The 60,948-nt window shown below is 44.4% G+C and overlaps 1 protein-coding gene across 2 annotated transcripts; it reads left to right on the top strand.

The window, feature by feature from the left end:
• Positions 1 to 23,991: 23,991 nt before the first annotated feature.
• LOC117359868 (neuropeptide Y receptor type 4-2-like) lies at positions 23,992 to 43,566 on the top strand. 2 transcript variants are annotated; one of them, XM_033943264.1, is made up of 2 exons: positions 23,992 to 24,072; positions 40,531 to 43,566. In XM_033943264.1, exon 2 carries the CDS (start codon positions 40,661 to 40,663, stop codon positions 41,852 to 41,854), a length of 1,194 nt encoding a protein of 397 aa, XP_033799155.1. In that variant the 5' UTR covers positions 23,992 to 24,072; positions 40,531 to 40,660; the 3' UTR covers positions 41,855 to 43,566. The 2 variants fall into 2 exon arrangements, with proteins under 2 accessions (XP_033799155.1, XP_033799156.1); XM_033943265.1 differs by lacking the exon at positions 23,992 to 24,072 and adding an exon at positions 26,386 to 26,442.
• The last annotated feature ends 17,382 nt before the right edge of the window (positions 43,567 to 60,948 follow it).

The following is a 60,948-nucleotide window of genomic DNA, read 5'->3' as shown; positions in this document are numbered from 1 at the left end:
AGCGTCTGTGGGCATAAGGATACAACTGCCCAGAAAAGCATCATTCTTTGACGTGATTGGTCCTTGAGAACGTACAAGTAATTTTATTTTTATTTTTTATGCAATAGTTAATCCTAACTTGAGCAACAAAGCAATCGAGGCTTTGTTACCGTTTGGATCTTCTTATCTATGCAAGAGACTACTTCCTATCTTGATTTTAGAAAACGGTTTAAAAACACATCTGTTTGATAGGTTGACATCTTAATGCATTCTGTTTTAAACTATCTTGCCTTTTAATTGATTTATTTTAATATCTGCCTGTTTTTATCTGTATGTTATCTATTTGCTGTTGTGAACCGCTTTGAACCTTTTTGGTATGGCGGTATATAAAAAATAAATTATTATTATTATTATCTGTGCAAACTTGGATTTTCAGCTCTGACAGAAATTAAATTGAAAAAAAGAGAATGACTGCAGATGGTGGATGATGAAATGTGTGTTTGCTTGTCAACTATCGAGCCACGTTTTGAGTTAGCTTGCGCTCACAGGCTTGTCCACTGCATTGATTAGCAATTCCATTCTATCTACTTTAGTTTCACTGTTGTTACAATTACCCATATACTGTATAGCTTAAAGAACCTTAAACAAATAACTGTCTAATTAAGGCCCCCTTTTATCAAACTGTATTAGGGTTTTTTTTATTGTCAGCTGCTGAAGTAAAAGCTCTGATGCTCATAGAATTCCTATGAGTGTTGGAGCTTTTACCACAGTGGCCGGCGATAAAATACCCTAACGCGGCTTCATAAAAGGAGGCCTTAATTTTTTATTGGTTTTGCAATTTTATAATTTCAATTATAATATGCTATGAAAAACATTCACTCCATTTAGTGTGCTGTGAAAAACATTTGCTCTATGTCAGTGTTTTTCAACCTTTTTGCACCTATGGACCGGCAAAAATAAAAGAATTATTCTGTGGACCGGTATCGGTCCGTGGACCGGCGGTTGAAGAACACTGGGCTAAGTCGTGGGCCAGACCCCCGCCCATCTCTACCCAATCTCCACCCCAGATCCCGCCCCCATAATAGTACTAATTGCACCTTGCATGTCCCGTGCCTCATCTGGAAGCCTTCCCTCTGACGTTGCAACGTCAGAGAGAAGGCTTCCGGTTCAAGCGCAGGATGCCCGTAGGAGCCACTGCCCGTGGCTTTGTGCACTGAATCAGTTAGGAAGAGGGAGCTGGCTCAAAGATAATGCCGCATCGATCACACCGTGGACCGGTGGTTGAAGAACACTGTTTTGGGCCTGATGCACTTGCTGGCCCTGTGGACCGGCAGGAAATTTCTGTGGACCGGCACTGGTCCATGGACCGGTGGTTGAAGAACACTGCTCTATGTAGTGTGCCGGAGCTAAAAATGCTTGAGAGACATTGCCCTAACCAGTAGCAAACGAGCAAATACAACCCCATGTCCATTCTGAATTTATGAATTATGGTTTCTGCTTCTCCAGTGGGTGACGAAACAAAGGCACAAATATCACCACTGCACTCCACACAGGATTGGGTCTTTCAAAATGTTACTACAAAGGCTACATTGGTATTGAATGCTAGGTGGGCACTGAGGTTGTATTAGGTTCATGACTATTTATTATAAGATAATGAAAACTACTACTACTATTTATCACTTCTATAGTACTGAAAGGCATACGCAGCACTATACATTTTGACATTTAATAGAACTTACAGTCTAACTTGGACAGACATGATATATAGGGGTGGGGATGCAGAATCCAAGGTGAGAGGAGTTGAAAGCAGTCTCGAAGAGGTGGGCTTTTAACTTGGACCTGAACACTATCACTGTAGGGATTCGGAAAATTTGTTCCAGGCATACGGTGCAGCAAGATAGAAGGGACGGAGTCGGCAATGGAGGAGAAGGGCATACATACTTCATTGGCTTCTCATCCAGTTCAGACTCCCACTGACCCACAAAGGCATTAGCTCGGCAGCCCCTCACTATCTCTTCTCACTTGACACAGCTTGAGGGTCCTCATTTATTTATTTAATTTTCTCTACCATTCTCCCAGGAGAGCTGAGAACAGTTTACATGAATTTATTCAGGTACTCAAGCATTTTTCCCTGTCTGCCCCAGTGGGCTCACAATCTATCTAGTGTACCTGGGGCAATGGGGGGGATTAAGTGACTTGCCCAGGGTCACAAGGTGCAGCGTGGGCTTGAACCCTCAACCTCAAGGTGCTGAGGCTGTAGCTTTAACCACTGCGCCACACTCTCCCCCCAGATGGAGAACTTCCATTTTATATTTACATTAGTCAGGTCATCAGATATAGCATCTGTCACACAAATATTCAGCTTGTTCTTCGCATTAGTGTTGAAACTGCATTGGTAAACAAAAGGAGACAATTCTAAAGAAAGGAAAAGGGAATGGGACTTGCTACACTACCTTTCTGTGGTTACAATGAAAGCAGTTTATGTATGTAGTTTGTACCTGGGGCAATGGATGGTTAAGTGACTTGCCCAGAGTCACAAGCAGTTGCGGTGAGAACTGTAGGTTCACAGGTCACTGCACTACCCATTAGGCTACTCCTCCACTCAAGCGCCTATGTTCTATTGAAGAACACAAGCATACCAAGTATTAATGTGCCAGAATGGGTCACAAGGGCACATTCACAGTATAAGCAGGACAAACTTTGGTGGGACAAACTTTGGTGGACAAACTTTGGTGGGAAATACATGCTTGGTGGACATGGGGGGGGCGGTAAATTTCAGCTTTTACAGTATAGACATAAGGCCTGATCAGTTATGCCAGTCATAGAGTTGGTGTGTTACTGCCAAAGCCCTAGTGTATCAAGGGTGGGGTGGTGAAGGCGGTCTAAGCCAGGACAGGGAGATGGTGTGTGTGTGTGTGTGTAATGGTCACTGGACTGCAGTCCACATGTGCATGACTGTCAGCTCTGACGCTTCCTGCCCCTTCTATTTATTTATTCAATTTTTTTCCCCGTCCTCCCAAAGGGGCCCAGAAAGGGTTACAAAGTACATCCATAATAATCGAGACAGGACAGAGATGACTTAATTTTACATAAATTACAATACAGACTTGACAATAATTTACAATGTCAATTTCCTGTTCTGGGGCAGGGGGAGAGAAGGAGAAACAGAGGAGGAGTGGATGATAAGAACAAAGATGGGGCAAAAATACAGGAAGACCACAATTCATTGATTTCCATGACAGGAGGCACTAGGGGACTGGTTGGCTTCAAAAGGGATAGAAGGAAAGGATGGAAGAGAGAAGGAAAAAGAGTAGAGAAGAAAGGAGCAGAGACTGTGACATCTTTCCCTTCAAATCCCTCTCTCCTCTCCCTTATTGTTAAGTTTTAGTGACAGGTAGTGTTCCAGTGTCATTTGTTCACTGTTTGCCAAGTGTTGTCACAGCTGGACTGCCTGAACCAATGCGGAATTCTGAGGAAAATTCTGTGTAAAAATGTGGCCTGTATGACTTTTACCCAGCTATCAGACTAGTGTAGTCACTCAGGTGAGTGACTACACTAGTTCAGCTGCAGAGGGAGTGGAAAAGTATCCTAATGGTTACAGTAGCAGGTTGAGAACCAGGGAACCCAATCTCAGAACCCACTGTAGCTCCTTGTGATCATGGGCATGTCCTCAAGTTTTTAGGAAAATATCTTCTTTTTCTTCTATGTGCCTAAGACCAACACACACCTACCCACAGATTGAGAGAAGCTATCTCCGGCCTATTAGGCAGTCTTAGGGATACCATATGGCTCCAGGAGGATGGATGAAGACAACCGGATTTTACTTCCACTGAAAGCAACGTAAGTAAGGAGGACAGATAGAGACATCTGGGTTTTACTGCCATTGAAAGCAATGGAAGTAAAACCCAGATGCCTCAATCCGTCCTCCTTTTTCTGGAGCCATAGGGTAACCCTTGAAGTCTGGACACATAGAAGTGCTAAAGAGAGAGAAAGGCATTGCTAAGCTCCTCTCGGCTTCCCTGCTGCCAAAAGAGTTTTGTTCAAGCAGCACAAAGTTGCTTTTTTGATAAGCATGCTTGTGCTCAGACTCAGTCAAAACCTCAAATCTGGACATTATCCCAGGACAAGCAGGCATGATATTCTCACATGTGGGTGACGTCATCTACGGAGCCCCGGCGCGGACAGCTTTTCAAGCAAACTTGATTGAAGTTTCAAGTTTGCACACTGCACCACGCATGTGCATGCCTTCTCGCCCACTAGAGGGCGCATCCCACCTCGTGGTCCTCAGTTCAAATTTTTCCGCGGAGCAAGAAAGCCCTGTGGATCTGAGCTCCAGTGTTTTTGCCTTCTAGCTGCCGCGTTTAGTTTGTTTTTCCCTTCGAATTAGTTCGCGGTGCTGTTTTTCTTTTCGGTTCCTTTCAAAAAAAAAAAAAAAAAAAATAAAAGTCTTTCGTTTTTCCTCGGACTCCGGGGGCTCCCGGAATCCGTGGCCGCGGGACGTCGGTACGTTCCCGGCCTTCTTCTTTTTCTTCGTGGATGTCCTGTCCTGTTACGGGATTCAAAAAGTGCAGCCGGTGTGAAAGGTTGCTTTCCATCACCGACCCTCACCGGTGGTGCATTGTCTGTCTTGGGCCCGAACATCCGACAGACTCGTGTGATCGCTGTGCTACCTTCCAAAACAGGGCCCTCCGTCGCCGTAAGGCAAGAATGGCCGAATTGTTCGCCGTCGACGCACCTAAGGCCTCAACGTCGGCCTCGGCTTCGGCCCCGGCCTTGACCTCGGCCTTGGCGTCCTCGGGGGCCTCGGCCTCGCCTCGGCCCTCTTCCTCGAAGGCGTCGTCAGTGAAGCAAGCTTCGGGTAAGTCCTCTGTTCCATCCCCTTCAGCAAAGAAGCCATCCTCGAGTCAGGCCAAAGCGGGTGGGTCGACCCCGGCCCCGCATCGGACCTCGACTCCGCACACCCCGAGGGAATACTCGAGACCGAGGTCGCCCTCCAGGGAGTGTGCCCCGGACTCGGAACTCCCCACCTTCGTGGGGATTCCGGCCTTCCAGGATCTCCTCCGAGCTCTGATCTCATCGGAGCTGTCGGGAGCCCTGGAAGTGTTGCAGCGTGCTGCGGTTCTGGCGGCCTCGACCTCGGCCGGGGCGACCTCGGTCTCGGGTACGGTGGCCCCGTTCACCTCGGTCTCGGCCCCGCCCCGGACCTCGACCTCGGGGGAACCCCCTGAGCGGAGTGTAAGGCCCAAGGAAAAGTTGCGCAGAGTGCGCCGTCTTTCCTCCTCTTCCTCCGGGTCTTCCAGACACGCCTCGCCCTCGACGCGACCTCGGACGGGGCGTCGATCGAGGAAGTCTAAGCGACCCCGAGGCTCGCCTCGGCGCGACCGCTCCTCGTCGTTCGGGGGCGAGGCGCTGCAGGTGTCGGAGTTGCGCCTCGACAACCCGAGGCTCCTCCGCTCACCTCATGGGAAGTCTTCCCGGGCCGCCTCGCCGAGGAAACGGGAGAGTGTCCCACGAACCCCTGGGTCCTCACCCAAGGGCTCTGCGAGGAGGATAACTTCCCCTTCCCCCTCGAGGGCCCTCGAGAGGGGATCCTGGGATTCGGGATCGGTTAGGGATCCTCATTATTCCCATGAGGCCTCCCCCCTCTCCTCGGTGGGGCGGTCGAGAACCCCGTCTCCCCAGGCTAGGCCGTCCTCATTTTCATCCTTCGTTCAGGACATGGCCCAAGCCCTGGGGATTGACCTGATGGTAGGCTCTCGGTATTCCAAAGAATTTTTGGAGGAACAGGACCTCCCCACTCTTCCTAGGGAGGTGCCTAGACTCCCTCTCAACAGTGTCCTTCTGCAAACCTGGCTGAAGAACTTGTCAAACCCTCTTACAGTCACGTCTGTGCCTTCAAAAATGGAATCGAAGTATAGGACGATTCCCCCTAAAGGGTTCGATAAGGCGCAGCTCTCACACCAGTCTCTTCTGGTGGAGTCTGCTCTTAAAAAATCACAGCCCTCACGGGTTTCTGCGGCGGTTCCACCAGGCAGGGAGGGGCGGACCCTGGACAAGTTTGGCCGTCGCCTCTATTCAAATTCCCTGATGGCCACCAGGGTTCTAAATTACGCCTTCACCTTTTCCTCCTATTTGCGTGGTATGGTGAAGGACCTTCCTCAATATCGGAACTCGTTACCGGACTCCCAAAGAGCAGGATTCGATAAGTTTATGTCCAACCTGTCTCAATTGCGGTTGTACCTATTCCACGCAGTGTACGACGCCTTTGAGCTGGTTTCGAGGGTGTCGGCCCTCGCGGTGGCCATGCGCCGCTTGGCCTGGCTTCGCACCCTCGACATGGACCCAAACCTGCAGGAACGCCTGGCAGACTTGCCTTGTGTGGGGTCCGAGTTATTCGACGAGTCATTGGATGCGGCGACCAAACGCTTGTCGGAACAGGAGCGCTCTCTAGCATCCCTGGTCCGCCCCAAACCTAGGCCCCCGCCGCAGAAACCCTTTCGGCCTCCGCCGCGCCGATACCCTCAGAAGTCGACCCCGGCTTTCTCGAGACCGCCTCCGAGACGTCCGTCTCAGCGAGGCAGAGGGGGACAAACCCAAGCCCAGGCGCAGGGCCCTTCTAAGCCCGCGCCTTCCTTTTGACGGGCTGAGCGGACGGGGCGGGTTCCCCTCCGCACTTTCACAGGAATCCCTTCCTATCGGGGGCCGTCTTCGGTCCTTCCGGGAGGCATGGACCGGGATTACCTCAGACGCTTGGGTGCTCCGGATCGTCTCCGAGGGCTACTCGCTCAACTTTGTGTCCTCGCCGCCGGACAGTCCCCCAAGTTTAGTCCCCTGCAACCGTTCGCAGCTACCGACCCTTATAACCGAAGCCAAAGCCCTCTTGAAGCTTCGGGCGGTCGAGCCGGTCCCCAAGGACCAGTGGGGTACGGGGTTTTACTCCCGCTACTTTTTGGTCCCAAAAAAGACCGGGGACCTGCGCCCCATACTGGACCTCAGGAAGCTCAACAAATTCCTGGCCCGGGAGAAGTTTCGAATGCTATCTCTCCCGGTTTTGTACCCCCTCTTGGGGGAAGGGGACTGGATGTGCTCCCTCGACCTGAAGGAAGCATACACCCATGTTCCGGTGCACCCCGCCTGTCGAAGATTCTTACGATTCCAGGTGGGGGACCTCCACCTCCAGTACAGGGTACTGCCCTTCGGCCTGGCCGCGTCCCCACGAGTATTCACGAAGTGCATGGTGGTGGTTGCAGCAGCCCTCAGGTCACGTGGACTCCATGTGTTCCCTTACCTGGACGATTGGCTCATCAAAGCCCCGACCAGGGAGGGGGTTATCTCAGCGACCCGACAGTCTATTGCCTTCCTGCAAACTCTCGGGTTCGAGATAAACTTTCCAAAGTCTCAGTTGAGGCCGTCGCAGTCTCTTCAATTCATAGGTGCGGTGCTGGACACGGTGCGCCTACGCTCCTACCTGCCGACCCAGCGGTTGGAAGCCTTGGTACGGATGAGCCGCCAGGTCTCTCAACTATCGAGGGTGTCGGCCAAGCGCATGATGATGCTGCTGGGCCATATGGCCTCGACGGTACATGTCACGCCGTTTGCGAGGCTACATCTGAGGATCCCTCAGTGGACCCTCGCGTCCCAGTGGCGTCAGGAGTGCGACCTGGTGTCTCGCCTCATTTCGGTAACTCCGCCCTTGCGGAAATCGCTGCGTTGGTGGACAGACTCTTCAAATCTGTCCATGGGGCTATTGTTCCGCACTCCGCCTTTTCGCAAGGTCCTGACCACGGACTCCTCGGAGTACGCGTGGGGAGCCCATCTCGACGGTCTTCGCACGCAGGGCCTGTGGTCGACAGAAGACCGTCAGTGTCATATCAACGTGCTAGAGCTGCGAGCCATCTTCCTAGCACTTCGAGCCTTCGTTCACATATTGCAGGACCAGGTGGTCCTCGTCCGCACGGACAATCAGGTGGCAATGTATTATGTGAACAAGCAGGGAGGAACGGGGTCATGGCCCCTCTGCTCCGAAGCTCTTCGCCTCTGGGAGTGGGCGGCCTCCCGGAACATCTTCCTCCGGGCGGTCTACATCCAAGGAGAACGGAATTGCCTGGCGGACAAACTGAGTCGACTTCTGCAACCGCACGAATGGACTCTACACTCAGCAGTTCTATGCGAGGTTTTCGCTCGCTGGGGAACGCCACAGGTGGATCTGTTTGCCTCTCCGGAGACACACAAACTACCACTATATTGTTCTCAGATGTACTCGCAGGACCGTCTGGAAGCGGATGCCTTCCTACTCGACTGGGAAGGGAGGTTCCTGTATGCATTCCCTCCGTTCCCTCTGATCATGCGAACGTTGGTACACCTAAAATCGTCCACGGCCACGATGATTCTCATAGCACCTCGGTGGCCGCGTCAGCACTGGTTCTCCCTGCTGCTCCAGCTCAGTGCCAGGGAGCCTCTTCCCCTGCCTGTCTCTCCTTCTCTGCTGTCTCAGAGTCAAGGATCCATGTTACATCCCAATCTGCAGTCATTGCACCTGACAGCCTGGTTTCTTGTTCCCTGACTCCTCCGGACCTGTCTCAATCGGTGAAGGAGGTGTTGGAAGCCTCCCGCAAGATCTCGACGAGGCTTTGCTATGCGCAGAAATGGACCAGGTTTTCCACCTGGTGCTCGTCTTTTCACCTGGATCCGGTATCAGTTCCGGTATCCTCGGTTTTAGAATATTTATTTCATTTGTCGCGCTCCGGCTTGAAAACCACTTCGGTGCGGGTTCATCTCAGTGCGATTTCTGCTTTCCACCAACCTCTGGAGGGACGCCCTCTGTCACTCCATCCCTTGGTGACACGCTTCATGAAAGGGCTACTCAGGGTTTGCCCCCCTCTTAAGCCTCCGTCTGTCGTGTGGAATTTGAATGTAGTTCTGGCTCAACTGATGAAACCCCCTTTTGAGCCACTCAACAAGTCCCTCTTGAAATTTCTGACTTGGAAGGCGGTGTTTCTAATTGCCCTCACCTCCGCCAGGCGGATTGGGGAGTTGCAAGCCTTGGTTGCGGACCCTCCTTTCACGGTCTTTCATCACGACAAGGTGGTTCTCCGCACCCATCCTAAGTTTTTACCTAAAGTTGTTTCGGACTTCCACCTCAATCAGTCCATTGTCCTTCCTGTGTTCTTCCCGAAGCCCCACTCCCATCCTGGCGAGACGGCGCTTCACACGCTTGACTGTAAGAGGGCGTTGGCATATTATCTTCAACGCACCAGGTCTCATCGGAAGGTCCCTCAATTGTTTTTGTCCTTCGATCCCAATCGATTAGGGCATCCAGTTTCCAAGCGCACTCTGTCTAACTGGTTGGCCGCTTGCATTTCCTTTTGCTACGCTCAGGCTGGCCTTCCTCCCCCGGGTCGGGTCACGGGTCACAAGGTCCGAGCAATGGCAGCTTCGATAGCCTTTCTCCGATCCACTCTGATGGAGGACATATGTAAGGCTGCCACTTGGTCTTCGGTTCATACATTCACCTCTCACTACTGTCTGGACACTCTATCCAGGAGTGACGGCCGGTTTGGCCAGTCAGTATTGCAAAATCTGTTTTCCTAAATTGCCATCCTCCCACCTGCCCTGTTTTGGTTAGCTTGGAGGTCACCCACATGTGAGAATATCATGCCTGCTTGTCCTGGGATAAAGCACAGTTACTTACCGTAACAGGTGTTATCCAGGGACAGCAGGCATATATTCTCACAACCCGCCCGCCTCCCCGGGGATGGCTTCCTTGCTAGTTATGGAACTGAGGACCACGAGGTGGGATGCGCCCTCTAGTGGGCGAGAAGGCATGCACATGCGTGGTGCAGTGTGCAAACTTGAAACTTCAATCAAGTTTGCTTGAAAAGCTGTCCGCGCCGGGGCTCCGTAGATGACGTCACCCACATGTGAGAATATATGCCTGCTGTCCCTGGATAACACCTGTTACGGTAAGTAACTGTGCTTTTTTGAAAAGTAGATTATTGTCCACTGCTGTACTATAAGTCAGTTGCTGTCTGATGTGTGTTCATTAACTAAAAACCATTTATACATTTACTAAAATTAAATATTTCTTTACCAAAGGTAGCAACCATTTTTATTTTTATGTTCTCTATTTTGTCTCCACAGATATGTTAACCCTAGGCAGGTCACTTGACCCTCTATTGCCTCAGCTACAAACTTAGATTGTGATCCCTCCAGGAACAGAACAGTAGCTACTGTATGAGTACATTGTACATCACTTCAATAGTGTCCAGGCCCTTATAAGTGGTATATAAGAAACGAAAATAAATATGGTGATTCACGTACGAGATCACTCAGCTAGTCATATGGTAAATGGATCCTGAGGTTGGATATGCTTGTGTGACAAAGGTTTGGGTACATTGGCAGTTCTGTATCTTCACTATGGCATCCCTTTACTAAACTGTATCAAAAGGTGGCCTTATACAGGTCTTTCATGCACGCTAAGGCCATATTTATCGCAGCCATAAAATGGTCAATTTTCTTTCTTTTCCATTAATTGTCGTGGGCTATTGTTACGCGTTAGGAAGTGGGTTTTGCATTCTGCTGCTCTGGTGAATCGCTCAGTTTGTGGATTGCTGCCTACTGTTTATCAATCTCACGCCTTTGAGAGGATTCATAACGACTCCCGAGGAAGGCCTGGAGGAGGTCTTCAGCTGGTGGGGCTTGGGTAGGGTTACCAGATTTTCCATCTGGAAGATACGGACCCCTAGACCCGCCCCCAGGCCTGCCCAGTCTCACCCATCCCCACCCCGGTTCCACCCCATCATGCCTCCAATCCGGCCCCCCCTCCCCCCGCTGCCTGCTCCCATCGGGCAGGACATCCGCGCATGTGGGGATGCCCTCCTGCCCGAAGGAAAGCTTTTCAAAACCCAGACAAAGTGCCAGGTTTTGAAAAGCCATCCGGACCCCCGGACATGTCCTCAAAAGGAGGACATATCCCTGGTAACCCTATGCTTTGGGACCTCTGTCAGCTCCAATGTTTCTTTTTTTTTTTTTTTTTTTTTTACAAATCATTTTTATTAAAGTCACCCAAGGGAACACACTGGATACATAAGAAACATATGCACAACAGGCACCAGTAGCATAGAAGATAGAAACATCACTCCTCCCTTAGCTCCCAATGTTTCTATTGTGAGCTAAGGGAGGAGGTGGAGGGCGGAGAGAATATTGCATGCTCACCCATTCTGCCCCTAGGCTCATAACACTAGCCTCCACCACAAGATCATTCCGTGCATCCATGCATACTCCTGAATCTACCTCCTTTCACTTTCATCATGTGTCATCTCAGAGCTTCCTTTCAGTTGATAGAGATTTGCCTCCTGGAAGTATTTAAATGTCTCTATCATATCTCCCATCTCCTGCCTTTCTTCCAAAGTATATATATTGAGATTTTTAGGTCTGTCTCCATATATTTTAAGATGAACAAATTTCAGAATTCTTAAAAGGCAGATTTTTCAAACTTCTGGTTTCTTTTTTATACAACAATTTGACATCTCTCCCTCATTGTATTTTCTGCCACCCTTCTCAGAAGACAGACCCCCCTGTTTTACGAAGCCGCGCAGCAACGGCCCAGAAGCCCTTTAAATCTCTATGGGCTTCGGGGCCGTTACCGCAGTGCAGCCGCTAGTGCGGCTTGATAAAACATGCCCAGAGTGTTTTGGGAAGAGTAGGTTCACCTTGGTAAATGTTGACAGGAAGTACAGGATAGAGGTTCTGCCTGGTGCTCACTGTCATTGATGTATTCTTCAGGAAGAAATGAATGACATTGTTTTCAGCCTAATACTGAATAGAGAGCACATGTAGATGGTAAGCCATTCACATGACAAAACTTACCGAAAATTCACCTTCCACATCTAAATATTTAACTTGTTTCCTGACATGCCCTCCACAAAGCCCTTTCTTATGGTGATTATTGTACATAAGTAATTAAATGATGCACAAATTTTTAAGTGACCCACAAGATTATGTGTAACTGCTTACTATACATGGCTAAGATGCAACAAAAGTTTTGAAAATGTGCTGTAGCTCTCTGTTCATATTTTTCAATTATTTTAAGCTTAGAAACACAGTAGATGATGGCAAGTGGCTCTCTGAGTATGCTCAGTCTTACTCTATACAGACTTATTCTTTCTAATGATTTTGTAAGTGATATTGCTGCACAGGTCCTGGACCTGTTGGGTTGCCGCGTGAGCGGACTGCTGGGCATGATGGACCTCAGGTCTGACCCAGTGGAGGCATTGCTTATGTTCTTATGTATGTTTGGTATAGTTTTTGTAATGTAATGTAATTTATTTCTTGTAATGTAATTTATTTCTTATATACCGCTACATCCGTTAGGTTCTAAGCGGTTTACAGAAAATATACATTAAGATTAGAAATAAGAAAGGTACTTGAAAAATTCCCTTACTGTCCCGAAGGCTCACAATCTAACTAAAGTACCTGGAGGGTAATAGAGAAGTGAAAAGTAGAGTTAGAGGAAAAATAAAAATAAAATAAACATTTTAACAAGACAGCATTGATCTAAATACTTTGGAAGGTAGAAGAGAGGAGAGAAAGGAATAGAAGCAGAAGGGGGAGCCGTTGAACAGTAGAATTCTGGAGAAATTTAAATGATAGAAATAGAACAAAACAAAGACAAAAGGCAAAACAATAGATAAGATTAAAGATAAATCATAAGCTGGAAAGAAAAATAAAATAAAACTTTGTCTTCAATCCACGGTTTCAGCGTCAGTGATGAAGTGGAGCAAGTAAGTTTAGGAGGAGCGATTGACGTTTGCTTCTTTGAGGTTGATACCAAAATCTGCAAAGGAGTAGACACCCCTGATGATGTGGATAACATGAGGAAGGACCTAGCTAAGCTTGAAGAACAGTCCAGAATTTGACAACTAAGATTTAACGCTAAGAAATGCAGGGTAATGCATTTGGGCTGCAAAAATCCAAGAGAACAGTACAGTTCAGGGGGGTAGAGAACCTTTTGTGCAGAAAAGAGGAGTGTGACTTTGGTGTGATTGTATGTGATGATCTTAAGATGGCTGAACAGGTAGAAAAGGCAATGGGGAAAGCTAGAAGGATGTTTGAGTGCATAGGGAGTGGAATAGTCAGTAGGAAATGATGCCCCTGGACATTTTGTCATAAGAATAAATAGAATTAAAAGTATAGAATTCAGCTGAACTCTTAAGAGTGTTTAATTTTATTCAATTCTGTACTGCTACAGCCAAAATGCAGACTATTTAGGCAGCTATTCAGAATTGTAACTTTTCCAAAATAAATCAGATAAGTATCAGTGTACATTTCTTTGACCACTTATTCTAAGGGCTCCTTTTATCAAGCCGCGCCAGCGGGGTTAGCGCGTCGGACATTTCATTACATGCTAACCCCCGTGGCCGGTTAAAAAACTAACGCCTGCTCAATGCAGGCGTTAGCGGCTAGCACGGCAGGCAGTTTAATGCGCGGTATTACGTGCGTTAAACCCCTACCGCAGCTTGATAAAAGGATCCCTAAATGTCAACTGCACTTCTGTGTTATAAAGTCCTGATTCTTTCTGAAAACCTTTTATTTTTCAGGTTCTAGAACCTAAGAACCTAAGAAGTGCCTCTGCTGGGTCAGACCAGAGGTCCATCGTGCCCAGCAGTCCGCTCGCGCGGTGGCCCATCAGGTCTAGGACCTGCGTAGTAGTCTTCTGTATGTACCCCTCTATCCCTTCAATCATTTTTTTTCTACCTTATCTATATCCTTCTAACTGTACCCTTCTTCATCCTATATCTTCCCTATCTATATCCCTCAATAACTTCTTCTTTCAAGAATATATCCAATTTCTCTTTGAAACCCGGAGGATAAGTATTATTTTTGTGTGTTTGTCTCTTTTCTTTTTTTCTGTTTCCAATGTCTCTTTTTGTCTTTGTGCCAGTCACATATCCTTGTCTATTCTTTCTTTATTGCATTGGATCTTTTTCTTCCCTGGCATCGGGGCCCAAGACTTTCTTTTTCCACTCAGAAGCAGGACTCCAAGTCACTCACTATTCTGACTTTACAAACTGAAAGACAGTTGTCTCCATATTGGTTGTATGCCTAGTCTCTATCTTTGTACAGCTGATTACGAAACACTTTACAGTGCACTCTAGATAACTGAATAAATGGATAATTTAGAATTCCTGCCTGTTATTTCATAGCCTGAAAACTCGATTTCCTAATCTGGAAGTGCTATTGTCTCAGTTTACACTCCTCATTAGTGACGCTCAGCATACAACATAGCAATGTATCTCGGTAGAACTCAGAATAATTTAACCACATATCCATGTTTCTAATATAAGCCAGTTAAAAGAAGTTTAAAATTTTTCTAGTGAAGCTGAGCTTTTACTAAGGCGTGCTAACCGATTTAGCGTGCACTAGCGATTAGCGTGTGCTCAATGCTAATGCTTCCATAGACTATGGGCAGGATTCACTAAACCTCCAAACCATGCACTATCCGCTTCCTATTGCAGGCCGGCCGACTGATTCAGAAAAGGCCTGCATGCAAATGGAGACGATCGTTAGCATGCCCCCTACCCACGGCCAAAGCGATTCCTGCTCATGTGCACACCCTGACCGTAGTGACAGGAGAAGCAGCCTCCTGTCACTGCGGTCAGGGCTCAGTCCAGCCCAGATCTCTCTTACCTGCTCCCGGACTCTCCTGCTCTCTGCCACCATTCCCTGCAGTGCAAGCCCGTGGTTTTAAAGCAGGCCTGCGCTGCGGAGAACGGCGGCAGAAAGCAGGAGAATTCGGGAGCGGGCAAGAGAGATCTGCCCGACACCCCGATCTCTCCTGCCTGCCCTGCTCTGCTGTGCCCTCCCCCCCCCTCAGAGAAAAAAGCAGGAGGGATACAAACTCCCTCCTGCCATTAGTGTTTATTAAAAAAAAAAAAAAAAAAAGCTGCATGCATGCAGCAGGGCCCTCGCCCCCCCCCCCCCTGGCCGACCGGCACGGCCCTCCCCTGACACCAAAGTTGGGAGCAGGAGGGTTGCTCAGTCCCTCCTGCTCCTAGACCTACCACCCTCCACCCGGTCCTGGTCGGGTCAGGCCAGGAGGTTGTGCCCAGCCCACCCACCCTGGTACTTGGAAAATTGTTGGAAGTAGGAGGGTGCCCGTTCCCTCTTGCTCCTTGGGCAAGGCTCCCCAACATCTTCGGGAGCAGGAGGGGTGCCTGGACCCTCCTCCTGCTCTTACACACTGGCAAAATCTTCGGGGGCAGGAGCAAACTCCTCCTGCTCCTACTCTGCTGCCCTGCTGCCGCCCAATAGCGGCCTTAGACCCCGGCCCGGCGCATCATCTGATGCATGGGAGAGGCCTAAGGCACTGATTGGCTGAGGTGCCTCAGGTTCCTCCCTTTGGAAGGGCCGGGCCATCTCAGCCAATCAAGACACAATTTTTCCAGTCTCCAGCACAGCACTTGTTTTAAGAGTACAGTACTTATTCACAAAACAGAGGACATCAATTAAAATTCTCTCAAATTTTCTTTATCACATATAAAGGGGATAGATCCCGTATAAACGTAAGGGAGTTCTTCTTCACCCAGAGAGTGGTGGAAAACTGGAACACTCTTCTGGAGGCTGTTATAGGGGAACACACCCTCCAGGGATTTAAGACAAAGTTGGACGGGATCCTGTTGAACCGGAACATATGCAGGTAGGGCTGGTCTCTTTGACCTGGGGGGCCACCGCGGGAGTGGACTGCTGGGCACAATGGACCACTGGTCTGACCCAGCAGCAGCAAATTATTTTAAATTTCACATTTCTACACCTCAAGATAAGTTATATCAGCTTCTAAACTAAAGATTTCTTACTCAGAAAATTGCAATTTCTTAGTCACAAATTTTCATGAATATACCTCTTTCTCTCATAAAACTCAGTTTCCAGTCAACCTCCTACAAACTAACCCCCCCCCCTTTTTTTTTTTTTTCTTTTCAAAACTGCACATACAGTTCTTATGAGCTTCGGAGCAGCACAGAGCATTCAGTGCGCTGTCTTGCACGGGTTTGTAAAAGGGGGGGGGGGGTGTTTAAATCAAGCTCATACTTAGAACTCACACTTAAATCAGAGCCTCTCATAGATACCTTTTTGTTTAAGTTCTGTATCTTCTGCCCTTATCCTAATTGAAGACATTTTCTCTCACTGTAAACACAAGAGGGCTTGCTAACCAATCAGAAGCATGCACTTATTTAAACATTCTACATATGCATGCATGGACTCTACAGTTTGCAAACATCCAGTAATTCAGTTTAGTGTCATCTGCAAATGTAATCACCCCACTCATCGTTCTAATAACATATGGATCTGGAATGACCAAGTTGTCGTCCCCTCACACCTCGTCTTCCCCCCTCCCAAACCCCCATAATCACAAAGCCCCTCGCTTTACTTGCTTATTAAAGTTCACATAACCTCGGCAATAATGTCAATAATAAATAAACCACAGACACTTTATTGATGGTAATAACCAGGCCGCAGTTTTGTCGATTGGGACAACCAATAAGCAATCAACAATTGCTTCACCTTCCGAGCCACAAAACATTGCAATTTGACAAAAGCTCAAAATTGTATTCCCCTGACCCCGCCATGTCAGCAAGAGCCTAGGGAATGGCATGGACCTGTATGCCCCTATTCCATGCCACATGCCTCAAGGCATATTTGCTCACCTGAGCTTACTTCCCCTTAACTGCTCATTGAGTTCTTTCTTTGGGCTTTTCTACGGTAAGCATTTAATTTAATCTTTCTTCATATATATTTTTCAAGGCGTTTTAAGTTACTTATGGGCGATTTTCATTATATTACTTATTGTACTTTTATTTTCTAGAGCATCGCATATGCTTACAATCTTTTTAAAGGTAGGATTTTTAAAATCTGTCGTTTTCATCGGAACACACTTCCTTTCAATTTGGTGCTCACCTTTTTGTTTTGGTACTCAGCTGTTTATGATGGTGTCCAGGTCCTTTGGCATAAGTTTCACTTTCCTTTTCTTCCTATTTTCCTTCTAATTATGGTCTACGAAGTCCCTTTTTCAGTTGTCCCATTTCTAGCTTCAGCGTTTTACTTTTTCTTTTTTTTTTAGTAGATTGTTTTAAAGCTTGTATTCCCAGCACTGGAGTGACACCTAGTGGGTAGGCCTAATACTGGTTATTACATATGTATTTCTTTTTGTTTTTATCAAGCAATTATATATGTTTTCTTTCTGTTCTTTATGCAATTCTAGATGTTTTACTCGAATGGTTTTGTATGATTTCATTTTTCATGTAGATCAGATTATTTCATTTTATTTTATGCTGCTCTCCACTTATACATGGCCTTAGGCTATGATAAAATCATTTATTATCTCTGAGATTTATATAATCATGTCCATTTGATTGTTCCTCGCTTTTTATTTATCATGCCAATTGAATTCCATTGAAATTATTAATATATTTTACCTATTGATGTTGTTATTATTTTATTATATTCATGCCATCTGATATATATTTTTAATGATATTATTCATATACTCTTAATTTTAATTTTATTTTGGTCTATTTATGCAATTTTTATTTTTATTCATGTCAAGTGTATTCTTTTCAGATCAATAAACATATCCCTGAGGCAGGCCTCCACCTGGGGGTCAAAACACGGATCCTTTCAATATAAGGACATCACGTTCATAGAACTTTTTATACTTGTGTTTTTAATCATGTGTTTCTGCATTTATTTTGAATATATAGAAATAAAAGATTGTTTGTCTCATGGTTGACATCTTCTATCCAGCTCCCCACTTGCTCTCTCTTTGTTGGATTTTACATGGGGTTTCTGTTCCCTTTACTTTGTTCTCTATTTGCCAACAGTAAATAAACCATAGACTCTTTATTGATGGCAATAAACAAAAAGCAATCAACAATTCACCTCCTGAGCTACAAAACATTGTAATTTGTAAAAAACTCAAAATTGCATTCCCCTGACCCCACCATGTCAGCAAGAGCCTAAGGAATGGCATGGACCTCCATGCCCCTATTCCATGCCACCTACCTCAAGGCATATTCGCTCACCTGAGCTCACTTTTCCTTAACTGCTCATCCCCTGATGAGCCTGTGGGGTAGGCATGGACCTCCATGCCCCTCTTTCAGGGTCACCTGATCCACAGCATTGCCACTCAAATGAGCTCACTACCAAATATCCGCTCATGTTCCGATGATCCAAAACCTTATAGCTCGGGATTACCGCCACAGGCCTGTAACTTACAGGCCCCCCTCACCCAAACATAAAGCTGCGATCCAAGGGATTTCAAGGATAATAATCATCCCCATCAACCAGCTCGGCCTATGCTATGCGGCCCCCCCCCCCCCCGTTAACTCATCATGTGAAGTGGGCAAAAATTGCAGGAAGCTCAACCTGTCAAGACACAGCCCCCACCAAATTGTCTGCAAGCTCCCTCATGCAAGTTCACTAGGACCCACCCCCCTGAAAAGGCAGTAGGAGGGTCCCCAGGAATGGTAAAAATGAACCCCATGGCTCTACCTGCCACAGAGTACTGTTGCATACTGAAAAAGCCACCTCAACACCTGCCGCACTGAAGAAAAGGACTGTGACAACCAATACCCACTGCAGCCCCCCAGAAACTGACCCCCTAGTTCTGCAGCCTGCCGGCAAAGGACGTGCCGTTGACATGTGGTGCCCTGGTAGCAGTGGCGTACCTAGATTATGTGGCACCCGGGGCCCATCATTTTTTGACCACCCCCCATGTAAAAAATATTTTTTGTAATGACCATGAAACGGAATAAATGGTCAGAATAGAAACAGGCAGTGAAAATTTTCTTATATTCCAAACATAACATAACATAACATAAATTATGTCTGAATTGTCATGACATCAGAAGTACATATGGAGTAGTTGCAGGTGATGCTTGGGACAGTTCTGATTGTGTTAGTTCGGTTTTATGTGTTTTTTGAATAGAATGGTTTTTATTTCTTTTTGAAGGTTTTGCAGTATGTGGTCGATGTCAATTGGTTGTAGGGTTGGGGGTCGAGTGTTGCAGCTCGAATGGCTAGGAGGTTGTCGAACAGTTTTTTTCTTTTGACGTTTTTGGTTGGAGGGTGTGTGAATGGTGCGTGAGTTCTCCTATGTCTGGTTGAGGTGGATTGAATTATTTAGCTGAAGAAATTAGTTACCACCCCATTCCACACACATTCATTCTCTTCCATTTTTGTTCCCATTATAAAAAACACTGATAAGTTCTCAGAAAAAAAATACATTAAAATAAGAAGTGAAAACAAAGGCCCCTACAGATGAGAACATAACATAAGAATAGCCTAACTGGGTCAGACCAATGGTCCATCATGCCCAGTAGCCCATTCTCATGGTAGCCAATCCAGGACACTAATACCTGGTCAAAACCCAAAGAGTAGCAACATTCCATGCTACCGATCCAGGGCAAGCAGACACTTCCCCCATGTCTTAATAACAGATTATGGACTTTTCCTCCAGGAATTTGTCCAAATCTTTCTTAAAACCAGCTACACTATCTGCTTTTACCATAACTTCTGGCCACTTCATTTTTAAGTTTAGATCTTTCCTTTCAAACAGAGACCTTCCTAGATGTCAAATACAGCACAAGGTAACTTCACATGGACTTAGCTGTGCAGGAAATGTGAATCTCCTCATACACCCACCATATAGTACAAAAATGTGCAAAGGTCTGTTTTTTTTCTTTCGATCACTACATAGTCTAATGCCACACAAGCAGCGCTGTTACAAACATATTCTTTAGGTCAATGCTAAGGATAACAAAGTTTCCTTCCTTGGACCAGAAGGAGATACTGATAAACCACTGGAAGAGATCCCAAAACAACACCCAAAGACCCACTCAGTGTGTGAACCAGTTGAGTGGAGTGGACTAACTGGGGGGTGGAAATGGGCCCGGAGTTTGCTCAGCAGAATTTCCCAGACCACCTCTTCCTCTCAACACATTGACACGCTGCCACCACCACCACTAGGAACACCTCACTGGGTAGGCCAGCTATGCTATAAATTTTATAAAACACATTATTATATTTTCTTATAAAGCACATATTTTAACTGAACTCTCTGACATCCTCAGCCTTTCCATTCACAAAAATAGAAGCAGCCTATACAATATTTTTTTTCTGCAGACCCTTCAAAAGTCTGACCAAATCCTCGTTTCACTTGCATTATAAAGTACTGAGGATGCCATCTCTCTCCAATCCCAGGTCCTAAAGTCTAAGACAGTAGCGCAAACTAATGCTGCCAGATTCAGGAAAAAAAATTTCAATTTGATTCAGCCTATTGAATTGGTTTTTCAATTCGATTTTCCTGCCCAGTTGGGTGATTTTTTTCAAAACTCCTGGTGGGTTTTATAGCTTTTTCATCCCCTTTGGCTTCTCCTAACCACACTGGCGCTGTGGTGTAAATAAAATAAAGAAACAAAAAGGACTTTTCCTCTCTCTGTTAAATCCTAGCTCACTTTTGCAGTCCAACACCAGCTCTGGCAGGATACACATTTCAAATCTGACATATTGTAATCACAAAACAGAAAATAAAATTAATTTTTCTACCTTTTGTTGTCTGGTTATATTTCAAATCTTGTTGGTCCAAGGCTCTGGTTTTCTTCTGATAACTTGCTTGCCAGGGTCTCCTTCTTTCTTCTTTCTGCGTGCTAACCTTCCATCTGCCAACTCTGACCTCCCTTTCCATTTCCCTTCCCTCACCAGGAAGTCTGGTATCTTTCCTTTTTTTCATCTCCCTCCACAGATCCACCTTTTCTTAACTACCCTTTCATCCGGCATCTCCCCCTCCTTCTCCACCACCCCATAGTCCACCATCTCTCCCTTTCTTTTCCCAATTACCCTCCTATCCAGTATCTCTATCCCTCCTCCACACCATCCCTTGTGTCCAATTTCTCTCCCTTTCTGTTCCTTCCCTCCCTAAATCCCATGGTCCATCATCTCTCTCCCTCTCCTCTATTTTCAGACCCATTATTTCTTCTTCCCCCCCCAAAGTTTGGCATATACACGTCTCTTTGAACACCCCCTTCCCTCCGTGTACTTCTAAACCAGGATCCCCCCCAAAGGCCTGTCCCCCCTTAAAGGTCTGCCTGTCCCCCCTTGAAGGCCTGCACCTCCCTTGAAGGCCTGTCCCACCCCCTTGTAGGCATGTCCCCCCCCTTGAAGGCCTGTCCCTCCCCCTTGTAGGCATGTCCCCCCCTTGAAGGCCTGTCCCTCCCCCTTGTAGGCCTGTCCCCCCCTTGAAGGCCTGCCTGCCTGTCCACCCTTGAAGGCCTGTCCCCCCTTGAAGGTCTGCACCCCTCCCGAAGGCCTGCACCCCCCGAAGGCCTGCACCCCCTTGAAGATCTGAACCCCCCCGAAGGCCTGCACCCCTCCCGAAGGCCTGCACCCCCCTTGAAGGCCTGTCCCACCCCCTTGTAGGCCTGTCCCCCCCTTGTAGGCCTGTCCCCCCCTTGAAGGCCTGTCCCCCCCCTTGAAGGCCTGCACCCCCTTGAAGGTCTGCACCCCCCCGATGTCCTGCACCCCCCAGAAGGCCTGTCCCCCCCTTGAAGGCCTGCCCCATCCCCTTGTAGGCCTGTCCTCCCCCCTTGTAGGCCTGTCCCCCCCTTGAAGGCCTGCCTGCCTATCCCCCCTTGAAGGCCTGTCCCCCCCTTGAAGGCCTGTCCCCCCTTGAAGGCCTGTCCCCCCCTTGAAGGCCTGCACCCCCTTGAAGGTCTGCACCCCCCAAAGGCCTGCACCCCCCCTGAAGGCCTGCACCCCCCCGAAGGCCTGTCCCCCCCTTGAAGGCCTGTCCCACCCCCTTGTAGGCCTGTCCCACCCCCTTGAAGGCCTGCCTGTCCCCCCTTGAAGGCCTGTCCCACCCCCTTGTAGGCCTGTCCCACCCCCTTGAAGGCCTGCCTGCCCACCCTTGAAGGTCTACCTGCTCCCCCCTTGAAGGCCTGCCTCTCCCCTTGAAGGCCTGCCTGCCCCCCCTTGAAAGCCTGTCCCCCCCGTGAAGGCCTGCCTGCCTGCCTGTCACCCCCCTCCCCCTTGAAAGCCTGCCTGCCTGCCCGCCCACCCCACCCCGAAGGACCGCTTGCCCCCTGGCCTCCCCGCACCACCTATGAAGCAGCACTACCTATGCTCCCGGCCTTGCCGTTCAGTCCCCCCCCACCACCCCCGAAGGACCGCTCGCCCCACTGACCTTCCTGCACCAACTATGAAGCAGCCGCAGCAGGATCGCGACGTCAGCTATCCCTGCGCTGCTTAGGCGCTGCTTCCTGCGCCGCAGTCCCGCCCCTCCTCTGACGTCAGAGGAGGGGCAGGACCGCAGCGCAGGAAGCAGCGCCCAAGCAGCTCAGGGATCGCTGACGTCGCGATCCTGCTGCGGGCTGCTGCACAGGTGGTGCAGGAAGGTCAGTGTGGCGAGCGGTCCTTTGGGGGTGGGGGTGGACTGAACGGCAAGGCCGGGAGTACCCCCTCAGGGCTGGCACCCGGGGCGGATCGCCCCTCCCACCCCCCCCCTTGGTATGCCACTGCCTGGTAGTAGTCACCCTGCACCCTGCAGAGGAAATGGTGCCATCTGCAGCAACCGCTCTGTTACCCATCTGCATCCATTTCTCGGTAACATCCTGCTCTGACGTACTCTGGGACCATTGTTCAGCACCCGACAGATACCATCCACCGCAGGCTCCAGTCCTGAATATAGAACAGAAGGAAACAGCAGCAACAGGCAAGCAGTGCACTTCAGGGACCCCCAGTAGCGAGCCCAGACTGCAACCAGCCCTATCCCTGCCCATCACCACCCGCCATCGCCCCACCCCCACTGAGCCCAATCCTCATCCCCCATCCTCAGGAGCGAAGCCGAACTCTTTCGGAAGCCACGTGGTTGCCAGCGTCAAAGGTCTTTCTCCGCCAGCAACTTTGGCAGCCCAATCACTCTCAAATTGTTGCAGTGGCTCTGATTCTTAATGTCCTCAGCTCTGTCGTCAAGCCGCCAACATTTCTCCACCAGCGCCCGCACCTTAGCCATCAGCTCCTCTTCCCGGTCCTCGTGGATGGACACTCTCTCTTCCACATGTTGGAGCCTGGTGGCCTGGCGTTCCACGTTGTCATTGATTCCATCCACCAAGGTCTGGAGTTGAGTAAGTCTATCATCTACAAATGTTTTTTTAAGATCTTCAACTACTCCGCAGGGAAAGTGAGTGCTGGACTGCCCGGAGATACAATTGGGGATGCTGGAGTGGCAATTTAACAGGTATAGTGTGGCCTCCCTGGAGTCTGCTGGGCTTCAAGGTGCGACCAGGCATATCATGGGAACTGCCTGATGGCTCCACTGCTCCCCAATCCAATAGATATATTTTTAGGGGCCAGTAGGTAAAAGGGAACAAGAAAACTGCCAAGTTACAGCTGCTGGGGCATGAGAGGCCAACAACATAATGTTGACTATTTTTGCAACAATGTAGCTCTCAGCACCAATGTAAACATTTATAATAGTGATAAGCTTCACAACTAATTTTCTGAATTATGCGATGATTGGGCGGTGAGGTGGTGTGTTGTTGGTTTCCCTGTTATCACCTCCATTTCTCTGAGCATATAAATTCACTAACAGTTGTACATAATTGAGAAGCAAGTGATCATCTACGTTTGAGTGATTATACTATATTGGTTTTGTTATCCATATTATCACTCAACTCTTGACTTTTTAGAGAGGTTCTTGCCCCATTTTTGTTTGTTTGACCGGGGCATGAGAGGGAGCAGAGAACGTCCTCTCAGTTTGAGTCCATCATGTGATTCCCCCCCCCCCCCAAATACTACTATTGTAAAATGGATTAGTTCAGTCATGCTGATTGCTGCTCTCTAGAGGGCGCTACTGAGCTGCTGCTGAAAAAATAAATAAATAAAAACTCTTCATAGCCACTTGTGAAAACAAAAAGCAAGATAAAGAGGAAGAGCATTCACAGAGCAGGGAAGTCTGCCTTTGGACTTCTGACTGGAGCACCCGCTTGCACAGATGCTCTATGGAAATAGATGATGGAAGGTAGCTTTGCAGCCATCTGGCAGGTAAGACTTTTCAACATTTGCAACCTATGAGGGGGTTCTGAAAAGTTCTCAGCCCAACCAAGCAAAAAAAAAAAAAAAAAGCAAAATAGACTCCAAAGAGGGAACAGCTTTAGGAATAAAATATGCACATTTATTCAGGTTGATGCCAGAGACAATCAAAACAATTTTCAGAACTGCAATTTACAGGTAGAGCTTGGATCATTATTTCAAGCTTTAGCAAGTTGTGATCCATTGAACCTAGAAGCCTACAAGAAGCTGCAAAACTCTCCGAAGTATAAAGGCAGGGATCACTGTATTCCCTTTTATACAGCTCTATAATACTGTAATTTGTTTCTGATTTTCAAAGAAAAGAAATGGAAAGCCGTTAAATTAGAAGAGAGGAGGACTTATAGTTAGAACATGATTTTTCAAAGGTACTTCAACAGGCAGAGAATCAGAGAAATCCCTTTAGAAATCATAGGGCCCTTTTGCTAGGTGACTATAAGTACTAATGTGCGTTTACTGCTGCTTAAAAATGACACTAGTGTCTGGCGTTCAGGAGCCCCACACTTACAGTGGGCTTGATAGGCGCTTCCCATGAGTTAAAACACAGTTTATATTTTAGCAAAGGGGTGTGTGGTGTTTTTGGGGGGGGGGGGAGAGCAGGCATGCCCTGCGCTAATCAGTTAGTACATTGGCATTGGCATGCGCTGACTGATTAGCACAGAATTAGTGCAGGAGACCTTAGGACTAGATTCTGTAAATGGTGCCTAAAAAAGATAGGCGCCAAAAGTGAGGCGCCTAGTAGAGAGCTGCACGGGAATGGGAATCCTGACGGGATGACGGGAATCCTGCGGGACCGGTTCCCCCTTCGGATCACGGGGATTCCATGGGGACGCCCCCTAGGGTTGCGGGGATCCCGTGGGGACGCCCCCTAGGGTCGCGGGGATCCCATGAGGATGCCTCCTAGGGTCGCGGGGATCCTGTGGGGATGCCCCCTGGGGTCGCGGGGATCCTGCGGGGTTCGATGCACTCGAGCCGCGAGGCTCGTCTTCTTTTCCCTACCTGCCCTGCCGCAGCCCACAGCTCACTGGGAGTCTTCCACGATGTCAGCGCTGACATCGGAGGGAGGGCTTAAGCAAAGCCCTCCCTCCCTCCGACATCAGCGCTGACATCGGGAAGACTTCCGGTCGACTGTGTGCTGCGGCAGGGCAGGTAGGAAAAAGAAGACGAGCCTCGCGGCTCGAGCTCCATTTTGCTTGCAGATGAGAGCTGGGAGGCGGAACACAAAAGGGGGGAGGGAGTGCGTTTTTGGCACAAGGCATGAACTTGGGAGAGAGGATGGAGGAAGGGAGGGAAAGAGGTGGGGGAGGGAGTGTGTTTTGGACACAAGGCATGAACTTGGGAAAGAGATGCTGAGGTGGGGGAGGGAGTGCATTTTTGGACACAAGGCATGAACTTGGGAAAGAGGATGGAAGAAGGGAGGGAAAGAGATGTTGAGGTGGGGGAGGGAATGCTTATTTGGACACAGAAGGCATGAACTTGAGAGAGAGGAAGGGAGGGAAAGGGATGCTGAGGTGGGGAAGGGAATGCGTTTTTTGACACAGAAGGCATGAACTTGGGAGCGAGGAAGGGAGGGAAAGAGATGGTTGTATACACAGGAATGAAAGAAAGGAAAATTTTTGGTCATAGGGAGGAAGTGAGGTACAGATGAGAGGGAGAAATATTGTGGTGGAAAGGGAACAGTGGGACAGATTGAAATGGATGCAAGAGGGAGGAATGTTGACATAGTGGTGAAGGGAATGGAGGGAGAGATGTGGCATGGTGCTGGAGAGGGGTGATAGAAGGAGAAATGTTGGGCATGGGGTTAGTGGGCAGGCACAAAAGATGAGAAAGGGATAAATGCTGGACCATGGTAGGATGAACCAATGGACAGCAACAGAAGAATTTACAGAAGATGGGAATGCGGAAAAAAGAAACTGGGACCAACTTTATGGAAAAATAAGTCTCCGGACAACAAAGGTGAAAAACGGAATTTATTGACTAAAATATGTTAGCTTTGGGAAATGTATATAGCAGATGTCTTTGTATTGTGTTCAAAAGAAAAGGAAATGCATTTCTGGTTTTATTTCTACAGTGTTGAAGTATTTGCTGACCCTTGCTGTGACTGGTGGGGATCCCCAAGCACCGCCAGCAGAGGACCACCTCTAGAGACGGCCAGAACTCCCCTCCACCAAGCACAGCAGTCGCTGGCAACATCCATGAGCCACTGAGGTGCCAGCATCTGTGACTCAGGGACGCTACTGCTGCCTGCCAAGCTTGGCAAAAGGGACCCCCGGACAACTGCAAAGGAAGTCCTCAGCTGACAGCTTGGGGGTTCTCATATGCTGAGTATTTATATTTTATATTTACATTAGAGGCTCTGGTAGAAACCCGTTTAGAAAGTATGTATTCTTCCCAATTAATATTTCCAAATTAATAGTCTCTTTATTTGTAAATGGGTTTCTACCAGAGCCTTTAATTCAGTAGCATCATTAAATGAACTAACTATTTCTGAAGTTTATAGGGACGGGCGGGGATGGAGGGGATTCCTCGCGGGGACGGGAGGGGACAGAGGGGATTCCTCGCGGGGACAGGTGGGGATGGAGGGATTCCTAGCAGGGACGGGTGGGATTCCTCACGGGGATGGGTGGGATTTTGGCGGGGACGGGTAGGATTTCTGTCCCCGCGCAACTCTCTAGTGCCTAGTGTATGTCAGTCACACTTAGACAGTGGCATAGTGAGGGTGAGAGGCGCCTGGGGCATTGTGCCCCTCCCCACTTCTCTGCCCCCCCGCCTGCTCCTTCTCCGTTCCCTCCTGCTGTGCATGCATGCACACATGCGCGCATACCCCTGTATCCCTTCCCCCATCCTTCTTTAACATTCGGGGCGTGAGCAGCAACCCCAACCAGCGTCAGCTCTTCCTGTGATGTCACTTCCTAGGTGTGGAGCCAGGAAGTGGCATCAGAGGAAGAGCTGATGCTGGTTGGGGTTGCTGCTTACGCACGAATGTTAAAGAAGGATGGGGGAAGGGAAGGGGCGCGTGCGTGTGATAGTGGGGGAGGGGGGCAGGGCAGGAAAGGAGCGGGGCAGGCAGAGAGGAGGATGGGTGCTGGCACCCCTATCAAGACGGCACCCAGGGTGGACTGCCCCCCACCCCCTTACTATGCCACTGCGCAGGCACCTATTACAGAATCACGCTTACAGGTGCCTAACTTAAAACTTAGGTGCCTGTAATGTAATGTGTGCCTGTAATATGGCCGTTTGGTGGAGGATGGGCTGGGGAGGGCTTCAATGGCTGGGAGGGTGTAGATGGGCTGGAGTAAGTCTTAACAGAGATTTCGGCAGTTGGAACCCAAGCACAGTACCGGATAAAGCTTTGGATTCTTGCCCAGAAATAGCTAAGAAGAAAAAATCAAAAAATTTAAATTGAATCAGGTTGGGCAGACTGGATGGACCATTCGGGTCTTTATCTGCCGTCATCTACTATGTTACGATGTTACTATGTAAAGGGCTACATTATAGGTGGCTAAGTCCTTTAGAGAATGGCTCCTAGAGAATCTCCATTTCTAAACACACCTACTTTGGTGTTAGGCGCCAGTAGCGCTACGTGATAGGCTCCTATCTTTAGTAGAATCACATCTAAGAAAAGAGGCATCTATCTCCCAATTAAATTTTATTTTTTCAATTATGAGCTTGTTTAAAGTTCATTATTAAAGCCAATTTACTAACTGGGGGGGGTCTTTTACTAAGGTGCGCTAGCCGATTTAGCACACGCTAAATGCTAATGCGCCCATTATATTCTATGGACACGTTAGCATTTAGCACGTGCTAAATTGGCTAGTGCGCCTTAGTAAAAGACCCCCCCTAGGTTAGGCACTAACTTAAGGCACCTCACTTTAGGCATCTCTTATAGAATTTCCCTTGTAACGTCTACTAAATACGTGATGTTGAGGTTGTCATGTGCTAACGACCACACGCTAGTTTCACAATGGCGTGTTGCCATTAATAGGAAAATGACAATGTCGGCCATTTTAGAGCCGCACTAAAAAGTGGCCTTAGCATGTGGGAAACCCACGTAATAAAAATAGCACAGGCCACTGTGTAGCACAGCTTAGTAAAAGGACCCCCATGCCATTCTGTTTACATCCTTTGCAATAAATAAATCAGTACAGTCCCTTTTTAACGTTCTCTTTATTGCATTCTAAAGAGTTCCAATCATAAAAGGCAAGATCTTAGCTTTTCCATAGAATGATATTGTTAAAGTATGGAATACTCATATAGCTGATAGTTTTTCACTAAAACCCCCTTTTACTAGCGTTTTTTAGCCATGCTGAATACAGTGCCCTGCTCCCCACGCTCATAGGAACTCTATGAGTGTCGGAAGCAGTGCAGGGCATTCAGCGTGGCTCCTGGCGCTAATAAACGCAGGGGTAGTTTAATAAAAGGGGGCCTAAGTATTTAAGAATTCTTAAACAGGAATTCCTGGGTATTTGGGGAGAGGAAGGAGGAAAGTAATTATATTAAATTTAGTTTTGACTTTTATAATTCACTTAACCAAGTTCTAGGTGAAGTACAACAAAGTTAAAGTGATCAATATAAATCAATACATAGTCCAGATATAATCACTATAAAATCATTACATAATCAATATATACAAATCCAAACAAAATAACTTGAAAAGTAACCCCCCCCCCCCCACGATAGTGGTTATTAGCACGGGGAGCCACGCTGAATGCTCTGCGCTGCTCCAGATAGCTCTTATCAAAAAATAGCTGAAGTTCTGAAAGAAATCCAATCAACACAGTTTCCCTACTATATAGGAAGAGCAAAATCCCAACTGTACTGGATCCAGTAACCGGCGATATTCAAAATAATTTTGAAATTGAAGAGCAAGTACTGCTTTCATGGTTTTAGCCAATGTAGGAATGTTTGCTACAGGGCAATAATTATTATAAAGGGTTTTAGCTATGCATTGCGGTATGCACTGTATATTTTTACTTTTGGAATGTATTTCTTGCAAATTATCATTAGCTTGGTTGGTATTGCCATTTAATAAATGGAAATCCAAATAATAATTATTATCAAATTAGTTTTAAATATATTCCAAAAATATTGGTCTGAAAGAGGTTTAACCTATTTGTTTAATAAAGTTAAAACAAGTGGGCCAAATAGTCAAAGGGGAATATTTAAATAAATGGCTGCTGTTTTCTGAATAATTTTCTTTGTCCCTGCTATCCATTGATATTCAGTAGCACTATCTGGATAGTGTTACTGAAAACTCCCAGAGACTGTCTCATCACTCTCTAAATCAGTGGTCTCAAACTCAAACCCTTTGTAGAGCCACATTTTGGATTTGTAGGTACTTGGAGGACCTCAGAAAAAAAATAGTTAATGTCTTATTAAAGAAATGACAATTTTGCATGAGGTAAAACTCTTTATAGTTTATAAATCTTTCCTTTTGGCTAAGTCATAATAATAATATTGTAATTTATAGCTAAAGAGACATATGATGAAGAAACTGTTATATTTTACTTTTGTGATTATGATAAACATACTGAGGGCCACAAAATAGTCCCTTGCGGGCCACATGTGGCTCCCGGGCCACAAGTTTGAGACCACTGCTCTAAATAGTGCTGGGCAGGTGAGTAGGCACAATGTCAAGTTACCTGGAGAGCAGTGATATTCAGTCTGCTATTCCAAAAAGGTTAGAACAAACCTAAGGTAACCCCCTCCCAAATAAACAAAATCAATGAGAGCAAAAAACCCCAAACAAAACAAAGTCCCACCTTTAACCAGATAGCTGTCCAGAAAGTAGACCTCATACTGCCATAGTGAAGTCCCTCTGCACAGCTATTAAGCACCACTCAGATAGATAGAAGTGCTGAATATCTGTGGTGAATTTAAACACTGCTTAATTTAAATGCTTACTGTGGTGTTTAAATGTTGACCCAAAAGTGTATTGTACTATGCCAGAAACCAATTGTCAATATTCTATGACAGGTGTCGGCAAACTTTTCACATGAAGTGCCACAGAGGACATTTCAGTAACTGAGAACCAAACACAGGCAGGGTTCTCCTCAGAAAAGAATTTACTGAGTGGGAAGGGAGGGAGAATCATGCCTGGTTCTGTTTCAAATGCCGGAGAAAAAAGGAGGTGCTAGTTAAAGTTTACAAAGGTGCGGCAGATCATTCTGGTCCCTGCTCCCTCCTTTTCACCAGCATCTGTCTCCCCCCCCTGCCTCCGGGGAGTAAGAGGTAGGTGGATATCAGGTCCAGGGGGACCAAAGTGAATATGCACATAGTAGTATCTAGGCTTTGTCGATATACCCTGGGCAAAACTTAACGTTTCTAGCAGAAGGGTAGATCACTATTCTGGGTGTTGGTCTTTGAGGGGAAAAGGGATTTGTGTGTGTTTAGGCATGGATAGAAAAGTACTCATGCGTGGTTATTCTCTATTCTCTTGCACTCGCACCTACTCACACACTTTTTCTCCCATTTATGCTTCTTACTCCCCTCGTCTCATTCTCCTCTCTTGCCCAATTTCTTTCTTACCTCTCTCTTTTGTCTCTTCTTACTCCCTTCTTTTATCTACACCTGTCCTTTTCCTGGGGCACCCTCAGCCAGTTGGGTTTTCAAGATATCCCTAATGAATATGCATAATAGAAATTTGCATGCCTACTAACTACTGTATAGGCAAATCTCGCTCATGCTTATTTGTTAGGGATATCTTGAAAACCCAACTGGCTGAGAGTGTCCCAGCACAGGTTTAAGAACCCCTGATCTATACCCATTCTCTCTGGTCCTATAGGACACACCTGCCGAACACATACTTCTTGTCCTGGGTTACTTAGAAGAGGTGTATGTACCAAGACTATGGGCCTGTAGACCTGGAGTATGGTACATCTGCACACATCCAGTCATGCAGGCTCACAGTCATACATCTGCAACAATGGAGCAGGGGATCGAATGCACTCCCAACACTTCCTTACCAGGAATGGGGACCACACACCACCCTTCCCAGTGTAGAAGCTGAGCTATGATCATGGAGATTGAAGGCAGTTGGATATAATCACTTTTGGCAAGACCAACAGTCCCAGAGGCAATTTCTATTCTTGCTCCTATCGCTGTCGTACCTTATGTCTGGGGAATTATTCTTTTCCTGGCACCCAAATATTACCATTAATTGGCTCATTAACCAATTAAATTGCATGTATATCTCAGGATCGTACCTAAATTTTGGCAGGTAAACTTGGGCGACTTTTATAGAATGAGGGTTTATTCATTGGGAAACGTGACAAGGAGTGTGGCATGAGAAGAGTTAGTTTACACAGGTTTGCATGGTTCAAAGGCAACATATAGGGTGAGCATTTTGCCCATAAGCACAAAATAGGAGAGAACCCTAATCTTTCTATGATAGACAAAGAGGAACGATGCTTGAAATATAGAAGTTAGGTCATGTAGGAGTATGAAAGGAAGATGGATAGAGAGTCTAGGTTTCTTTAGTTCTTTCTAGGAAGCTGAAGAAATGAAAAAAAAAAGCCTGACAGTAATTTTATGGGATAAATTGTCAGTCTGACGTGCAGGAAGTCTAGCCCATTTAGAACCTTAATTTGATGAGAGCATCATTGCATCGATGTCTGTGCATATGCAGATGTCCTCCAGACACAGCCCTGAGATCGGGGACTTCCAAAACCTGGACAAACTGCTGGGTTTTGGAAATCCCTCTGGACACCTGGATAGTCCTCTAAAAAGATTTTCCCGGACATCTGGTAACCCTAGGTCAAGTCTTAATTCATCCAATGGTCAGCTGGTCAGTCAGCACCTTTTTGAGTAATTTAGACATGATTGGATTGGATTGGGTTTGTTGCATTTGATATACTGCTTGAACATAGGTATTAAGCGGTTTACAGTACTAAATATAGGCATTGAGCTACTCTCTCTGTCCTGAATGGGCTCACAATCTAATTAAGCATAGAAGAGAAGACATCACTAACATTACAGAGAGATATATAATAAGAGGGAGGAAAGTAAAGAACATTGAAGGCAAAGAAACCCCCCTCAAGATCCAAGAAAATGAGTATTATAGTTACATTATAAGGAAAGATAGAATAGTTAAACTAACAACCTAAATGTATAAATATTAATAACAGGAAAATGAGAAAGATTAAAAATTAAACTAAAGTAAACTCTAGACAGTTTATAGTTTTGAATTTCATTCCAGCCTAATAGACAGAACAAATGCCTCAATTTATTATCCAAGAAAGGCTAGTGCCAGATACAACATCTAGCTAGAGACATTCATTAATGGACTTTGGATGGATCCATAGTGAAGATGAAAGAGAATAGGTTTCAGTAGTTTCCGGAAGGAGGAGTAAGATACAAGGCAGGATTAATTCGTCGAGGGCCCCTAGGCACACAAGTACACTGGGCCCCCTGCCCCACCCCACCCCACCCCACCATGCGCCCAGGCGGAAACAGAAAGCTTCGTCAGAGGGAAGCTTTGGGCAAGCAGCACCGCTTGCACAATTACAGTTCCTGTTGCCTTTCTTACCCATGTTGCTTGCTTGTCTTACTTTCCGTCGATGGGGGAGGGGGGGCCGCGTTGCCAATTGATGCTGGAGGGACCCATCACCGTTTAGAAAAAACAATGTTGATGCCCTCCTTCATCGGGCCCCCCCTGACTATTTCGGGCTCTAGGCACATGCCTACTTGGCCTATTGGTTAATCCTACCCTGGTAAGATATTCCCTCGAAGAAGTCATGAAGTATGGAATTCCAAAGGCAAGTCCTGCATATGAGAATGTTCTAGAAACAATAAAAAGTCCTTTTGGGCTTGGACTTTTCTTCCTGTTCCATTATCACAGAAAGACATCCAACTTCTGGGTCTTCCACAGTCCTGCCCAAAACACGTCTCCAATATGCCTCTTTATTATTTAGATGAATTGCAGTGAAAAAAATGTCCTAATTTTGCATTTTGAAAATCACGATTTAGACGTTTTCGGAAGATGGAGGTTTGTGGCTATTTTGAGACATCTATGTGCTTCAGAAATGAGCACATTATTCACATTTCTTATTTTGTTGAAGCAAAAGTGTATTTCTAATTTGCAAATGCATATTCATAGCTCACCTAAGCTGGTTTTCTGGGCTGCAGCACACACTGCTATGGTGAAGCCATAAAACTGGTCACCACATTTCCTTTTTGATATTTATGCAGCACTAGCTAATCTCATTATTCTTTTATAAAGTAATCTACCTTGCATTACACCTTCCCAGAAAGCTTAAATAGTTTGCACAAAATCTATTCCAGTCATTTAACACACATTTGCCATATATTTATATGCATTGGAGGATGTACTGTATAATCCTGCAGAAGTCAACTTTTCAAAATGATTGGGGAAGCTCACCTCAACACAATTACACCACCCTGGCTGAAGCAAAGCATGATAGGTCATGGACACAGAATTTACATGTACACCGTAGAGCAGCTGGTGCAGACACAAAGTGGATGCATGCATCCCAAAAAAGATAGCAGATCCAGTGCAAGTGTACTGGACACCTTACGGAAATTTTCAGTATTGTGTCCCTCACCCCCAACTCCACTTACCTATTAGCAGCAAATCTAGTACCTTTCCACTGGCAGTGGCAAATCTGGCTAGTAAAAGAAGTGAAGTAGGCCTCAATGGAATAAAAGGCAGCATTCATATCCAAGCAAGAAGAAAGTTTATTAAGGAGCCCAATGTGGCCTGTGTTTTGGTATAATGCCTATGTCAGATGTCAAATGATTCCACACAGGTAGTGTCAGGCTCCTTCACAACATTTATTCCCTGTCACAGGCATTATTCTGAAACATGGGCCATGTCGGGTCCCTTAATAAACTTTCCGCTTCCTTGAATATGAGTACCTCCTTTTATTGAGTCTGAGGCCCACTTCAGTTCTTATTCGCTACATTGATTGTGTGTTGCTGTTTCCCTCTAACTTGCTTGAGTGGCAAATCTGGCACAGCATTTCCTCATTTGCTAACTGAATCCAGATTTGCCTGACAGTGTTGATACAGTTCTGGGTTTACCCCACTGCATGCAGGAACTTGTAGTTCTCATTTCCCCATTGCATTCCTTACGCCGAGCAAGACTACAAGATCTTGCATGCAATGAGATAAACCCAGAATGAATCAAACCTGCCAGGCATATCTGGATCCAGTTGGCAACCCTAAGTGAGGACTCCATCACAGCATTCCTCCTATCACTGCCCCATTATGTTTTCTCTCTCTTTCTTCTCTCCCCTCTGTGGAACTACATTAGGTTTACCATATAGCTCCAGAAAAAGGAGGACAGATTGAGACATCCAGGTTTTATTTCCATTATCTTCAATGGCAGTAAAACCTAGATGTCTCAATCTGTCTTTCTTTTCTGGTGTATTTTGAAGCGGCTTATGCAGTGTGAATTAATGACTAACTGGAAAGAAAGTGTTTGGAAGGTGCCACTATTAAAAAACTGAACATTTCAGATAAGTACTAGAAATACTATAAATTTGGAAGAGTGTTTGTTCTCAGCAAGATTTTCTCATTGTGAAATACCACTAGACCATAAGAGGTGACAGATCCTGAAAGTATTGTTAACATGAGTCCCTCCCGAGAAGAAGACAACAGCTTGGTGTGATATGAAAATTATTTTTATAAGGAAGAAAAAAATATTTAAAGATTGTGAATAATAAGTAAAAAAGGATAAAAAAGAGGATAGAAAAAGTAAATAGGGAGGTTGGTGGTTGGAAGCCAATGATTATAACTAAGAGCAATCACAGAGTTGAAGATTAACACCAGATGGTGTACATGCTCTAAGTCTGAAGCTACTCCGCCACCTTACCATAAGGACTAGAGGGGGTGGGAGCAGGAGGGGGTATATCTTTTGTTTTGGTATTATTCCTGATGGTAATGATGGATGGGGGAGGGAATTTTTATCTTTTGTATAGATACTGATTGATTATAAGTACTTGGTTGATTATTATTATTTGTATATAAATTGTATTGCACTTTTTGTTGGTATTAAAAACTAAATAAAGTTTTTAAAAAAGGACTTGTGTTTGATAGAAATTGGGGGTCTTTTGGTTAGTTTTTCCAATGGAATAGTATTTCTCCTTTTTCTGGAGCTATATGGTAACTCTAAACTCCATACGCTCTTTCATGCTTTCCTCCATGGCCTGCCCAATATCTCCCTTTGTCTATCTTCTCATTCTCATCGTTTCCAGCCCAGCACCGTTACTGTGTCCCCCCCTCAATTGCCCCATCTCTTCCTCTATCAAGTCTACCTCTGCCTTGCCAACTCCTCCAATAGCCACTTCTTGCCACTTTTCACTCCCTCTTATATGATTTCTGCCACAAATCTGAATGATATCTTTTGATGGCATACAATTTGTCTTATCTATAAATATGAACTTAAGGCTGCAGAAAAAACCCAATACATACCATATATTTTGTAAGATTGGGAAACATCTTGAAACTTCTCTTTCATGTATACAATATACTATCTCATCAGTGGGTATTATGATTGTGTTTCTATTAATTATAAACTGATAATAATTGTAGTATTTCTTCCCTTATGACAATGACAATATTACTATGGTTACTTTGTATGTTATATTTTATATACAGTACTCCCCTGAAATCCACAGGGGTTCCGTTCCAGGAACCCCCGCAAATTTCAAAAAAACCACAAATGCGATTTTTCATCTGTCAAAAGGCAGGGGAGGCAGGAGAGGGGAGCTGGAGAGGCAGGAGAGGACAGCTGGAACGCCGGCGAGTGGAGAAAATCACTTGCAGTCTGCTCCAACCGCCTCTTCCTGTAGTAAAGTCGGGCTTAACCAATCAGGAGCTGCTTTGACACTGTATTTTGCCTGTTATGAAAATTTAATAAAATGTTTAAATTAAAAAAAGATTACAGATCCCACATTGCTTTCTGGAACTGGGTTACTTGGCAGCGGTGCTTATACCCCTATCCTCAACATCCATTATCCCTGCCTCTCCTTCTCTCCTTTCTCATCTAGAATCTGGCCTTTACCATCCTCCTTTTTCTGGAGAATCATGAGTCTTGGCCCAGGCCCTGGCTTTACTACCCAGCTGCTGACCTGCCCTGCAGAAATTTTTTTTCTGGCAGGGTCTGGAGATCACCAGCATGCCACACTACCTGGGAGAGTGTGGTGCAGTGGTTAAAGCTCCCTGAGGTTGTGGGTTCAAACCCACACTGCTCCTTGTGACCCTGGGCAAGTCACTTAATTCCCCCAATACCCCAGGTGCATTAGACAGATTGTGAGCCTGCCAGGACAGACATAAATGCTTGAGCACCTGAATAGATTCATGTAAACTGTTCTGAGTTCCCCTGGGAGAATGGTATAGAAAATTAAATACGGTAAATAAACTTGACTACCTAGGTGGGACCAGGTAATCCAGCATGCTGCTGTGACCTGCAAGTTTGTCAGCTACTTTACCATTCCCCAAAATCTGGTGCTATAGGTGACTGCTTAGTTCACCTAATGGTAACACCTGCCCTGTAAGATAGGGAAGCACTGCAAGTCTGTCCTCTTCTTTCCTAAACCTCAAATCCTTACCAATCTCTATACTACTACATCACACACTCTCTTTCTCTCATCTCCTCTATGCACTGTAGGGATATCCACAACTGCTCTTGATTGGACTAAATTCCTTTCCTGGCTTGTACTAGCAAACCTGCTTACCAAAACAATGGATTCTTGTCTTACAGACAATGAAAAATCAACATCAAAGAGTGAATGAAATATATGAAGAAGAGGGGTATTACTTATTTTCCAAGGGGCACCGAAATCTATTAATTGCAATGCTTTGTACAGTCTGCAGCTTTAATAGTATGTTATCAATCGGCCTTAGATATAAAACATTGTAGAGGTTAATCCGTAAGATCAGGAGAAAATGCATTCAAGTTCTTAAGACCTGGGTATCCAAGAAGAGGCAAAGTTGTCACACCAGCCTAAAACTTACTATGACAAGGCATAGCTGTGCCCATGTCATGGGGGAGAAGTTCAGTAGAGTCTCAGTTAACCGGCACCCTTGGGGATTGATAGATGCTGGATAAATGTAGTTTCTGGTTGCTTGAGAGTTACTATTATAAATAGGCTTATCTAATACTATGCCATACCATAAACTGTTTCAGACAAACTACCAGACATGTGGTAGGCAAAGCATGGATGTACTTAGGTGTGGCATGCCAAATTTACACTTAAATTTCCACCAGAAATTGATTTTATTTTCAATTTTATTTAAACTATTATAGTATTTCTTTGATTTTTTTTTTTTTTTGCTGGTTGCTTGAGAGTTCTGGTTAACAGAGAGTCTACTGTAGATTCAGGTCTCACTTTATGGCTACTGATGCTAAAAAAAAAAAATGGTAGGGAAACTACAAATCCTATAAGGAAGTGGGCTATAAGGGTAGCAAAATCAGCTGTTCCTGTAGCTAGCACCTATACTAATTAATAAGACTCTGCTCATTGTCAGGAACTAACAGCTGCAGTAAGTAGAGGCTAAGTGACTCACGTAAAAGGATTTAAAAGAAAAATTCCTTTAGTTAAGGAAGAAGGGAATTGGAAAGAAGGAAAGATTTTCTCTGGAAGCTAGGGGCTTCCAGTCTTCTGCTACCAATAGGAGAGGGGGGTCAAAAGTCCCTAAGGACTGGGCAGAACCTTGCATGCTTCAGGATACAGGGATTTATACAGCAGATTGGGCACTTCTGAGAGAGAGGAAGCCTAGAGAAGTGTTAGGATGAAAGGTAATTGGCAGCTGGACCAGGGGTAAGCTACACCAGAGTGGATCCACAGCACAAAAAAGCAGATCCTCAGTTGACTGCAGAGGAAGCCAGTGCTACAGTCGGAAAAGGTCAACAATGAAGGCTGGTTTGGACTGTGATTTAAGGCAGACCAGGAACTAAGGCCTAGATTCACTAAACTCACCGTTGTTGGGTGATCCGTGGCCGAGTCTTGCTGGGCGACCGATTCACGACACGGTCCTCATGCAAATTATGTGATCGGACGCACGCCCCACAGCCACCCTACGGATAGCTGCAGAGCGATCCAGACGCAGGCGCAGACCATCCTATTTGCCTGTAGATGCGATCCGTGCATGAGCATGCTCTCCACACAAGCTTGAGGTGGCTACACTCGCTGGCCCCACGAGTGGACATTCAGGAATCATTTCAATTTTTGTGCAGCCAGAATGGAACAGAACACACTTTGCAGCCAGACTACGGAACAGAACACGCCTTGTGCAGCCCCGCTTTAAACCCGCGGGTTAAAACCATGGGCTTGCACTGCGTTTTTGCACAAGGGAGATGTGTTTTAAAGACATTCCAAAAATGTTTTATTTTGATGGTTTTATTTTGATACTGGGATTTCAGGGTGGCAGAGAGCAGGACAGTCGGCAAGGACGTGTGTGGCTTGTCCTTAGCAGTCGCTTCATTTTGGATCGGCAAGCGCATTCGGTGTTCCTTCTTCTGTTTAGTGAATAGAGAGCTTCTTATTTATGCATGCCATTTCCTCTCATTTGCATGAGCGGATCGGATTGGGGTCGGGGAACGCTTGCAAACTGGTTGGGACACAATCGGTGAGCTTAGTGAATCTAGCCCTGAGTTTGGCAGAAGTGGCTTCTTTCTTTCCCTGCAGTGTTTACCAATTGAGGTTACCAAAGGTCATGTAAGGCCTCACATTAGGAGTCACAGCACAGGAAAAGGATTTAGGTGTCATTGTTGATGATATATTGAAACCCTCTGTTCAGTGGGTGGCGGCAGCTAAGAAAGCAATTAGAATGTTAGAAATTATTAGAAAAGAAATGGAGAGTAAAGCTAAGAATATTACAATCCCTTTGCATCGCTCCAAGGTGCAACTGCACCTCAAATATTGTGTGCAATTTTGACTGAATCTCAAAAAGCTATAGCAGAATGTAAAAAATGACAAATGAAGAAAGGTTAAATAAGCTAGGGTTATTCAGCTTGGAAAAGAGATAGCTGAGGGGAGATATGACAGAGATCTATAAAATACTGAGTGAAGTGAAAATAGTAATTGTGATTCTTCTGTTTACTCTTTCCAAAAATACAAGGACTAGGGGGGCATGTAATGAAGCTACTAAATAGTAAATTTAGATCAAATTGGAGAAAATATTTCTTTATTCAATTTGTAATTAAACTCTGAAATTTGTTGCCAGAGAATGTGATAAAAGCAGTTAGCTTAGCAGGGTTTAAAACAGGTTTAGATAATTTCCTAAAAGTCCATATGTCATTATTAAAATGAACTTGGGAAAATCCTCTGCTTATTTCTAGGATAAGCAGCATAAAATCTGCTTTACTTTTTTTGGATCTTACCAGGTACTTGTAAACTTGATTGGCCACTGTTGGAAACAGGATACTAGGCTTGATGGACGTTTGGTCTATCACAGTATGGAAAAGCTTATGTTCAACCTGGGGTAGTAAACGTGAAGGGCATAAGAGAGGCAGATGATCTGCGATGCAAGAACAATAGAACAAACGTATAATGAAAAGGTTTAATACAACAAACACACATGCCTAACGTGGCCACATCTCACCTGAAGGCTGCATCAAAGGCAAGAACTAGAGAGGTACAATCAAACAACATACTTCTCTCTAGGATAACAATGCAGTGCAACTAGTTCTGCTGCAACTCTCCAAAAGTATCTCCTGGATGATAACTCTCACAAAAAGAGGGATCTAATGACTTTTCAGGATAGGTGTCGCTACTGATCTTTTAAAGCATTCATAATTTGCCTCTAACTAACTTCTGTTATTGTTTGTATTTTATTTTATTTCTGTATTATCAATTGTACCATTGCAATAATACCAGTATGCTCATCGAGATTTTGTACTTTATGTTTCATAACATATGTTCTGTTTCTCGTTTTTGCAAAACTCAATAAAAATTTCTTGAACTTAAAAAAAAGGTCAGGAGGTCAATTGTTTTTAACTTTGGACAGACAGGAGGTTGCTCTGGTTCTACTCACAAGGTTTTTCAACTGAGCTAAGATTAAAAAAAAGAAATCATCCACAGTATACCCCAGAGAAACCCTCCTCCTCCACCCCCGGTTACCTCAAAATCCAAACCCTCTAAAAGATAATGCAGTATTATTGGAAGATTTACATTTGGAATCAAGCTGTAAATTATGGATCTTATCAGTAGAATAAGAGCCTAATTTTTTTAGTGTTTGAACTTGGCAGAATCACTGTTTATCCAAAAGTTAGCTATCTTGAGTAGCTCTGGCATTGTTTCCTGATCTTTCAATAAATATGTAAAGTGGGGGTTTTTTTTGGCCTGCAGCCTGCAGCCATCTAGTCTTATCACAAGGGCTCTTGTTGTCTATTTGTCTTTGCTCCTTCTTATTTGTGTCCAAACCAATAATATATCATTTTCCCTACAGGCCTTCAAGTTGGTCCTCTGTAACCAGGTAGAAGACATGAGATTCAATATCATCCAGATGTGACAAGAGAGAACCGCACGTAGCCTGCTTCTTATTTCTCCTGTAGAAGTTTCTTTGAATTCTGTACATCATGAACAGCTCCAGAATCCTTCCTATGAAGCCCTCAGCCTCATTTATTAGGAACAACAGTATTGATTTCCTCCCATCGTTTTTTGATCGGTGTGAAAACACAACTGACCTCACTCCGCTTTTAGGTGTATCATACAGCATAGTAACCATCATCGGATTGCTTGGAAATATTTGCTTGATTTTTGTCATAACTAGGCAGAAAGAAAAAGCCAATGTAACTAACATATTGATTGCAAGTTTATCTTTTTCTGACACTATGGTTTGCATATTCTGTCTACCTTTTACTATCGTGTACACGATCATGGACTACTGGGTCTTTGGGGAAATTATGTGCAAGATGAATGACTTTATTCAGTGCATGTCGGTGACAGTGTCCATTCTGTCTCTGGTTCTGATTGCTTTGGAAAGACACCAGCTCATAATAAATCCCACAGGCTGGAAGCCCAGCTCCCTTCAGGCCTACCTTGCTGTTGTGGCAATTTGGCTGCTGGCTTGCTTCATCTCCTTACCCTATGTCATCTTCTCAGTCCTGACAGACCAGATGCACAAGAAGCTGTCTAGCATTGCAGACTTTTATGCTGATAAAGCTATTTGCATTCACTCATGGCCTTCGGAACATCATCGGGTCATGTACATGACCTCACTGCTCATATTGCAGTACTGCATTCCCCTTTTCTTTATCACAGTATGTTACCTACGTATTTATTTACGTCTGCAGAAAAGAAAAGATATTTTTCAGAAAACCGAGTACAACAGCAGAATGACCAACATGAAGAAAATAAATGTTATGCTGGCATCTATGGTTGCTGCCTTTGCTATTTGCTGGTTGCCGTTAAATATCTTCAACAGCATTTATGATTGGAATCATGAAATCATTGGAATCTGCTACTATAATCTTATTTTCTCACTAAGCCATTTGTTAGCCATGGTTTCCATCTGCATCAACCCCATTATCTATGGTTTCCTGAACAGCAACTTCAAAAAAGAAGTGAAATCAGTAATTCAGAGCTGCAAGTGGAGGGCACCCATTTCAGAAGAATATGAACATTTCCCACTCTCAACTATGCAGAGCGAGGTTTCCAAGGGCTCCTTGCAACTCAACTCGGGAAATAGCCCTGCCCAAGAGATGGAGAACTTTTGCAGAACTATTCATTCAAGAAACAATGATAAGGATGTATTCAGCTCAGTCAAGTGACTACAATGAATTCATCTGACAACAATGGAAGTATGGAAATTCTTATGCAGTAGCAGTGAACTCTGATGACTGAACGCAATAGAAAGACATTACTCCGAAAGATAAATATGTTCTGGACAGTGGATCTCATAAGGATTTATGGGACTGCGGTCTTGCCCTGAGGCGCTTCTCCTGAGAGAACATGCTAAATTTTTATTTGTACTGTACATAAATAAACTTTAATCTCCTTTACATAGCTCATCTACTTCCAGATTATTATTTTGCTTCATTTTTGCTTTTATTTTTGAACTAGCATTTATCTCCTGCTCTTTTAGGATCTCAGCTCAATTATATATGGCATCTACAGGACAGCCATTTACTCAAAACTACCTGGGGTGTATCCCCAGTTTTTATAACCCCCTCATGCAGCCCAACTTTTGCAACACTTTTTGACTGGAGGTCACGGACTACAACTTCTTCTTCATCTGGTTGTTAGGTTTCATTGTCTTTTGAAGTCTGAGTCTCCCTCTCCCAAGGACTGTGAATATCACCAGGCACTACAACCCAGGAAGAAGGAAGAAGCTAGGCCCAGGAACCAGTTCATCTGCATATTAATGCACAGTATTGCTGTGTCATTGAGCAAATTCAAGCTTTATATTGTTGTTCAATTGTTAATAGATGCCAAGTCTTCATTCTGCTGAGGAAAACGATGGCATGGGTAACGCATCAAATAATATGCAAAATAAAAAGGGACAAAAATCCTCCATAGGTAAATATCAACATCAAAGCAGGAATCATAGTAATAACCCATACCAAGGCATCAAACTTCACTCAAGGTGGTGAACTCTGCTCAAGAGCTAATCTTGTAACTGGTAGCTATACTTTAATTTGTCATTGATATCAGTAGCATGAACATGTAAGTTTGTATGATTTATTCTTTCTGATGATATCAATGACAAATTAAAGTAATATACCTACTAGGTACAAGATTAGATTACAAAAATGTGCTGCTGAATTTGAGTAATTTAAGCGGTCTTGGTAAGATTTATTTCTATCATCCCTACTTTGAATATGGATAACATATCTCCAGAGATGCATCAATATATCTTGTTGAATGATTTTACAGAATAAAGGACAATATGGAAGTTGATTGGCCCTTATGCTGGGAAGATGACATACTAGCAAGTGGCAGAGGGAAATTGTTGGTTACATAAAACTTAAAGAAAAGTTTGGTTAACCAGTTGACTAGAGAAACTGGACTACTGGATGGTTATTATTTTGTCTTTTGTTGCCATTCTCTCCCAATAAGAAATGGATTTTTAGCCACTTTAAAAAGAACCATTCCAGAGGCTTCTTTGGGAGATTTGGTTAGAAATAATTATTTGTCTAAAAAACAAAATCTGTGCTTGGATTTTATACTTGATATGAAATGACTTTAAAGTATGTGCATCCTATCTGTCTGCAAAACTCTTCAGACACAAAGGGGCTCATAATCGAAACAGAAATACGTCTAAAAACTGGCCTAAATCGGCACTTGGACGATCAGTAACAAAGGTCATCCAAGTGCTAATGATCGAACCGGGTTTTAGATTTATCTACAAACGACTTAGGCTTTCACAATGCTGCAGTACGCCCAGAGCTAAAAGGGGCGTTTCAGGAGGAGTGTCGAGGGTGGGATTTGGGCAGGACGTGGGGAGTCCTAGACTTAGTCATACTGCATGTATAACTGAAAGTTTTACAACACTGCCTAGACGGAACTTGGACGTTGTGACTTAAGCCATCTAGAACCAGGTCTAAGTCACAAGAAGGTATCCAAATTGACCAAATAACCACTGCAGACACAAAGTACAGACCCACACACACTGCCTCAGTGATCTCTGACCCCCCCCTAAAAATCATAATAACAACTTTACATATCTGCCTCCAGAACCTCAGCACATGGCAGCCTGGCATAGGAAAGCCTAGTAGAGCTGCACAGAGGTGGCTTAAGTGGTCTTGGGGGTGGGTTAGTGAACCATGGAGAGGAGGACCCAGGCCCATAATCCACTCTAATCACTGTATTCATGGTGAAAAATGTCCACCCCCCAAAAAAAACCCCAAGCCCTTTTATACTGCTATTGGGGTGGTAGATAGGTGGGTCTAGTAGATTCTGGGGGTGTTTTGGGGGGCTCACCATGACCTATAAGGGAGCTGTAGTGAGATGTGTATGTGGGACCCTTTTTGTGAAGTTCACAGCAGTACCCTGTAAGGTACCCCACTACTCTGGTGCCATGTCTGGGTGTTCAGTCCATCACTTTTTTGGCCCCCTCCCACACACAAAAGGTCTTTTTCTAGGTGTTTGTGAATTGGATAAATTTTTGGTCAAAAATGGGGTATAAAGATGGACTATTTAGTGGTCTGGGCGATCAGACAGCTGGACATACAGTTGGACGATTTAAAAAAAAAAAAAAAGCCAAATACAAGCGGCTGTGAAGAGTACAAAAACAATAAAGGACAAGCAGCCACACCAGCAGAGAGCACAGTACTGGCAGAAAGGTTACATGGTGTACATTCGAAAAACTAAAGAACAACAATGCCCTTTATTACTTTGGTTGACTTCAATAAATATGATTAAAAAAAAAAAAAGTTGGATGTATGTTTTGAAAATGGACCTTTTCCCGTGTCCAACTTTGGGCGACTTCGGCCCCAAACGGACTTAGACATTTATTTTGATTATGCCCCTCCACATGTATTGGTTGAAAAGGAGTGGGTATAGTAATGCTCCTTGGGGGACCCCACATTTTGTTTATGCTTAGAGGAATCTGAACTGAACAGAACGGATTGTGTTCTCTGTGACAGGATGAGAACTATCAGAGTGCTGACCTTGTGATTCCTAGGTTGGTAAGTTTTGTAAGCAGGATTTGGTGATCGACAGTATCAAAGGCTGTGTTGAGGTCGAGCAGGATCAGTAGGGCATCATTTCCCTTATCCAGGATGGACCAGCATTCATCTATGATATCCAAAGGGACAGTTTCTGTGCTATGGCATGCTCTGAAGCCCAACTGGAACTTGGCTAGAGCTTCTTGTTGATCTAGGAAGGGTTGTAGCTGTCATAGCACTATCTTCTCTAGTAGTTTTGAGGCAAATTGGAGATCGGTCTGTAGATACTTAGATCCATATAGTCGAGGGTGGGTTTCTTGACAATGGGTTTGAGGGCGGATTGCCAGCAGAGTGGTACGTTCCCAGTTGCTAGGGAGGCATTGATGAGAGGAAGGATGGACTCAGTGAAGGCATCTGGAACTGATAGTAGGAGGTTGGATGGGCATGGGTCTAAGGGCGAGTTAGTTGGGTTTAGTTGTTTCATGGTCGCTTTCCTAGTTGGATGGTGGTTTTTGAGAGCCGTGGTAGGGGTTTGCCAGGGAAGTGGAAAGTAATGAGGTGGTGGTGTGACCGTGTGAGCAATTCTTTAGGGATTTGGGGGTCAGTTCGTGAATAAACATTAGGTCTAGGATGTTGCCTGCTGAGTGTGTGGCAGATGAGACAATCTGGAATCCTAGGTCTTCTAAATGCAACTGGGCGATCAGAAGGCTGGACGTACAGTTGGACGATAAAAAAAAAAAAAAAAAAATGCTGGCCATATTTTTCGAAAATGGACCTGTTCCCATGTCTGACTTTGGGCGACTTGCGACTTAGGCCAAAATGGACTTAGACGTTTCTTTTGATTATCTCCCCTCCACATATGCAAGAATTTGGTCTTTGAACATCAGGCTGGTTTTGAACAAGTTCATAAATGCCCACATCCACATTGCCAGTTAAACACCTTTCCCTTCTGATATTCAGTCCGTGGTGGTCAACATTTTTTTTTTTTTAAATGTTGGCTGCTGGGTTTAAAAAAAAAATACCCAGATATTCAGCGCTGTGCTGTAGCCAGGTTCTGGCACTGAATATTCTCAAATAAAAGAGCTGCTGGCACATATCCCAGTTCTAGTGATGTTCAGACTGGTACCCAGATATCTGCACAGATAAAGAGGCCCTTTTACTAAGTTTCAGTAAGTACTGGCTCACTGGCTGGCACCCATCCTTCTCTCTGCCCTCCTGTTCTTTCCCAACCCCCCCTGCTGTACACTTACACCCTTTCCCTTTCCTTGTACCTGTTTAATTTTTCCAGCGTAAGCAGCATCACGAACTTGCTGCCCGTGTTGGTGTTGGCTCTCTCTGATGCCACTTCTGGGTCTTGTGCCTAGGAAGTGACGTCAGAGCCAACATGACGTGGGCAGCAAGTTCATGATGCTGCTAATGCCAGGAAATTTAAAGAGGTATGGGGGCAGGAAAGTGGGGCACGTGTGCGTCAGGGGGGTTGGGAAGGAAGGGGTGGAGAAGAGGGTGGGGGAGGAGCACCACTCACCCTCGCTACACCACTGGGGGTATGTGAGGTTCCTGCTGTAGTCTCCTGGCTGTTCTCCTTGAGGTCTCAGGACTGTTGACCTCCCAAGTGCTCTCCTCCGCTGTTTCTAGGGAGCCTTCTCCCAAGTTGGGCTACCGGTGCCAATCGTACCCCAGTAGCCTGGTTCCTTCCGTTGAGCTACTAGTGTCAAATGCACCCTGGTAGCTTTGCCCCTATTCAAGAAAAGCCTCTGGGGAAGTTCCCTGCAGGGGTTCAGAATACAGGACTCTGCGACCATCAGTAACAGGGCTCCCTCTGTTCTTCCTGGCACCGAAAGTGCCTCCACAGGCCATTTTTCTGCACTGAGCTCCTCCCAAAGGCTGCTCGCCTTGAGCTTCCAGCTCCCAAGGGCTTCTAGTCTTTTTTCAGCCCTAAGCTTTTAGCTCCCAAGGGCTGCTAATCTTCTCTTTGTCAGGAGAACCTCTAATGGTACACCTCTGCTTGTACTCAGAATACTAGCTCTCATAAGAGCTAGTATCCAGTACCAGGGTTTCCCTTCTACTACTACTACTAATCTTTATAGTACTACTAGATATATGCAGTGCTATACTTCAAAACACAGAAGAGACGGTCTCTGCTCAGAGTTAACAATCTAGTTAAGACAGACAAACTGAGAGCTATCTCCCAAATGAGCATAATGCATCCTTATAACTTTTATGCAGTGCAACACTCATAGATTCCAAACTCTTATTTTTCTAAACCTGGGGTTATTTTGACTTCTCACCATTTTCACCCTCCTTTGAAATCATGGGAGTAGATTTTCATTTCCCCTATTCTGATTCAGCTTTTCTTAGTTTATAGCCCCACATTTATTTGGACCCTCATTTATATCAAAGTGGGAGTAAACCAAGCAAAGTAACAATGGGAGGAAATGTAAGAATTGCATGAGATTTTCAGAGAGATCCTGACTTCCTTATACCCTGTGTTCCATCACAAACATTACACTCCCTAAAAGATACCTTGCTCACCATTCCTATCCCTTCAAGAGTTCAGTACGAATCTGTTGATCATTCTTCCTTCTGCTACCTCTTGCCAAGCCTTCGGAATACTCTACCTTAATATTTGAGAGTAGAAAATTCAGATTCTAAACTATGCAAGATCTTACTCCCCTACTACATGTGCCTATACCAAGAACGCCTAAAATTATCCTATACTTTGATTACATTGTATTTCTAGCTGCTCTACTTATAGGGCCTATCGTTTGCCATGCTACTGGGCTCAGCCCCCAAAACATGTATTCATTCATCCATGCAGTTCATAAGAATTATCCCTTTGTTGCTGTCCATACAGTTCATGAAAATCATTCCTCTGTTGCTGTTCTTCCTTTCAATCTGTTGTCCTGTACATCTTATATGTGAATTTGCATCCTTGTTACCCATCGTTTGCCATGCTACCATGCTCCCAAAACGTGTACATAGGAATTTCTACTATTGCTTTTCCTCCATAAATCTGTTGTTCTTTATACAGTATAATCTCGTTATAACGGACTTCAAGGGACTTGGAAAAACATTCCGCTATATCCAGAGTCCGTTATATCCAGAGTTGCATTTTTAAAAACTTTATTTAGGTCAACTTGAAACAACGTGCAATCAATGAACAACAGTCACTGCACAAAGCATATCAGCAGCATCAATAGCAAAACTCAGCCAAACATTGGTATGGCATGAAATGATTGCAAAACCAGAACACTAAAAGATGTTCTAAAGCATTATGTTGTACTGTATTGGAAAGAAAAATAATCTGTCATTTTCTTCTGGGGCTGCATTTTGATACTATATCACCGGCACACTTTGTAGGCGGAGCCTGCATATCTGTTATAGCCAAACAAAACTACAGCTAAAAGCAGCTCTGGGGACCAAATTGGTTGTCCGTTATATCCAAAAGTCTGCTATATGCAATGATTTTCTGCATGTTTATAAAGGCGCACGGACAGGACCTCGTCCTCTATAGACGAGGTTCCATTATAAGCGAGTCCACTATAACGAGATTATACTGTATCTGCTGTAAGTGAAGTTGTAATCTTTTTGCTAAACAAGTAATTCTTAGTTATTTAACCCCAGGCAGGGATCTTATAGGTGACAAGCACCAGACTAGAAGTCTAAATAAGGTTTTCATTCTCCCTGTGGTCGATATACTGTATGTGACACATCGTACATCGGAGAACAGTGGGTCCATCCTATTTCTGGGAAGGCATATAAACTAAACTGTTTAACATCATGCAAGTCAAGTTTTGTGGAGTATGTCATCTCATGCCCGTGTGGCTTGATTTATGTAGGGTGCACATGTGCACATCACGTGCCATTAAAACCAGATTGATTGAACATCGGAGCTGTTTGAAGGCTGGGAAACATACCGATCCAATGGTCTCTCATAACACTCAATATCACCAGAGTTTCTCTCATCTCAGATGGGGTGTCTTGGAACTAATACCAACTTTCCCAGCAGACTGGGTCCTAGAGGGTTTTTTATGTGGATTACTAAGTTGAATTTTCAATGAAACCTATCTCAGGAATATCACCATTCCACAGTGTTTTTTGTTTCTCTTGGAACAAATACCTGCCAAATTTAATGGAGATAAGAGCACTCATCTCCTCAAGAGGGAAAATGTCTGGATTTTCCATCTTAAAGCTTATCCTCCTTTGAGATTGAATGAAAATGTGGACAAATGTTTTTGAGTGTGATAAGGACTTGATAATTGATAACTTACCTTGGTTCATCTTTCTTCATTTTTTCTGTTATTTTTTCTTTTTCTCTGTTTTTCCCATCGGGTTTTTTTTTTCACAGTTTTTTCCCATTAATATCAGCTTGTCTATTATAGCGTTTTCATTTTAATGCTAGTGGTTTTTTTTTTTTTTTTTACTAAAATCCCCCTTTTTTCATATGTTTCCATTTTGATTTTGATTGAGTCACGTTTTGATGTCATGGTGTATGTCTTGACATTTTTGAGTGCGTTGCTTTCATGGGGCTCCAGGGCATTTTAAATGCCTCATACGCTATTATTTTTACTTCCTCGGTTCCAGTTTGATTGCGCTAAGGCTTGGAGGTCTTTTTTCATGGGAGTTCATTGTCTTCTGTAACTATCGGAAGGATTATTTTCAGCCTTGTCTTCTCATAGGGATTTATTTGTCTCAGCTCCTGACGAAGATATTGAAACGGAGCTCTGTTGAGCACTGACAGGAACCCGATGGGATTCAGATAAGTTGGACAGTATTTATGGCCACTTTTTCATTATTTTTATATTTTCAAACAAATTTTGAACCTATTTATTAGGAAGTTTGGGGATTCAAAATGCTTGGTTCTTTTTTTTCCCCTCTGAACTCACGCCGAGTGTCTGTTTATTTATTCATTTTGACTATTCAAACATTCAAGAGTTAATGATGTACAGGGCAGGGCTTATTTAGACTTCTAGTCTGGTGCTTGTCACCTATAAGTTCCCTGACCGGGGTTAAATAAACTTAAGAATTACTGGTTAGCCCATATTGAAGTCTTCTTAATACTGGTTTCATATTTAGATGCCAGTTTTGTTCACAGTGGGATCTAAAGTTATTGCCAATTGTTTTTGGTTTGGTTAATTTGAGGCCACACTGCTGAAATGCCTCTGTTGCCACCTGCTTTAATCCAGATAACTTTTTACCAGATAATGAGATTCCAACTAAATGTTTTCCTATCCCAGGGCTCAAATTTTTAATGCAAAGGACCCCTCTTTAATAATCAAAGGGGTCCTTTTACTAAGCTGTGGTAAAAATAGGCCCTAGTGCATCCTTATGTAGGTTTTTCCTTCACGCTTAGGCCAATATTGTATCATGGCTGTAACGTCCCTCATTTTCTATAAGAATGTAAGCGCAAAAGAACAGCCATACTGGGTCAGACCAATGGTCCATCTAGCCCAGTCTCCTGTTTCCAACAATGGCCAATCCAGGTCACACTGCCTGGCAGAAACCCAAATAATAGCAACATGTCATACTACCGATTCAGGGCAAGCAGTGACTTCCCCCATGTCTGTCTCAATAGCAGACTATGGACTATTTCTCCAGAAACTTGTCCAAACCTTTCTTAAACCTAGCTACGCTAATTGCTGTAACCACCTCTTCTGATAATGAGTTCCAGAGTTTTGCTATTCTTTGAGTAAAAAAAAATTTCCTCCTATTTGTTTTAAATATCTTTATTCATTTTAAAACCAAAAGTAAGTGCAACATATTATACATACATTTTATACTTTAACAACACTTAAATTCTATCAAATTATATTTTAGGACAAATACATATATCATCCCCCCCTTTCTACATATCCAACAATTGCACTCAAATTAAAAGCATCTCCCCACCCACCCAGGACATGTATAATCCAAGGGCAAAATCAACAATTACTCCTTACAGAATTTTGTCAATGGCTCCCAAACATCCATAAATTTCCTATAATGTCCTTGTTGTATGGCCATCATACATTCCATTTTAAAAGTATGACATAGAGATTCCCGCCAAAAAGTATAATTTAACCGATCCCAGTTTTCAAATTCCTCAAAATAAGTTGCATGGCAACCCCTGTCATAATAAAGAGAAGTTTATTATTATTATAGGAAGATATTTGATTTTTAGCTCTCATTAATGTGCCAAATAGTACGGTATCATATGTCAATGCCACAGGATTTTCCAGTACTTCATTCACTTGATCCCAAACGGATCTCTAAAATTTAAGTATCAAGGGGCAGTAGAACAGTAGATGATCCAATGTCCCTACATCGAGATGACAGTGCCAGCATCTGTTAGACTTGGAACTATCTACTTTCTGTAATCGAACAGGGGTCCAAAAAGCTCTATGTAAGAAGAAAAACCATATTTGTCTCTTATTTGTTTTAAACAAATTCCCTTTTAATTCAAATGAGTGTCCTCTGTTATTTTTGTGGAAAGGGTGTCCTGTTAGACACTACTCAGGACTTTGTAGACCTCAATCATATCCTCCCTTAAGCATCTCTTTTCCAAGCTCAAGAGCCCTAATCTCTCCAGCGTGTACAAAACGTGGCAATCAGACTTCTAAAAAAAGCCCTGCATCTGCAACCCTGTCTCCCAGGTTCTATTGGTGGCTCACTGGCTGCCTGTAGCCAAACATTGTGTTTTCAAGGGCCTGATGCTAGCATTCAAATCCTTGCACGCCATGGCATCGGACTACGTGAAGACCAAGCTCTCTCCATTCTTGCCGAAAAGGTCCATCAGCTCCCAGGATGACATACGCTTCAAAACACCGCCTGGTCGTGCCCTTCAACTGCAAACCACCAAACGACGTTCCTACTTCCACTGGAATCGACTACCACCGCAGATTAGATTCCTTGAAGGACTCCTCAACTTTAGGAAAGCAATAAAAACATACCTCTTCACCTATCTCCCCTGCCCATGCCCAAAGGATTACAAAGAAATGTACATTGGCACTAGATCCCCGGTTTGTGTCATGTTAGGATAAAAACTTGTTTTGAAAAATCTTGCACTATAACTATGACAAATTTAACCTGTAAACTGTATATCACGTATATTGGTATTAGACCCCCTAGTATGTGTCATAAGGATAAAAACTTGTATCATAAAATTTGTATTGAATCTATGTCACATCATAACCTGTTAACTGTAACTGTACATTATGTACAATATGTTTAACCTGTAACCCATTCTGAGCTGTTTGGGGAAAATGGGATAAAAAACTAATTAAAATCAAGTTTATTAACAAAATTTGATTAATCGCCTATTATAATCACTAAGCGATGTACATAACAAAAATATAATAAATTAAAAAGAGGTTCACAATTTAATAACAAACAATTAACTTAAACAAACATATAGCTGGGAAGGAAAGGATAAAAGTTACAATTATCATTTGGGGTAGAATAGTGGAAATAACAATAGGTAAAGGGACGTAAAAACTCAGCAATTATAAACATGCAATGCTTTAAACGTTAAAGGCATCTCTAAATAAATATGATTTTAAAGATTTTTTAAATACCAAAATATCTTTTTCTTTGCGAATATATTGGGGAAGGGCAATAATAAATAAATAGCCTTTCCACAGAGAGAAGTTCTATCCCTTTTATCATTTTGACCGCTCTTCTTTGAACCTTTTTCTAATTCCACTATGGGCTCCTACTACAAAGGCACGCTAGGGCCTTAACGCATGGAATAGCGCATGCTAAATTGCTGCACGCACTAGCCGCTACCGCCTCCTTTTGAGCAGGCGGTAGATTTTCAGCTAGCACACGCTAATCCGGTGTGTGTGATAAAACCACTAGCGCACCTTCGTAAAAGGAGCCCTATATCTTTTTTGAGATACGGAAATCAAAACTGTGTAAAGTGTTCAAGGTGAGGATGCACCATGGAGCGATACAGAGGCATTATAATATTCTTGGTTGTGTTTACCATCCCTTTCCTAATAATTCCTAGCATCCTGTTTGCTTTTATTGCCACAGCCGCATACTGGGTAGAAGATTTCAGCATAGTGTCTACAATGACACACAGATCTTTTTCTTGGGTGTTAACTACTGAGGTGGACCCTAGCATCAGGTAACTATGATTTAGATTATTCTTCCTGATTTGCATCACTTTGCATTTGTCCATATTAAATTTCATCTGCCATGGTGATTCCCAATCTTCCAATTTTTTAAGGCCTTCCTGCAATTTTTCACAGTCCTCATGGGTTTTGACAACTTTAAATAGTGTAGTGTCATCTGCAAATTTAATCACCTTACTCGTTCCAATTTCCAGATCATTCATAAATATGTTAAATAGCACCAGTTCCAGTACACAGCCCTTTGGCACTCCTCTATTTACCCTTCTCAATTGAGAAAAATGGCCATTTAACCTTACCCTCTATTTTCTGTCCAATAACAAATTCCTAATCCACAACCATATCCCATGACTTTTTTTTTTTTTTTAATTTGTATTAAAGGCCATGCACTAATGTTGCCATTAGTGCATGACCATGTTTAAAAATGACCACAGGAACACTTAGGGGCAAATTCTGAGCGCAATTCTATTAAGCATAGACGCACAATAGAGAATCGTGCTCAATGAATTTAAGTGCATCTATATAGTTAGGCGTGCTTTATAGAATTGCCTTATAGGCGTCACATAGACGTCTTCATGTCTATAACGTTATCACGTTTTAGCATTATGACATCATTAGAATGGCGATTTTATGCTGTTTATACATTAAAATTGTATGCAGTAAAATGGCATGCAGAAAGCAGCCCAATTTTACATAAGAATCCACTATCATATTTTATTTATTTATCTTTTAATTATTTATATTTGGCTACTTTATCATATTTCCCTTCTGTCCTCATGGTCTCAAGGAGATTAAGTGACTTGCCCAGGGTCACAAGGAACAATGAAGGGTTTAAGCCCACAACCTCAGGGTACTGAGGCTGTTGCTCTAACCACTGCATCATACACACTCATATAATAAACCACATGTCAATTCAAAAGCCAAGCTTATATCCTCTTGATTTGTAAGCAGTCATTTCTCTAGGATAAATATCTAACATGTACCTTCAACACTTGTCTAGTTCCTCTTTCAACACTTGTCTAGTTCCTCATTTGGCCTCTGTGTTCCTCAATCAAAGCATATGGACCCCCCCCATATATATTGCATACTAAACCTTCTATTTTTTGGTGTAAAGAGGACTCCTCTTTGATAATAATGGAAAATGAAGTTTAATAATGCATTACTCAAGCAAAGCACATGATAAAATGTATTGTATTCTAAACCTCATTCCCAAAGTTTAAGAAAATAAGAAGAGAAACCCTACTCACAATGGCTATGACTCAGAGCAAGTAGACATGTTTGATGCACAATCTTGACATCACTGTGACATCATCAATATGCACCTAGATGGCAGAGTGTCACTAAAAAATAATAGGAACCTTTGTCTAAAAGGCTCAGTGAATTTGCACCCATGACTTGTGGAAGATGGAGGAAGTGCCTTTAACCTCTGAGCCTTTTAGACAGGGATTCCAATTATTTTTAGTGACATTCTGCCATCTAGGTGCATATTGATGATGTCACCGTGATGTCAAGATTGTGCATCAGACATGTCTACTTGCCACAGCCATTTTATCATGTGCTTTGCTTAAGTAATGCATTATTAAATATTTTTTTCCATTATTATGAAAGAGGAGTCCTCTTTACCCCCCAAAATAGAAGCCCCGTTCATCTATATGTGGATGCCTCTGACACACCTATGTGATGCCTAAATCGCGCCCACCTAAGTCACGCCCACCTAACTCGCGCTTTATCTAGACCCATCTCAGATACATTTAAGAGCTTTACAGTTTGTGCCAAATGCTATTGACCAGCACCCCTTGCTAGAGTCACATCTCACCTTACCTGAAGTCCTTATACTGGCTGCTTATGAGTTACTGGATCAAATTCAAAATTTTAGCCTTAATACATAAGGCTTTACAGAAGGATGTCTCATTATTATACTAATGAATTTACTAATGAATTTATTGAGAGAATATTCAAGGTACTTTGAGGATATCCATTCTGTCACTGGCAAAGGTGTATTTTGAGGAGACAAGATGTTGCACTTTCTCAACTGCAGGGCCCTACAAGTTGAACAGACTTCTCACTGATCATAGGTTTTCCTCAGACACAATTGGGCCTGATATTCAACCGCCGGGATGCAGTCTGGATAACTCCTGCCATTGGTGCTATCTGCGAATATTTAATGCTGGGCCATTTCTGGTGACAAGCATTAAATATCGGGGAGAGGGGGAGGGGTGTTGGGCATTCACTAAAGATGCATGCAGTATTACTAAATATTGGGAATTCATGCCTAATTTATGTGCCAGGATTTACACCATGGTAGAACTTTATCTGAATTCAAGAACATATGGGACAGGCATGTTGGATCTCATAGAGGAGAGGAGAAGTTATCAGATTCTATGTTTCTATCAATGAGATCTCCTTCCCAACATACCCATAATGGAGGCTGTTGCAGTGATAAGAAAAATCTTCCAGCACAATTAGAAGAAATTACAAAATAAGGGTTGACTGATATCCCTATCCAATGATATAAGGAACAAAAAGCCTCTGCTCTATTCTTCCCAGCCACGTAATATCATTTTATGTAGAGTTCCTGGTGAAATGCCTTGAAAGAAAGAATGACTTCTAAGTGACAGTCTGCATAGTCATTGTAGAGGCTTTTGTAATATGCTGAATTCCCAGGAGCTGGAAAGTGATCTGGCACTCTCCGTGTAGGACAACAGGAGCTCTCTTCAAACTTGCCACATTAGCAAAGTGCAATCCATTAAAAAATCTCTCTGTATAAATATGCAAGAGGTCTCCAGGATTAAAGGCACGGATCTCTAAACACAAGTAACAGTTCAGATGGTATAGAAGTGCATTGCAATAAAGCACCAGTGCTATGTAAGGCTCTGCCTGAGTAGCAATGTCCTATTTAAATGTACAGTAGGCTAAAATTGGCTGGGCATGGGAGATATACAAACAAAAACCAAATTCTGGCATCAGGATGTTACTGCCTTGAACTGCTGTCATTTAGACTAGTGATTTTTCAACCCCAGTGTCAGGTTGGTTTTCATGATATGCCATATAAATATTTATTAGGCGCATTTGCAAACATTGGAGCCAAAAGCCATAATTAGACATTTAAGGCCAGCTTCTATAAATGGTGTGCAAATCTGCATACACAAAATTGTGCACCATTTTGAAACTGTGCACAACCAAATGGCTAATGGGCCAATTAGCACCAATAATTTTGTGCTATCAATCAATTATTGGAGCTCATTGGCAACAATTTGAATTTGTTCACACATCTTGCTATGTGCTATTCTATAAAGATTTGCATATATATCTTATAGTGCACAACTAAAAAGGGGGCGTGGCCATGGAACGGGCATGGGCGGGTCGGGGCATTCACTAAACATGCATTCATGTGTTACTAAATATTGGGAATCCATGCTTAACTTATGTGCCAGGATTTACACTAGGTTTCAGTCAGTGTAAATCTCTGTGCCCAAAGTTTGGCATGAAAATTTGCTTTATGCATTATTCTATAAATAGTGCTGGTGTTATTGTCTGGGAATAGGTGTTGGACACAAGACAGGTCTTGGAGTTCCAACTGTGGCCCCAGGACTTTGCTTGAGAACCAACAATAACTCAAGGGTCTTGGAGCGGTCATGGGTCTGCACCGGCCCTGCCGGCCCCACCCTCTATGATGTTAACTTCCTGTTTCAGGGAAGGGGACTGGCAGAGCCAATGGCTGTGCATGGGTGGCCCGCAATCCCGCAATCAATCTATGCATCTTCCCACTGCCTTGAGAGAGGTGCTTCAGCTAGAGGAGGGGGTGCTGCACTCCAGATTCTTGTCCCACCAGGTATACTACTGGTTCTCACATATGTGAACGCAAAATGACAGCTGGCAGTGGTAACTTCTCTTGTAACTTCAATTTGAGAGAATCTGGGATTGATTGATTGGAAACCTGCTTGCAGATCGGACTTGCTCCTCTCCCTATGCCCCACTGACTCCAGGTTGCCTGGTTGAAAAAACCCCACATGTGATGCTCCTGTTTTCTTTATAGTCTTTATTGGTCCATAAGACTCAATGGCAAATTAAAAAAATAAAAATGAAACTGCTGAGATGGTACACCATTCAGCAGATTATCTGTTTGAATAAACTTGATAACTTTATTTTATTTTTTATGGAAATGAATGAAACAGCCTTTTTCATTTCATATGTAAACCAATGCACTTCCCTAACAGACACTTATAGCAAGACATGTACAACCACAACAATAATGACACTAGCCACGGAAGCCTAAGAAAACATTCATAGCAGCTGCAAATATGGCTATATAGGAAGGAATGACCTAGCGGTTAGGGCTTCAGCCTCTGCATCCTGAAGTTGTAGGTTCAAGCCCCATTGTGATAGGGTGAAGTTCCCTGTCACTGGCCAACCAGTAGAGGGAGCCCGAGCAGTGGAACTCTTCGAGAGAGCCTGAGGAGTAGAGCTTATTTGCCTAAAAGCAACAAATGCTGCTGGGAGCTGTCTACTCACCCTGAGTGGATTGTGGTGTTGAAAAGAACAGCTCCAGCACAGCAAGCTCAGAAAGTAGAAGTGTCTGTGGGAGCTTGGTGATGCTTGGAAGGAGGAAAGCTCCTGGTAATCCCTTGAGGCCACTGCTGACCAGCACTGATAGGTGATCTAATGGTGTAGAGTGGCCAGGCTAACCAGTCCTGATGGGGAGGATTAATTCAGCAGCAGAAAGCTTAGTGGTAGGAGGATCTATAAGGACCTATACACTGGCAAGAAAGAGCTGTAAGAATAGTCAGAAGAGTCTAGCAAGGGGCTTAGGCTTGATGATCAGTGGTGGCACCAATGAAGAAGAAGAATCCAGCCAGTGGGGATCCAAGAGTCCAGGGATCAGCGGGACTGGCAGTGGTCTCACAAAAGGCAGCTGGGGGAGTCTGGTGGCTGATTGGCGGTGGGACTGGTGATGGTACTAAGAGTTGGCAGAAGACTCCCAAGGAAGCAGCCTGGTAGATCCTGGGAGCATTGTAAAGAGATTTAAGAAGGAGGGACCAGCTGGGACGGTGGCAACCGGTGGAGTAACCGGTAAATGGCATCAGAAGCTGCCAAAGACCTGGAGGAGACAAAGTCCAGGGAGGACCTGGGAGAATTGTGGAGTCCAGGGAAGACCCAGAGAATGACCAGGAGGAGCTGGGAAGACCTGGTCATAGATTTTTAGAAGAGGACAAATGATGTGTGAGCTTAACCCTGTTGTTTTTGGCCTTATTTTAACAGAGGAGATAGCTGGGGAGAGGATGTGAGACAGGCGTTGACACCCATGCTACTCCTTGTGACCCTGCTCAAGTTACTTAATCTTCCATTGCAAAGACACATTAGATAGATTGTGAGCTCACCAGGATAGATAGAGAAAAATGTTTGAGCACCTGAATGTATACCACTTAGAAAAACTTCATTGATAGGTGTTATATAAATAACTTAAATAAATAAATTGCTGTTAATGATAAGAGAGTGCTGGGAAGAGACCAAGTTGGTTTATTATACAGAACTTTGCACATGGGAGAGGTGAAAAATTATGACTTTCTACTCACCAGTTACAAAAATGGTATTATAGTATTATGGGTTCTATCCTTCCACTCTTGTGCTGTTATGTTTGTTATCAGTGATGAAAGTAATAAATCTTTTACTGTTGAATTCCTGGGAAAGGAGTGCAGTTTAGTGATTTTTTTTTTCCTTTTAATCTTACGATACATTCACATGTGGAATGGATGCTTAAAAGTTAGCACCCAGTTTATTGAACTGCCTTTTAATTGTATAACAGACTTCAGTAAAAGATCCCCTTAATGAGCTTATCGCCAAAAGTCATATCTTTCTGCAAGCGGGATCCAAGGCTGCATTTACATGTGCATCCAGCTGTAAAAACTCCAGCAGATGCGGAAGCTGCAGACCAAAGGCTGTGAGAACTGCCAAGTCGCTGGCCAGCAACAGCAGGAGAGTCACAGGGCCACAGGAGCGGAACAGGCATAGAAGCTGGAGAGATATGATTTTATAGGATCAGGAGAGCCATGGGAGCAGAAGAGCCATGGAAGTCTAGCGAGACAAGAGGTTATGAGACTAGGAGATACACAGGGGCACAGGAGCAGAAGAGCCATGGAAGTCTAGAGAGACAAGAGGTTATGAGACTAGGAGATACACAGGGCCACAGGAGCAGAAGAGCCATGGAAGTCTAGAGAGACAAGAGGTTATGAGACTAGGAGATACACAGGGCCACAGGAGCAGAAGAGCCATGGAAGTCTAGAGAGACAAGAGGTTATGAGACTAGGAGATACACAGGGCCACAGGAGCAGAAGAGCCATGGAAGTCTAGAGAGACAAGAGGTTATGAGACTAGGAGATACACAGGGCCACAGGAGCAGAAGAGCCATGGAAGTCTAGAGAGACAAGAGGTTATGAGACTAGGAGATACACAGGGCCACAGGAGCAGAAGAGCCATGGAAGTCTAGGGAGACAAGAGATTATGAGACTAAGAGATACACAGGGCCACATGAGCAGAAGAGCCATGGAAGTCTAGAGAGACAAGAGGTTATGAGACTAGGAGATCCACAGGGCCACAGGAGCAGAAGAGCCATGGGAGCAGAAGAGCCATGGAAGTCTAGTGAGACAAGAGGTTATGAGACTAGGAGATACACAGGGCCACATGAGCAGAAGAGCCATGGAAGTCTAGAGAGACAAGAGGTTATGAGACTAGGAGATCCACAGGGCCACATGAGCAGAAGAGCCATGGAAGTCTAGGGAGACAAGAGATTATGAGACTAAGAGATACACAGGGCCACATGAGCAGAAGAGCCATGGAAGTCTAGAGAGACAAGAGGTTATGAGACTAGGAGATCCACAGGGCCACAGGAGCAGAAGAGCCATGGAAGTCTAGAGAGACAAGAGGTTATGAGACTAGGAGATACACAGGGCCACAGGAGCAGAAGAGCCATGGAAGTCTAGAGAGACAAGAGGTTATGAGACTAGGAGATACACAGGGCCACAGGAGCAGAAGAGCCATGGAAGTCTAGAGAGACAAGAGGTTATGAGACTAGGAGATCCACAGGGCCACAGGAGCAGAAGAGCCATGGAAGTCTAGAGAGACAAGAGGTTATGAGACTAGGAGATACACAGGGCCACAGGAGCAGAAGAGCCATGGAAGTCTAGAGAGACAAGAGGTTATGAGACTAGGAGATACACAGGGCCACAGGAGCAGAAGAGCCATGGAAGTCTAGAGAGACAAGAGGTTATGAGACTAGGAGATACACAGGGCCACAGGAGCAGAAGAGCCATGGAAGTCTAGAGAGACAAGAGGTTATGAGACTAGGAGATACACAGGGCCACAGGAGCAGAAGAGCCATGGAAGTCTAGAGAGACAAGAGGTTATGGGAGCAGGAGAGAAACAGGAGTCAGAGACAAGTTGGAGAGGAAATGGGGAAGATTGGTCAGGTCGAGAGTGGATGAGGACCAAGAGTACTGAGCGACAGAAGATTCAGGAGGATTGATCATCCTCTTTATTTATTTAATTTTCTATATCGTTCTCCCAGGGGAACTCATAACAGTTTACATGAATTTATTCAGGTACTCAACCATTTTTCCCTGTCTGTCCCAGCAGGCTCACTATCTAATGTACCTGGGGCAATGGAGAGGATTTAGTGACTTATCCACAAAAATATCTCTCTCTTGTTTTGTTCTATGTCTCGATTATTTTTTTTAAATCACATCCAGATGTGTTTGGCAATGCTGAACTCTGCTATTAATTTTTATATTATTTTCTTAAAACTTACTTTATCAAAGACCACAGTTCAAGGAGGAAAAAGCCTCAGATCCCTGTATGCTGCTAGTACTGTTGCCATCTTTGCTCCATGAGTGAGCGTGAGGTTATATCGCTGCATGTGAGGCGCTTGCTTTTCACTGTTTTTCTGTTGATGTTCCGGTGGAAAGAAAATTTGCAAATTGATTAGCGCTTGTGTTTTCCTGAAGGTGGAGAGTCCCTTGCCCTGACGCAGCCTATTGGCGAAACGCCCAGCTAGTGATCATTGGCAGAGGGGACACAGCAGGGATCATAGAGAATACATTGCAGCGGTATTCAGCAGGAACAAAAGACCAGGTGCCAGAAAGACCCGGTGCC

The sequence above is a fragment of the Geotrypetes seraphini genome, chromosome 4 (genome assembly GCF_902459505.1).
Source record: "Geotrypetes seraphini chromosome 4, aGeoSer1.1, whole genome shotgun sequence".
Classification (NCBI taxonomy): Eukaryota; Metazoa; Chordata; class Amphibia; order Gymnophiona; family Dermophiidae; genus Geotrypetes; species Geotrypetes seraphini.
Note: the sequence above shows the minus strand (reverse complement) of the source record. Positions and strands in the feature narration are given on the sequence as shown.

Coding starts and splice junctions, on each gene's coding strand:
- LOC117359868 (XM_033943264.1), top strand. CDS start 40,661: ATGAACAGCTCCAGAATCCTTCCTATGAAGCCCTCAGCCTCATTTATT.